The sequence below is a fragment of the Boleophthalmus pectinirostris genome, unplaced genomic scaffold (assembly GCF_026225935.1).
Source record: "Boleophthalmus pectinirostris isolate CB_2022bp ecotype Guang Dong unplaced genomic scaffold, ASM2622593v1 HiC_scaffold_12, whole genome shotgun sequence".
In the NCBI taxonomy this organism is placed as follows: domain Eukaryota; kingdom Metazoa; phylum Chordata; class Actinopteri; order Gobiiformes; family Gobiidae; genus Boleophthalmus; species Boleophthalmus pectinirostris.
Window position 1 is genome coordinate 1,406,249 of NW_026571018.1, and position 72,089 is coordinate 1,478,337.

General features: G+C 43.5%; 3 protein-coding genes across 6 annotated transcripts; 1 reads left to right on the forward strand and 2 right to left on the reverse strand.

The window, feature by feature from the left end:
* Positions 1-2,954: 2,954 nt before the first annotated feature.
* tmem248 (transmembrane protein 248) lies at positions 2,955-15,782 on the reverse strand. 3 transcript variants are annotated; one of them, XM_055148774.1, is made up of 8 exons: positions 15,475-15,780; positions 14,237-14,395; positions 12,938-13,235; positions 10,222-10,372; positions 7,836-8,019; positions 6,649-6,795; positions 3,034-3,743; positions 2,955-2,976 (listed from the first exon to the last, which is right to left on the reverse strand). In XM_055148774.1, exons 1-7 carry the CDS (start codon positions 15,475-15,477, stop codon positions 3,723-3,725), a joined length of 963 nt encoding a protein of 320 aa, XP_055004749.1. In that variant the 5' UTR covers positions 15,478-15,780; the 3' UTR covers positions 2,955-2,976; positions 3,034-3,722. The 3 variants fall into 3 exon arrangements, with proteins under 3 accessions (XP_055004749.1, XP_055004748.1, XP_055004747.1); XM_055148773.1 differs by having other exon boundaries at positions 6,614-6,795; positions 15,475-15,779; XM_055148772.1 differs by lacking the exons at positions 2,955-2,976; positions 3,034-3,743 and adding an exon at positions 3,755-5,169 and having other exon boundaries at positions 15,475-15,782.
* A 1,919-nt stretch (positions 15,783-17,701) lies between these two features.
* On the forward strand, positions 17,702-38,650 carry lig3 (ligase III, DNA, ATP-dependent). The gene is made up of 21 exons (XM_020941072.2): positions 17,702-17,879; positions 19,056-19,615; positions 19,859-19,990; positions 21,432-21,647; positions 22,098-22,249; positions 22,488-22,654; positions 22,852-22,929; positions 24,178-24,346; positions 25,159-25,314; positions 26,442-26,573; positions 26,893-26,972; positions 27,101-27,188; positions 27,673-27,750; positions 28,416-28,539; positions 29,768-29,910; positions 32,328-32,402; positions 33,452-33,598; positions 34,161-34,311; positions 35,182-35,258; positions 35,351-35,431; positions 36,765-38,650. The coding sequence occupies exons 2-21, from the start codon at positions 19,084-19,086 to the stop codon at positions 36,996-36,998; spliced, it is 3,012 nt and encodes a 1,003-aa protein (XP_020796731.1). The 5' UTR covers positions 17,702-17,879; positions 19,056-19,083; the 3' UTR covers positions 36,999-38,650.
* Positions 38,622-57,330, reverse strand: rad51d (RAD51 paralog D). 2 transcript variants are annotated; one of them, XM_055148367.1, is made up of 11 exons: positions 57,267-57,330; positions 55,711-55,829; positions 54,271-54,332; positions 53,319-53,437; positions 52,807-52,888; positions 51,121-51,255; positions 49,220-49,315; positions 47,610-47,700; positions 42,078-42,148; positions 40,374-40,538; positions 38,622-39,229 (listed from the first exon to the last, which is right to left on the reverse strand). In XM_055148367.1, the coding sequence occupies exons 2-11, from the start codon at positions 55,790-55,792 to the stop codon at positions 39,134-39,136; spliced, it is 999 nt and encodes a 332-aa protein (XP_055004342.1). In that variant the 5' UTR covers positions 55,793-55,829; positions 57,267-57,330; the 3' UTR covers positions 38,622-39,133. The 2 variants fall into 2 exon arrangements, with proteins under 2 accessions (XP_055004342.1, XP_020796803.1); XM_020941144.2 differs by having other exon boundaries at positions 57,087-57,307.
* Between the last annotated feature and the right edge of the window lie 14,759 nt (positions 57,331-72,089).

Sequence of the window (72,089 nt, forward strand, 5' to 3'; positions counted from 1 at the left end):
CAGGAGAAAAGACAAAGTGCCCAAAAGGTGCGCGCCTAACGTGCAACTCAAACACAACTCAAACACAACTCAACTCCTCCAACAGTTCCTACATTTGTACAAGTGAAAAATAGAGAGGTAATTTTCAGGTGTATTTAGAAAAAGTTCCAAGTAAGGGAGGGCATCTGGTGTCAGTACATCTCTTAGTAATATACATTTTCCTGGTCTAGTCCTGGTTTAGTCCTGGTTTAGTCCTGGTTTAGTCCTGGTTTAGTCCTGGTTTAGTCCTGGTTTAGACCTGGTTTAGACCTGGTTTAGACCTGGTCTAGATTTAAGCCCAAACCAAATGTTAGAGGATCAATTTCTGCTTGGTCCAAGTTCTGTCATTGTGTCCTTAGGTAAGACACTTCACTCACATTGCCTCGTATGAGACTGGTGAGTGTTGGCGGTGGTGGGAGCAGATTGGCAGACTTGTTTCTGTCTGTCTGCCTCAGGGCAGCTGGGTCTACAAAAGTATCTTGGCGCCACAGAATGTGGAGTGAATGGAGAATGTTAGAGTGAAACAAGCGTGTAAAGCACATTACACGTGTAAGGCATTAGGATGAATATTATTGAAAGTGTCTCTTCATTGAACATCAAATGAACATCAGAGTCTCAAAATTCTGTATATTTTGTATATTCAAATTGGTTACAACACTTTGTGTATGGACAAAATGGCTGCTTGGATTTTAAAATAAATCATACCACTACATGTGATTTAGCTCAGAAATCTTAGGCCTTCCCACTAAACAGAACTACACCTGAAAATTAAACTCTTTTTCACTGTGGAACCATTGATAAAAACAAAACCACAGAGTAGGGACATGTGCAAAGATCAACCAAATGATGAAGACTATAGTGAGGCAGAGTGACAGTGGTAAGGCAAGAGACCATCAGGAGATCGGCCAAACACTTCAAAGCATAACATCCACAAGAGGAGAAATAAAAGGAGGAATTCCACACGTGGCAGCGTCAGACGTTCTGTGGAGGGGCCAAACCAGCGCCAAAATCCAATGATTAATACTGACAGAGTACAAAGTGTGAGATCTGATCTTCAGCACACCATCAATGAGTGTGACAGTTCTAAGGCTGTGCAATGTCAAATGATTATCACAATGTCAAATGCAGAGTCCACGGTGAAATCAAGACTTAAAGATCCAATAATCTGCCGTTAGTTTAATGTCACTTTCTAGTTGGGATGGAAAAGTGCTCCTCCATGTTTTTAAAGTCCAGGCATCTTTACGCCTGACCAACTGCAGCCATTGTGAACTGAACTGAAGTGAACTGAGGGAGAGTCACCCACAGCGTTTAGCTCCAGCCAAATGAAGCTAATTGAGGCAAGCAGTTATAGTGGATAATTATAAGTCCAAACTCGTATCTGGAAATCCAAGCATGTGTATCATAGCAACTAAAGAGCCAAACAGCCTTTTCAGTGTTACTGCTTTGGCAGGGGCTCAAGTCAATCAAACCTAATGCTAGCAGGAGTGACCTCAGGAAAACAAGGCTCCTGATTGGTTTGGTATTAATGTTCATATCTTCATTTATGTGAAGTAAAACACCAGGATCAAGCAGAGGGGGGGCTATGGTTATAAGCCTGATTTCCCTTGCTTATCTGTGTGATCTGAAGAGCATCATATAGGACCTTTAAGAATTTCACCGATGTAGAGAAAATAAAATGTAAAAGTTGTGTTACTAATTTACTTCTAAACGTATCAAGTGCTTAAGTTTAAGTTCATAAGAATTCCACGCGCCTCATCTTGAAACATTAGAAAGGGAGGAGGGGTCTGCAAACACAAGCCCTCCAATTGGTCAACCTCAATCAGGAGTGACCAGCGGTTTAACCAATGAGAGGAGAGAACTCTTAGAAGAAGCACAAAGTCGCTTTATATTGCTGTAAAACCCCACTGTGTAACATTTCAGCTAAGAAATATAGTAAAACCAGGATTTTTTTTTCATTACTGGTGTTTTTATTGGTCAAAAATATCTTGAAATAACTTATATTCTGACTGTGAGGTGGCTCGCCTCTCCACAGACCTGAGGCCTATACTGCATACATTTTCAGATCTGTTCAAATACTTCCTCATCACAAACAGACCTGGAGTTGTGCTTTGATTCATTCGCACATGTTTAACACACAAACCTTGCACATTTAGAGTTCTTTTTCAGAGTTCTTTTCTCAAACTGAAAAAACTCAGTTCCTGATGATAAGTGGAAACACAGGAAGTGCTCCACTGTGTTTTTAAACTCCATACATCTTCACTAGAATCGTTTGGGTAATTTTCAGCCCTGGAGTTGCCAAACTTTGAAGCTACATCTATTATTTCAGCCTTGTTGAAACATCTTCACTCTTCAGTGCACCAGAACACACTGGAGACTTTCTGTGGTGATCTGAACTGCACAAAAGCAATACGATTATTAAGATTATTCTAGTGTACTGTTCACTTGACACCAGGGGTCTTCAAGCTGTTGTCCCTACCAAGTAGCTCAGCAAGAGGTTTCTGAATTTTATGTATTGTGGAAAATAAGTAAAATAAGATTAATTATGTGTATAATGTATCATTTTGGTGCCTAAATCGGTGCACCGATAAATGGATAATGTTTTTTCATAAGCCTCAATGTTTCCCATCTAAGGCTCACCGTGGCTTTTATATTTACTCAGTTTTTTTGTGACTGCCGAAATGGGCAGCTCTCTGGCATTTCTGTTTCGTAAAGGTAGCTCACTGGAGAAAAAAGACTGGAGACCCCTGCTCTACACGTCCCCCTCTACACGTCCCCCTCTACACGTCCCCCTCTCTACACCGTCCCCCTCACTACACGTCCCCCCTACACCGTCCCCTCTACACCCCCCTCTACACCGTCCCCCCTACACGTCCCCACACCGTCCCCCTCTACACCGTCCCCCCCTACACCGTCCCCCTACACCGTCCCCCCTACACCGTCCCCCTCTACACCGTCCCCCTCTACACCGTCCCCTCTACACCGTCCCCGTCCCCCTACACCGTCCCCCGTACATACCGTACACCGTCGGCTCTACAGCAGAGTAACATAACACTACATCTCCAGAGCTCAAAATGCAGTTCCACCCTGTGATGTCATAAAGCACAAGGTTTCAACTTAACATCTCCTTTAACCTTTAGTTCAGTAAAGATTAAAGACAAATTTGAACTCTTCCTGTTTGACCACTTCATGATTTTTGTTTGAACTCAGTCTAAATCTGCAGGGCTTTTGAGCTAAACGTGTGAATGAAACAAAACACAGCTCCAGGTGTGTTTGTGATGAGAACACTACATTAGAACATAGATGAGATTATAGTATAATTTATTTTGGGTTTTTTTTAAACGAGTTGAGTTTATTGACTGAAATGTTCCACAGTGGTTCTTGAATGAATGATCAAAAACAGTGATATGATCTTTGTTCTCCCACCTTCCTACCATTTAGCTTTTCTCTGGTCCTTCCCAAAAGCTGCAAGATGAATGACGGAAGCCATTTTGTTATTTCTCGAGGTTAAGGACGCAAGCAGGGATAAAGGGACTGCAGGGGCGGGGCTTCTGTGTGTTCTTCTCATATGTACACTCGGATACAGGCACTTGGATCATCTTTGGTTGGAGTGGGACCAACATTTGGGTGAGGAGTCCACAGTGCTCCTGGGGGCCGCGGGGCCATTTCTGTCCCTTCACAGGTAAGTTCTGATATAGTCCTGGCTCTTAGCCCTCTGACAGCGCCACCTGTGGGCAGCACACAGCACATGTTAACTGGGTTGGTCACAGTGGAACAGTTTAGAGAATGCTTTGAAAATCACCCCAGAAATGAATAGAAGGAAGTAAATGATAAGCAAGCGACAAAGCAAAGTGGAATATGTGATCATTTAAAAACCACCCCTCTTTAGAATCATCCAGTCACAGCTGCTAATTTGTATCACGCCATTCAGTCAGTTTAAACCTTCATTCATCAAAATTAAGTTTTTTTCAGTTCACTTTTGTATAATCAAGACATTTTAGTCCTTAATAACATTAGGTTGCTTTATGGAACTATTGCTGTAGTATCTATGCATGCTTCTTTCCCTTGCCCATGCTTCTTGCTTGGTTCTTGGCGAAGGGCGGACACTTTTTCTCTCTTCACCTGCCCCTTGTTCCCTGCTTTGCTTATGTGTTTCGTCTAGTCTAGTGTCTAGTGTCTTATATTTTTGAAACTATGGATTTGATAAGTTGGTCTCTAAATGCAATTTTTCAATGAGGAATGCAGGCAGCTCCAGTCCGCAGAGGACATAGAAGTTTAGTTTATCTATTCGGAAAGATAATTGCAGAACTTTTGCTAACTGGATTAGGCATGGCCCTGATTTTTTGGAAAATTCAAATTACTGAGGCAGCTGTTCAAAGCCCAACTTGGCTGCCCAGAATGACCAAGACGAGAGGCAGAGCTGTGAGAATCTGAACTTGTGACTATGGTCCGGGTTCGTGGTTATTGACCACTGGTTGGATGGACACGGTGACTCTAAACCGCAATATTGGATAACATCTTGGAGAAAATTCAAAGCTTTGCAAAAAGGAATGGACTTGAGACCAATATATGAACAAAAAGAGGAGTTGTGAGAATTGAAAAAGCAGCTGCTCACTCTAAACCCAAACAACGCCAGCCTTATCTAACTGGCCCTCCCCAGCCAGCACCAGTCTCAAGGCCGGTCAGTATCAACTACCCCAGAGATAACAGCAGTGAGACACTCTCCCCCCAAATACCAAACCCCTCGCAGCAGCACCCCCGGCCTGGTGGGCAGGTCTGTTGTATCCAGCCCCCAGTGGCTGTGGATCTGGATGGCTGCTGCCTACATTGGATTAACTCACAGCCCTCCTGTACCCTGCTCTGGTCCTGTGAAATGTTTGTATGTGTTTTGACTGTGCTGATGTCACGGAGGTGATTTTTTCTGCACTCTACCACACTCCCCTCGCCCTGATAGGAGCATGGTCTCAGTCTGTTCTCTTCTTTTCCCTCCTCTCCCTGTCTTCATGTTATGTTGCAGTGTTTCTTCCTCTGCTCCCTGTCTGCCGGTCCGGTCCATGTAGTCTTCCTCATGTATTGTATGGTACATTTGTCATGGATCATGGGGTAACAGGTCCAATTTCGATTCCTTTGTATGTACATGCACAGGTGAAGAAACTGACAAATAAAGGCCAAACAGGTTAGTGATCAGTAATATTGCAGATAAATAGATTAATGACTGTTACTTGACACGTTGTTGGTTGGGCAGATTAACATGCTATACATTCTGCCACTGGATTCATCTGTGTGTCTGTTTGTTTGTTAGTGTGTTTTAGTAAAATGAGTCATGTGCACATTAATCATGAGATACTAGAAAACAATGAAACAAAGTGCAATACTGAGAAATCTGTACAAGCGCGATCAGAGGTGGGAAACACCCTACAAGTATTGAGACTAGAACAAAGGACTTTACGAGGAGAAATCAAAGATCTCTCGCATGTATATGGGCCCTGATACTGTGCTCAGTGGATATTTAGTGCGTGGTGAGCAGACAGTGGTGCTGTTGGGTGCTCTGTACTTGTGCTGAGGTAAAAATGTTTTGCTGCTGACAGTGAAATGCAGCACAGAGCCAATGTTTTGTGATACAGGATTTGAGTTGGAAATGCTGTGCACCCTCTAGTCACTCTGTTCCTCAAGCAGTGTTGGGAAGATTACTTTTAAAACGTATTACCCTACAGATTACAGATTACATACCCCAAAATGTATTTTGTGACAGAATCCATTAAATTACTTAAAATGAATAACGTAATATGAATATTTTGGATTACTTGATTTGCTGTAGAGTAACAAAGACTAGGAAATCTTCACATAAGATGTTTTGTCTGATAAAAGAAAATGAAAAAGCCGAGTCTTTAAAAATATTATTGACAGAAGAGGAGGAGACACGGTCCTCACAGCATGGTTTAGTCCTGTTAAATCCTGTTTCAGACCTGGTTTTAGACCTGGTTTTAGACCTGGTTTTAGACCTGGTTTCAGACCTGGTTTTAGACCTGGTTTTAGACCTGGTTTTAGACCTAGTTTTAGACCTAGTTTTAGACCTAGTTTTAGACCTAGTTTTAGACCTGGTTTAGACCTGGTTTAGACCTGTGTTTAGGCCTGTTGAATCCTGTTTTAGACCTGGTTTAGTGTCTGGCAATGAGTGGAATTACTGAGAGAAAAAAAAAGGGATTTAGCCCCAAATGTGAAAACAGGAAAATACCACCGTGTAATCCATTTATGTCAACAAAGTAACTGTAATCCAATTACCACTCATTGAAACAGTAACTGTAACTGAATACAGTTACTCATAATTTGTACTCTGATTACGTAACTCTGGTACATGTAATCTGTTACTCCCCAACACTGTTCTCAAGTAGTGTATGTGCTGAAAATACTACAACCAAAGTACTCCCACCTCTGAACAGGGCAGAAGGACAGCTGCACTAAAGCCTCAAGGACTATACCAGCACCATAAGGAAGCTCCCGGAGAAAAGCCCTCTGATTGGTCCCCACAGCGAAAGAGAGATTGTGATTGGCAGGTGACAGGGCCAGTCGTGGCTCTTTGTGGGTGTGTGTGCGCTACCTGTCCGTGTCATTGTGCAGTGCTGCCTGCTGTACCTTCTCAGGGCAGAAGTCGGAGGGCGAGCTCTGCCGAAGCTTGCCTGGGCGCCCTTTGATGACTGCGTAGCAGAACATGGTGATGACCATTACAAACAGGAAGTAGCTGGTGTGCATCAGGTGCAGGTTGATGAGCGAACGGTCGTCCTGGTAACACACAAACAAGGACACTAATGTAGGATGTTTTACATAGAGTACTGAGGGAAATGAGAGCTGTCAATAAGAGCAGATGTGTGTGCTGTACTGTGAACCCTTTTATGTATCCAAAGCCTGTGTACAATCTGTTTTTTCTTGTAACAGTAAACTCCACTGACCTTGATTCTCACACAATCTGTCTCTCATTTTTGTGTCTGTTTTGTGTTTGTATCTCCTTTGAAAATACCAGATTCTGTGTATTTTGTTGTTATTGTACAGCCAAAAAAACCAAAGCGTCAGGGGCAGAGGAGTGACAGACATAGAGGCACAAGATGCAAACTCGGGATATAGCGAAAATAATGAGAAGATTTTATTACTCATCTCTCGTAAAGACATAAATTTAAAGTGCAGCATCTCTTCCACATTATCCATAGAAATTGTCTAGTTTGAAGAGTTATTTCAAGAGTAGTAGTAGTTTCAAAGAGTAGTTCCTCACTGTGTCTGTTTACATCCACACAGCGCACGGATCAAGGTGAAGCTGTAGATTAGTGACAGTGACTCTACTTCCTGTGGACTTTATCTCCAATCTTTTATGCTTTAAAAATCCTGTATCTGAAGTACTGCACCACATTTCACCAATAATAATAACATAGTTTTGACTTGTATCTAAACTAGAAGTGCAGAGCTCTGATCTTTTGAACATGTAAGAGTCTCAGAGCGAGTGGTTTTACTGTAGACAGGAAACAGGAAACACTCACATCTTTATATCCTGTGGTCTGCAGACATATCCTGCTGCAGGCTTTGCGATCGGAGATTTTAAGTTCCTTAAGAGTCTCCTCATGTCTGGTGTTCGCTTTTTGTTGCACGTTTAAAAATCTTTTAAGACTGAAAAATCCTTTAGTGTGTGGCGGTCTTTAATTGAGTACAGTTGTTACATACAAGAGGTGAAAGTACTAGAATCCCAAGTTTTATGTATTGCATCCTATGTAGTACTACTGGCCTGATACACACTTGCAGTACAATGAGCTTTAAGTGAGATTGGAGTGACTCACATCGGGCACGATGACGGTCAGCTTGGGGTTGAGGGCGTGGTACACTTTGCCGATGGCGCCCTTGTAGCACCAGAACGGGTTGTAGTCCTGGCTGTACTTTGTGTCCGAGTCCCGCACTGTAGTAAAGACTTTGTACCAGGAGGTGGCATTGGTGTACGTCTCCGGGACACAGTGAGGAGGTTGTCTGTGGAGAGAGGACACTTGGTAGTGAGGTATGTGAAGCAGAGGTAACCACGGTGACCAGCAGAGGTAACCACGGTGACCACTTCAGACATGAGCTTTGCATGAGCCCTGAGTGTTTGCATGTCACTGATGTGTCGTGTCGCTCTGACGCACACTGCACAATGAAAGTGAAACTTAACTGGAACTTCTGACTTTAAGAATGTGAATGCATGCCCTTTACTTGTTTCTGTTCTCTACCCTGTGCCCTCTACTCTGTACCCTGTGCCCTCTACTCTGTACCCTGTGCCCTCTACTCTGTACCCTGTGCCCTCTACTCTGTACCCTGTACCCTCTACTCTGTACTAGAGCCCGACCGATATATCGGTTGGCCGATATTATCTGCTGATATGGGCAACTTTGCTGATAGGGGCCGATATTTCACGAGGGCATGTTATACCTCGTTATAAAGCTTAGACTCTCTACATTCTGTTCATTTAATCCAATTTACAGACAGATAAATGTCCTAATATGTGGCTCCACATCAGTATTTATCTGCGGAGTCATTTGTGTGTGTGTGTCTGTACTGTCCCTGAACACACCACAGAGTCGCGTCACTCACGTGTGTTTGTTTACACCTGCAGACATAGATCCAAACACTGAGATTATTTTCTTTTTACGGACAATCGGTTTGAGTCTGGATTAAAAGGACATTTATTAGTGCAGACTTGTGATGTGAGGAGGAGCCTGTGTGACGCTGAGTGTTGGAAATATGTCGACTCTGAAGCTAGTTTTTGTCATTTGTTATGGGTTAGCTGCTGTAGCTCCCGCACATAAACAGACTGTTTTCTATTGGTCTGTTCTAAAGTGACTGTATTGACCGCATATTTGCTACTGGACCTGCACTGATATGTAAATGAGCTGTGAACAGACGTGTGAATTATGACATTTGCGCATATAATTAATTACCGCGGCGCGCACGTATTTACGGCTAAAGGCTAATAGCGCTAGTTTCTTTACTAGTTATGGGTCCGACGCGAACGAAATGACTCTTAGAGCCGGCTCTTTGAAGGGAACGACGGGAGCCTGATCCTTATTGGGAGCCGTGTTTTCTCTTTCTCTCACTTTTTTTCTCTTCACGCCGCGTGCAGACTCGTGGTTTGACAGCGGCAGCGGCTCAAAACGAAACTTTAAGAAATTTGCGTTTACGTAGGATTAAAAAAAATAAAAATAAAAAAACGAGCATATTTGACTGTAGTTTAGCATAAAATAAATAAGTCCCGGTTTAGTCCTTTTTCAGTCCTGGTTTAGACCTGGTTCAGTCCTGATTCAGTCCTGCTTTAGACGTGCTTTAGTCCTGCTTGCAACAAAACAATCTGAAGAGCCGCTTGGGAGCCAAAAGAACCAGCAGCTTTTAGTGAGCCAAGCCAAAAGAGCCGGTTCTCTAAAAAGAACTGGAATACCCATCACTAGAATGTGATGCAAAAATGCCATTAGTCCAACCTACTGTCTGTAAATATGATGTAAAGAGGCAGAAGAACAATAAATGTTGCCTAAATAAACCCAATTTAAAATCCACCAGAGCCAAACCTAAGTTTTTTAAACAAATCAACATTTACAGTGAATTTTTACATCACTAAATATATCGGTGATTATATCGGCAGCGCCAACTCCCATTATATCGGTTTCATATCGGCCACAGCAAAATCCATATCGGTCGGGCTCTACTCTGTACTCTCTACTCTGTACTCTCTACTCTGTACTCTCTACTCTGTACTCTCTACTCTGTACTCTCTACTCTGTACTCTCTACTCTCTACTCTGTACTCTCTACTCTGTACTCTCTACCCTGTACTCTCTACCCTGTACCTCTACTCTGTACTCTCTACCCTGTACTCTCTACCCTGTACTCTACTGTACTCTACTCTACTCTCTACTCTGTACTCTCTACCCTGTACTCTCTACTCTGTACTCTCTACTCTGTACTCTCTACTCTGTACTCTACTCTCTCTACCCTGTACTGTTGAAAAAAGTGGATCATCCTTAAATGATCTTTGGAGATTAAATAAAAGGCAAAAATATTGTTTACAGGAGTAATCTCAAGTGAGCCCACTCATTCAAGATCTGCCACACTTAAGAATTTAGAAAAGTCTGAGTCTCAGTTCCAACCCTGGCCCAGCTCGGTCGCAGTCGCAGTCCGATGTGCAGAGGCAGGAGGAGAGACTCACACAGTGACGGGGAAGATGTTGCTGTTGGCGGTGAGGGTCATACAGGTGCTAAAGACCACCTGCTCGCAGTGTCCATGCAGCACACAGTCATCTGAGCTCCAGGACACTGGCAAAGTAAACGTGATGTTCACCTCCTCGTGAGCCTCACGCCCTGCAAACACACACACAGCACACACATTACACATAGTAAATATTTGACTAATGCATACAGGAGTCAAATGTGCTCACAGCTGACTGTTTATAGTTTATGGCTGGTGTATTCAGACACACAAACATTCTGGTATTTCTTCAAAAAATATCACATCTTAAAAAAACAAAAACAAAGCTCCTCATCATGTCACCATCCCTAAACTGAAGTGAAGTAGCTGAGGCAAAGGATACAAGTGAAAAGGTGGTTTAGAAAAAGATCCAACTAGTTCCAAAAAGTGAATAAAAGAGAGTACATGAATGTTATTGGACAAACACAAGGCAGGGGCTGACACAGCACTCCTCCTCCTCCTCTTCCTCTTCCTCCTCCTCCTCCACAGAATAACACTACTCCCACAGGGGGCAGCACTGAGGCCAGAGGTCAGCTCTTTCTCTACACACACTCATTCAAAGACAACTCCTCGAGAGGTTAAACTGCAACACAAATCACACACAAGTTCACACTGGACCTGGCGATGCACTGTTATTAAACGGTGCACAGAACGCGTAATAGACAGGACTTTTTAGCGTGTGGCAACCCCAATTGAGGTTGAAAGTCTTTTATTCTGACTAAATCGCCACTAAAATCATCATTTCAAATCAGTATATTTGTTTCATCTCAGGGCCTCTGGACAATCCCTTTTGCATCAGTCTTTTCAGTATGGGTGACATTTTGAAACCACATTCTTGTTGTTCTGGTTGGCTGAGAGCGTGTGTGTGTGTGTGTGTGTGTGTGTGTGTGTGTGTGTGTGCGTGTGTGCGTGTGCGTGTGTGCGTGTGTGCGTGTGTGCGTGTGTGCGCGTGTGCGCGTGTGCGCATGTGTGTGTGCGCATGTGTGTGTGTGCATGTGTGTGTGTGCATGTGTGTGTGTGTGTGTGTGTGTACAGTATGTGTGTGTGCATGTGTACAGTATGTGTGTGAGGTTAGTGCTAGGCCTGTGGCTCTCCAAACCTGATTTACTGGAAGGACGGCTCTGAGTGACTGACAGCTCCTGAGGCATGTGCGCCTGCCAGGACTGTCTTTAAGCAGCAGAAGAACAGGGTTTGAATCATTCACACCTTGTAGCAACAGATAACAGAATAACAGCCAATTGTAATCATTTTGGCCAAGTGTAAAATTGAAGTTTGTGAGCTTTAAGCCATGTTAGAATATTGTTATCTCCTCCAAAGCATGCCTGGAGTTTTGTTTCCTTGTTTTATTCACACATGTCTGAGGAATCCTTTAATATTAGTTTGTCTACATCTCCAAACCTCAAATTGCTCTGTTCCACCTTGTGATGTCATGTACTGCCAGTTTTCAAGTTAACAGCTACCTTTTACTTTTTGTTTGTGTATGGAGTTTGACAACAGAGCAAAACACTTCCTGTATTCTCACACTAGGGGTGTAACAGTTTAATCAGTTCAATCTCTATTCATCACAATACATAAAATTAAATAATTACATGAATTCATTTTTAACTTTCATGACATAAACTGACTAGTAGAGCTGGGCAATATATAGGAAAAAAAGAATCATGATCAATGATTGTGTTTTGCAGACAGCTCTTCAGTTTGGCATTTTATTCACTTTCTGTCCTTCTTTGGATCTTTTCTTGTTTAGAACTACAGTGTAAATGATGTAGGCCACTTATAGACCTGGTTTAACCCTAGATTAGACCTAAAATAGTCCTGGTTTAGATCTGGTGGTACTTAAAAAGCCAAATCTTTTCTTTGAAATTTTTCACACGAAATACCACCAGAACCACTGACTTATTACAACATCAGCCTGTTATTACATTATGGTCTTATTACATTTAAACTTGATTACGTTATTTGGCCAATGTTACATTATCGTTTGCTACACACTATGTTTTTAAAGTCCTTCCTGATGATGATATACACTATAACACATTTACACATGTAATTCACTTTTTGTACCAAACAGCCAAAGAATACTCAGAGTGAATAGCTGCACTGTTTCTGTCAGTGGCTGTAAAGATTTTGTTACTTTAGCCTAGGGTGACCAGACATCCCCGTTTATCTGGGAAAGTCCCAGTTTTGAGCCCTGTGTGTTGTATCGATATATCTCCAAGAATATTTTTTGGTATATATTACTAATTGATTAAGGAAACTCATTCATGCGACACATTTGACATTTTCACTGTTTTGATGATTAAAATGTTTGTGGTTCATATGAACTTTGCACAGGTTTCACAGAAGTGGTTTAACAAACACTTTTAGTATCACAGCCATGATTTATTTTTTACTGAACCATATGGTTCAAACCGAAAGTGCATTGTATCGCGATATGTATTGTATTGTGGTCTATGTATCAAGATATGTATTGTATCAGCAACTTCTTAATAATGATACCCAGCCCTAAACAGGACTATGACAATTTTTGACTAATTTGATGTACCACTACTGTACCACAACTGTACCACTGTACCACCTGTGACCTGAGCCACTGTAACCCACTGAACTACTCTCAAGAAGCACCACGATGCCAGCTGCACTTTCCTAAGTGAAAGGTGGAGCAGTGGAGGACTGACCAGACAGGCCGACCTGCTGCCCCAGCACAGTGGCATACAGGTGGGTGATGTTGCGGGAGTAGCCTCCAAAGGGTCTCTGTGGGTCGAGGGTGAGGGTGATGGGCACAGAGATGTTGATGGGGCCCTGGTCGTCCAGCAGCAGGGGGCCTTGTGGGCTCTGGGGGCTGGGGCGGCTGTGCCCGCTGGTCACTACCAGGCTCTCGGGGGTGGTTGACTCATTCAGGCCGTGTTTGATGGTCTCGTTCTCAGACACACACAGGTCCACCTCATTGAAGCGCAGGAGAAACGTGTTCCAGTCCTACACAAAGCAAACACGTGTTGCAATAAACACACAAGTGTACACAGCCAAGCAAAGGTTTTGTCCATGTACTTGAGCAAAGTTGCCTTGTACAGAAATATTGTATAATCAGCTCTTGAGGTCAAAATAAGTCAGCTGTGCACTGTCTGCATCTAATTCTTAAACTTTTTATTGTCCATATTACCAGAAGTGTGTTGTTAGCTTTACTGTGTTGTGAAAAGGACTAAATACATGGTGAATATTTAGGTAAGTGAGGAATAACTTTGGAGCACCGCAAACTGTTTCAAATTAACTCTTTCACAACAGTTTGCACAACAAAACAAAATGAACTTGTTCTGTTTTTCAGCTCCAGTGTCTTTAAATGAGTCAGGGTTCAGTTTGTTATGTCTGATCAAAACTACATGAAATGAACAGAGGACGAGTGGGAACAAAAGCCAAGTCTCTAGTGTTTGTTTTGAATCAAAGAGTTGCAGACTGCACACAAACTCATGAGCAAGAATGAGCAAAGGATATCTGGGCCCAACACAGGGCTGCAGTATTTAGGTAAAAAAAATAAAATAAAATAAAAAAATAAAAATAAACTCTTCTGACAAGTATTACAATTGAGAGTAGATTATGTGTGTATTATGTGTTTACAGTGTACACTCTGAAACAGAGTCCTGCTCTTGAAACAACTCCAGGAACATGAACATGTGAGAGAAGACTCAGATATGAACAGTCCAACTGATAAAAGAATCACATGTATTTCAGAACATGTTTGTAAAGATCTAAACTACAGGTACAGCAAGAAATAAAATGGTCTTTCCTCAAACACAGTCAAAAAAGTAGAAAAGGGAATTTGTAAATAGAAAGTTATTTTATAGCTTTGAGGATACTAATTGGTCAGAGCCAAGTGTGTATTCTGTGTAAAAGCTGCTATGCCTCTAGTTTACACCTCTACAAACATGGATTGGCTGAGCAGGTCAGATGTAAATGTGCTTGCACGGTGGAGTGGGTCTGACCTCGGTGAGCTCTGGAGACTTGATCTCTTTGATCTTGAAGAAGTATCCGATGGTGAGGAAGGCGATGGCCAGAGCACTCACAGTGACCATGAACAGCACCAGAGGAGGTCGGCTGCTGATGTAAGAGCGCAGGTTCTCCACAGGGTTCCACAGGTACACCTACACAACATGGACACTAGGGCTGTCAAAAGTATCGAAAATCAGATACAAATCTATAGTAAAACTAGTATTGAAACTATACAGACTAGTACACAGCTTAAAGTTAGCCGGAAGGATTCTTCAAATAGGGCCCAAGAGAGAGCGCTAAATGACTCAGACATGCACGAATGTTTATAAAACCTCGTCAGGCATGTTTCCGATGAGAGGAAACACTGGCCTATTTTGTATAATAGCCCTTCTTTAAGCAGTAAGCCTGAATCATTATTCAACTATTTGATATGACGAATTGTGATTTGGAAGTTATACAATGGGCCTTTTATTCTTTGTTAATAATTAACAAATGATGCTTTCCCCTTTCAACTGCCACCAGACATTCACCTGTAAAATGAACACAACTTCCTCCTCCAAACTTTGACCTCTGCTCCAAACCACATGCAAATAATAAGTGAATAATGGACATGGCTGTTACTACTACTACTGCACACAGTTGTGAAGAGTTTGATCTGAGGACTCACGGCTGTGCTCCATGTTGGCTCGTGGGCACTTGTTTTGCATACATGCAGATGTGATGTTTCATAACCTGCACGGCCACATGAGCTGCGCGTGGACAACATGGCGTTATCCGGACACTGAGTGGAACAGCTTGAATCATTGACAGTGCCTCAGACTCTGGGTCATGTCACACTGTAGTGTTTACACAGTTCCACAAAGCGCAGGACCAGTGCCCTCCCCAGACCTACCAGACCTGCTGCGCGCTTTTACGCACACGCATTTTACAAGTTAAAGCTTCTCGTGTTATTTAAGAGGAACTTGACTTTTGGTTAAAACAAAATGTGGGAATGCGGGGATCATAGAAACACACCTTAATATCTGTGACCTACAGTCTTACAAGAACATGTTATAAAATGCTGCCGCTATTTCTTCAAATAGTCCAGACTGAGTTTGGCACCCCGCTGTGCAGCTGTACCTGTGCATTAGCATTGGCCGCTCCACAAACACCAGTGAAGAACGGGAGCTTAATGTCACACTTCTATGATACAAGAATCACAGATACTATCTAATGTGAGAGCTGTCCTCACCATCGTGCCCCGTCCACTGGCGCTAGGGTCAGTTGTGTGAAGCGGCGGCCCACAGGGACAGCGCGGCGGCTAGCCCCGCTGCTGCTGGAGGACAGGAGCGAGCCTGCGCTGCGCTGCTAGCGGGAGCTGAGTGTCTGTGAGCGGCCCGCACTGGAGCACAAGGCGCTGGTCGGATGTGAGTGCTGAAGATAAGAGGCTCCGGGGACAGCCCGTCCCATGCTGCGGACTGCTGCTCCGTGTTAGCCTGTCCACTGCTCCATGTACCGAGGGCTCTGTCAGTTTGGCTCTGCTTCCTCCTGACGCACTGCGTAGTCCGTGCGCCCGTGCGCCTCTCGCGATTCACGCAACACATGCTCCACAAATGACACGTACGGCCCGTGCGCACACAGCGCAGTGCGCAGTTGACGTACATGACGAGACAGCCTCTGCTTTCATGTTTACAAACGCACGGCTCAGCTGCTCGGGCTGCGGCCACGCACTTTGGAGTGGGCTTCCTTTGAAACAGGCCTATTGTCTGTTCACAAAGCCTAAAGTAACCCCAGTTCCACCTGGCACCGAGACACCTGTGTCCATCACATGATGCTTCACATTTATTTCTCCTGTGTTATGGAACCAGCTCCTGCCCATGTCAAAGAGGCCCCCACCGGATATTTCACAATGAACTCATGCCCAGGACAATCAAGAGCACAAATAAAAAAATGTTTGAGCTAAGCTCCTCTCACTTTACCTGTCAACATCGACTTTTCACTTCATCCGCTATTCACAAGTTGTTCCTTGTCCCACTCCCCTCTGGGAAGTGCACCTGTTTCAGATGCCCCTCCCACTGCCCCACTGATGACTGGACCCTGACCCTCCTATGCCCTCATCCATCCTGTTCCATGGGCCCAGATCCTCCCCTTCCCTCACCTGGTTGAATGACCCCCACCCCCCACCCCTGGCACCGTGTTCACCCTTTTTCTAAATTTGTTCTAAAGTCCTGTCCAGCCAGAACCACACGCTTTGACAAAAGAAGACTTAGACTTAGACAAACTTTCTTGATCCACAAGGGAAATGATTTGAACACTGGAGCTCACTCATCACAATATAATATAATAACAAAGAGGAAAAATATAAATATAAAAGTTGTAGGGAGCATTATCTGTTACATAAGGGTAAGCTGTTGTACATCTATATGCAGTATGGTATGAATATAGTCCAGTATCTCACTGTCCTGAGAAGAACTGGTGAGGCAAGTTCAGTCCTGGTTGGTCTATTTTAGGACTTGTTCAGGTCTGGTTCTGGACTGGTTTCAGTAGGCTACTGGTTAAGTCCTGGTTAAGTCCTGGTTCAGCTCAGGCTTAGGTTTGGTTCAGTCCTAATTAGGATGACCAGACGTCCCTATTTACTCGGGACAGTCCCAGTTTTGAGCCCTGCTTCCCCTGTCTCAGCAGATTTATACAAAACCACTGATTTGTTCCAGTTTTATACAAGAAATGTCCCAGGTGTCTCTATTTTGGACCAATCTGATCCCTGCCAACAGTAAAGAGAGATATATTTGTTTAGGTAAAGTACAGAAAAGCTTCTTCTTAAATATGACCAAAACACATAGAAAATGTGACTATAATGACTCACATTAGTGCCGTGTGCAGAACAGTTTTCCTTAACTTCACACTCATTTCACAGTTTTATTATTGCCAACCACCACAAACCAGGGATGTCCCAGTTTTTCATTTTGAAAATCTGGTCTCTGTAGTCCTGATTTAGTCCTGGTACAGTCCTGGTTTAGATCTGGTACAGTCCTGGTTTAGATCTGGTTCAGTCCTGGTTTAGCCCTGGTTATTCCTGGTTTAGATCTGGATCAGTCCTGGTTCAGTCCTGGTTTAGATCTGGATCAGTCCTGGTTCAGTCCTGATTTAGCCCTGGTTCAGTCCTGGTTTAGAATCTGGTTCAGCCCTGATTTAGTCCTGGTTCAGTCCAGGTATAGATCTGGTTCAGTTCTGGTTCAGTCCTGGTTTAGAATCTGGTGCAGTCCTAGTTTAGCCCTGGTTTAGTCTTGGTTTAGAATCTGGTTCAGCCCTGATTTAGTCCTGGTTTAGATCTGGTTCAGTCCTGTTTCAGTCCTGGTTTAGTCCTGGTTTAGATCTGGTTCAGTCCTGGTTCAGTCCTGGTTCCTGGCTCGGGTGTAATGAGCCAGCCTCACCAGTGGGCGGCGGTGGTGTGTGAGTCGTGTCCCTGCAGCATGGGAAGAGGCAGACATTGTTTACAGACACAATGGACACGCTGTAGCTTTGGCTTTAACTGCAGCGGAGTTTGGGCACAGAAAAGTCACATTAAACAGCACACGTATTGAAAAGAAATATAGTTTAGTGCGCTTTATCATCTGCATTTGCACAGGACTGTTGACCGCGGAGGATTTTGCAGGAAAAGTGAGTAGAGGTTGTCATGTTTGTGCTACAGATCTAGGCAGTTAGCCGTTAGCCTGTTAGCTTTTAGAAGGCTGAGGGAGACTGTGCAATCTTTATGCAGGGTGAGCAGATTTTCAGAATTTAAAAAAATTAAAAACTGGGACACCCTCGGTTTGTGGTAGTTGATAATAATAAAACTGTGAATCGAGTGTAATTTATGAAAATTGTTCTGCACTCGGTCCATTCATGACTTACACGTGTCACTATAGTCACATTTTCTTTGTGTTTTGGGCATTTTTAAGCAGCTTTTCTATATTTTCTTAAACAAATTACAATTTATGCCTCTCTTTAGTGTTGGCAGGGACACTCAAAAAGGGTATTATTTTGGTGTATTCTTTTGTTAGAGTGCTACAGTAGTCCAGATAATTTACTTATTCCAAAGTCCTTCTTGTACAAGGAGTCTGTGCTGACATTTCCATGCAGAGACTGAATATATATGCCTGTATAATGATTTTTATACACAAACTATAGTGGGAGGCGACCGTGGTTTAGACTTAGTGCCTCTTCGTTGGTGCAGCCAGGCCTCTTGGCACGTTGCACAATTTGATCCGATTGTGACAAGGATCCCCTGGATTCATCTCACTCCTCTTACAGGAGCGTCCTGCTGGTGTGATCAGGGTGATGAGTCGTGAGTCAGTATAGCCCTATCAATAAGTCCTTGCCCTATTTAGTTAATTGATTAGACATATAGATAGAAATAGAATATCTTGTACAAGAACTGAACCTGTGTCTGTGTCCCTCAGCTGTAATCTAGTCCCTGTTTTCTGCCTCATTGTATAGTGAATTATAATAGTACAATAATAAAATATAGCAGTACATCAATAACATCATAGCAGTAGTTATACACTACCTAAACCTAGTTATTTATCCTAACAAGAGGAAGGAAACTTGTTTATGCGACACATTTGATATTTTCACTGTTTTGATGATTAAATTAGGTGTGTTTCATATGAACTTTGCAGCGAGACCTAACCTCCAGAAAGTTCTGTACTCCAATTTTAAGGTTACAGGGGGGACCGACTCCCTCCCCCGACTGATTGACTAAAGAACTAACAACTACAACACTACAACTTTTAAGAGCTAATTAAATAATGCATTTTTATGTTGAATTCATATCTTTCTTTGGTCTTTTTGTAGGATTCCATTTTTGTGCTGTCCCTCCTGGATGCTGACCTGCAGACGTCCTTCACAGACTGTCCATGCTCTATTCACACTCCTGAAAACACGTTTAGCTCCGCTGTCCTCACAAACCCGTGTCCAGACTGTCCATGTGTTAGCTTCACCTCTGTATTCCACCCTTTTTCCATCAGCTCCACATCCCACCCGCCTCTCCCACCTGTCTCCCCTCTCTCCCCCGTCCCCTCACTGGCCCTCCTCCCTGCCCCCTCACCAGGCCCTCTTCAGCCTGGCCATGTCGGAGCAGAGGTTCATCGTGGAGTACGCCAAGCGCGGGACGGCGGGCTGCAAGAAATGTAAGGACAAGATCGCCAAGGGGGTGGTGCGCATCGGCAAGATCGTGCCCAACCCGTTCAGCGAGTCGGCGGGCGAGATGAAGGAGTGGTACCACGTCAAGTGCATCTTCGAGAAGCTAGAGAGGGCCAGGGCCACCACCAAAAAGATCGAGGACATCACCGACCTGGAGGGCTGGGAGGAGCTGCAGGACGAAGACAAAGAGCTCATCAACAAACACGTGGCAGGTGAAGGCTGCATTTATAGAGGAGGGAGTAAACGCTGGCATTAAAGGTACGATTAGCATACATCTTAGCATACAGGAAGGAGATGGAACAATAAAGGGATAATATTGCAGTTGTTGTTTTGGAAATAGTCTAGATTATATCTATTAAAAATGACCTGTGGGCTCAACAACATCAAGGGTATAAAGTAATATTTCTGCACTTTTTGGCCAATGGACATCCTGTGATGTGTGTTTTGTTTTTCAGACTTGATGACAAAAATCAATGCCAGTCCAAAGAAGAAGGTCCAGGCCAAGCTGAACACCAGTGGTCAGCTCACATCGCCCCCTGCTGCTGACCCAACCACCAATGCCCCGCGCAAGTTCTCTGGATTCACTGGTATGGCTCACTCACTCCTTATTTAGCCTTCAAATGTCCACAGAAAGACAGAACAGAGAAAGACACTGCCAAACCTTATAGAACCATTTATGTAGCAATGTTTTTTTTTTTTTTTGGAATTTGTGAACAATGTCTACCCAACACATTTTTACCAATGCTCACTTGTCCAGTGCCTAAACTCAGTCTGAGACTCTCTTTTTATTTGTTTATTAGAGTTAGAATTAACGATCGATTTTCAATTATTCATGAATATTTTTATATAATAAGTATAATCATTATTATTACTATTACTCATCTGCATAAATAAACTCACCTTAAACCATAACCTCTATAGAGCCACATCAGTCTGTTTGACATTGTAATGTATTTAATGCTGCTTTGCGCAAGTCTTACAGAAACGAAGCTTAAAACCACATGGCTAATTTGCATAAACTAAGCAGAGAAAAAAAAAAAAAAACAGCTCTTGTGTGCGGATGCGGTTCAGCTCCTGTCTGCCTATAGGACACAACTCAGTGGAATATAGGTGTTCTTTCTGTGACAGAGGGATGTTGATGCTGATGCTGATGGTGAGTCTGTTGTGTGTGTGTGTGTTGCGTTGGAGATGGTTCATGTTTTCAGAGATCATATGTGTGCAGGTTTAGCGCAGCTTTTTATGTTGCAGTAACCGGAATACTGCGTATACATGCACCATGATGAAACCAGGACACTGATGTGCATGTAAACACACTCACTGAGTGCTGTAGTGATCTCCAAGGAGGTGCCAGAGCCGAAATGTGAGACTGAGGCCGCAACTCCAGTGTTTGCTCTGTCAGACTCAGCTTTGTATCTATGCACAGAAACCCACATTCGGTTTGTTGATTAGAAATGAACGTAATCGATGAAACTCTTAATGATCAATTATCGATTAGTCGACTAATCATGCCCATCCCTAAACTGGACCCTCCCCCTTCTGTCCAAGGCTCAGCCGGTGAGATAGAACAGTGTTTGAAACACAGCAAACAGCCAAACTGTACATGGTGCTGTACATGGTGCTGTACATGGAGCTGTACATGGAGCTGTACATGGAGCTGTACATGGAGCTGTACATGGAGCTGTACATGGAGCTGTACATGGAGCTGTACATGGAGCTGTACATGGAGCTGTACATGGTGCTGTACATGGTGCTGTACATGGTGCTGTACATGGTGCTGTGCTGCTGCTACTACTGCTGCGTCTGCAGAGCACTGGGAGCACATTGTTTTTCATGTGAAGATGGGACTGGGGTCCAGTGTCTGAGCAACAAACGTAACTACTGAAGATTCACTGCTAATCTTTGTTATATATTTATTATGCCTGTTTTAGTATTTAGTAAGTCTTTTATTTATTTTGTACACATACTGACATCTTTAGCATATTATCGAGACGAGTGTTACTTAATGTGTGGTTTTGTCCCCTTGTGTAGCAGCTAAAGCGGGCCCCTCGTCCGTCAGCCTGGGGTCCTCTAGCTCCGCCCCCTCGACTCAGGGCAGTGCTCTGTCTGCCCAGCTGTGTGACGCCACCCACAAGGACTGCCTCCTCAGAGAGTTCCGCAAACTGTGTGCCCTGGTGTCCGAGAACGCCAGCTACAACACCAAAACACAGATCATCGAGAGGTTCTTGAAGAAGGGCTCTGGAGGAGGTATGGGACAGGCCTTACACAATTTAGCCTATTAAATCTATTCATCTGTTATTCATATTATATCTTCTAGTAAATGTCTAAAAATGTAAAGCTAGCAAAGGTTTATTTCTGCTGCTGTGTGACTGTGACTTTTTTAGTGTTGATTGATTGCTCAAATGAGTATCTAGTTTCAGTAGTAGTTTTAGTATAGAATAGTATCAGATTTTTCTTACTTTTGACAACCCCCATCTACTAGTAAGAAAATGCCAAAGAGCTGTTTGCTATTCAAATTCCATTATTGAAAATGAATTGTGCCGTTCTTGGGACACTTGACGTTCTATGCCTCCAGTGTCTTCTGCATTATATTGGGATAAATATGACTGCAGGCTTTCACCACATTCTACAGTGACGTAGAATACTACAGATGGAGGCTCTGGTCCTTAAACTCCTCGTGTGTGTGTGTGTGAGCAGATAAGTTCCATGGGGACCTGTTCCTCACGGTGAAGCTGCTGCTGCCTGGAGTGGTGAAGAGCGTGTACAACCTTAACGACAAGCAGATCGTCAAACTCTTCAGCCGCATCTTCAGGTGTAACCAGGAGGAGATGGTGCGCGATCTGGAACAGGTATCTCATAACGTTACTCTACAGTCAGACTACTGTAGAACATTGTGTCTTTGGAAGAGTATGGTAAAGCTTGCCAAGAGCCAAACCCCACTGAACCCCCAACCCTACAGTCACTGTACTTCTCCATAGTGACTCTATGGTAAGACTAGGCTGCCTAATAGACTGCTCCCTGCCACACATGGTTGTTTTGTCCTGTTGAGTCCTCTTGAGTCTTTGTCCTCTGTCCCTGTTGCTTCAGGGGGACGTGTCTGAGACTGTGAGGATGTTCTTTGAGGACAGTAAGTCCTTCCCTCCTGCTGCCAAAAGCCTGCTGACACTCCAGGAAGTAGATGCCTCTCTGACTCGACTGGCCCAACTCACCAAGGAGGACGAGCAGCAGAGTGAGCTGGAGGACATCGCCAAAAAGTAAGACGGTTTTCACTGGTGTCTTAATTGCTCAAGTCACTGTTTATGTCACAGTACACCTTTGTTTTACAGAAATCACTTTAACCCATTAACCCCTCCCAACAATCTTCAGTAAATGGGCAAACGTTGCATTAACTTCATGTCTCAACTTTTCAACTAACTCCACAATTCTCCTGTATAACTCTTTTTTTCCACAGATGCACCAGCAATGACCTGAAATGTATTATTCGTCTGATCAAACATGACCTGAAGATGAACGCTGGAGCCAAACACGTGTAAGTCTCAACATACACATTACATACATCCAAGTCCTCCAAGGGCTGCTCCACTGTGTGTCTTTCTGTCTGTATCCACTGTCTTTTAACTGTGTATTCACTCAAATATAAATGTATACTTTAACAAACTCCAACTAGTGCAAAGTGAACTCTTAAAATCTAATATCAGTTACTGCAAAATCATCAGTTGTTGCAAACCACTAAACTAAACAGTAAGCACCACGTTTTTCACTACTAAACTGTGCATATGTGGGGATTTATGTTTTCCCAAGTGGTTGTACAGTGCACGTACATGCACATGCACACATACACATTTCACTTTTTCCATGTGTTTTTCGTGAGGAACTCTTCCATATAGTGGCGCACACACCCAGGGCGTACACTGACCAGTGGGCCCATGTAGTTTTACAGCTCCGCTAAACACTGTCACTGTGTTGTCCGTTCGGTCTTCCTCACATCCTCGTCTCAGTGTCTTATTGTCCCTAACAGATCATCCTGGCTCCTGAACAGTGTTGGTTTGGCCTATAGGCTCTAAAGTTTAGTTTTTTTAAGTGTCCCCGCTTTACGCTCGGGTCGAGAATCTAACCATTATCACACGAGGGGAAACCCCAGTCCTCAGATCAGAGTGAGGAGAGAGAGATACCCCCAGACCCTGCCCTCTTCTTTTACTTTTCCCTTACTCTCTCCTTTAGTCCTCCAGACCCTGCCCATCCTCACCCCTTAAGGCAAATGCCCACTGAACACTGCGCATTGTAAAGGAGCGTTTTAGATTACTTCTAAATTGAGAGACACAGTGTGAGGCTGTGAGAGAGGAGGAAACGCTGGTTTAAGGAGCTTATAATGAGTTTAGCAAAAGACAAGAGTTTCCCTGCTCAGAGGGAGGAGGAAAAGGAGGTATTCTTCTGGGTTGAACACCAGTGCTGTCCCTGCCTCTGCTGCAACTCTGAATCTCTGCTCACTGTTTACAGCTCCTTTTGTCAGTCACAGAGCAGAGACATGTCTGTACTCACCACACAAGTACAGATTGCATGAGTTTTCAGATGCAGCGTCCTGATTCTATCAATTCCAACCGTGCAACACTCTCCTCTTTAGTTCTTTAGGTACTGCCCAGTTCAGCAGCTCTATTTAAATGTGAACAAAGTTTAGGTGTTTAGTTCAACTTCAATCATCCATTCAATTTGACTTTGCAATACCAGCACAAATCCTGATCTTCAAGACTCTTGTCCTTAATATGTTGACTGTGTGCAGTCTGGACGCTGTGGACCCAAACGCGTATGATGCATTCAAGGCTTCAAGGAACCTGGGAGACGTGATCGAGCGTGTGCTAAGGAACCAGCAGGAGGCATCCAATGGCTCGGGCCCCAGGAAGCTGCTGACCATAGAGGCATCGCTTATGACCCCAGTGCAGCCCATGCTGGTGAGGAGGACACATGCATCATCATCATCATCATCATCATCATGATTACTCACAAGCTACAGTCAGCTACAGTACATAGAGCAAATGTGTTTAGCCCTGCAGGAGGCACATGAGAATTCTATTAGAAATGTTGGAAGGCCCCAACTGTCTAAGTATGTATTATGTTTGTTGGCGTTTACTGCTTTTACAAGAAAGATCCAAAGTGGCTCAAGGGGAAACAGTAGCTCACTGATGAAAGCAGGGTCAAACTGAAAGGCTGGAGGATTGATTCTCGTCTGTTGTGTCCTTAGGCAAGACACTTTACCCACCTTGCCTACTGTGATACTGTGGTAAAATTGTAGTTTACACCAGAGTATGGAGTGAATGAATAATGACTACAGAGTAGTGCTTTAAGAAGCTGTAAATCACATTACAAGTGGCATTATTATTATTATTATTATTATTATTAATGCAAAGTAATACTGGCCACTGTGCTCCATTTTCAGCTTTTCAAAATTAAATGTGTAAATATAGCAAATATAATTAATTTACATTATACTACAATCTACATGATATTACACGACTAGCTTTTGTGTTTATGCGTTGTTAAGTGACCTAAATAAATAACATGTATCATCATCATTATTATTCTTTTAGATATTGTCATCTTAAAATGACTGGTGAGGGGTTGGATCTCAAGAGGTCATTTGCCAGAAAACTAGTACTGATAAAGACCACTTATTTATTCACATTGCTTTTGTGAAACTCCTAACTCCTGTCACCTTGTCCCAGAATGCTTTGCTCTTTGCTATCACATTCTTTGTGTATTATAGGCAGAGGCATGTAAGTCTGTGGAGTACGCCATGAAGAAGTGTCCTAACGGCATGTACTCAGAGATCAAGTACGATGGGGAGAGGGTCCAAGTGCACAAGAGCGGAGACAGCTTCAGTTATTTCAGCCGCAGCCTCAAGCCCGTCCTGCCTCACAAGGTCTCACACAGCACATACACTTTAAAGAACACATACTCTGCACCTTTTACTTTGAAAGCTTTTAAGCATGATAACACTCTTCTCTCATCCAAAACATACCTGGAGTTGTGTTTTGCTTCTTTCACATTGGTTTCAGTAATCCTCTGTGAATAGTACTTTGCCTCTCCTGAACCTCAGAAAATAAGTAGTTTGAAAATTCCCAGGTTTCTTGCCTCACAGGTAGAAATCATGTGCAGTTTTAGATCCAAAAATAACCCTCAGACTTACTTTAAGCATAAAGCTAACATTAACATGTCGGAGCATGTTCATCATTACTTAATTTGCCATGGATTCTACCTGGACGACTGAGGGATTGTACACACGTTACTTAATTTCATATTTTTCTAGCTGCACTAGACACCCAGTTTCAGGGAGCACTGAAGTTGAGAAGTAATGTATGGTTCCATAATTTTCTGAAACATATGATAAAATACCAAAGCAAAGGTATTCGAGTACATTTAAACTATGCATAGTATTTGTCTTAAAATATGACAGACATGTCCTGATAACAATAATAAAAATGTTGCAATCCATCAGTCCAAAACTGCAAAAAGTGAATGGGCTGTAAAATTAAACTCAAAAATGCAGAAATATCACCTCTATTGTTTGATAGCACACTGCATTAAAGGTTTACTGTGTAACTTTTTGGTTGGGGGTCCTTCACCTGCTTGTTTCTATGGAGATGTCATTGCTCCCCCTGGAATGTTACACAATATGACATTAAACAGCTCTGCCTTACATTTATTCAATTACCAGTGGTTTTGTAGCTCAGAAATACCTAGGGACAAAGGCATTCTGGGTCACTCTCCACAGATCTGACCTCTAACTCAGTCTGGTTTGGTCTTCATGAAGATAGAAAGGTTTAATGCCATACTGTGAAACATTCCAGACAAAGCAAAAACATCTCCATGGAGAAAAGCATTCGATGGACCCTCCACCAGAAAAGTTACACAATGCAGTGCAAGTGTCACATTGCTCACCAAATAGATATTTTCTGTTTTATTATGTGTAATTGTGTTTGTTTTTTGTACACATAACTTGGCGCTTCCTCCTCAAACCCAGCCCTGACTCTAACATCCTCTCCTCAGGTGGCCCATTTCAAAGACTACATCCCCAAAGCTTTCCCCGGAGGTCACAGTATGATCCTGGATGCAGAGGTGCTGCTGATCGACACAAAGACCAGCAAACCCTTGCCCTTTGGGACTTTAGGAGTCCACAAGGTAAGACCAGCAAACCCCTGCCCTTTGGGACCTTAGAAATCCACAAGGTCAAATGAGCAAAGCCCTGCCCTTTGGAATTCCAGTTACAATATGTAGTATGTCCTTTGTCTAAGTCCAGACTTAAATCCTCTAGTGGGAAATGTGTCTGAACAACTGCAAGATGCACAATGCACAAAAAGGAGCTAACCAACAAATAGAAATTGTTTAGTTTTATTTCAGAGCATGGGCTAATGAAACCCTCAAAATTGAATGGCAGTGTTTCTGCAGCACATTTAAAATAGTGCTGTACACTAACATGAGTTGATGTTTGTGTTGACAGAAAGCTGCCTTCCAAGATGCTAACGTGTGCCTCTTTGTGTTTGACTGTATCTACTTCAATGGAGTGAGCCTCATGGAGAGGTGAGGACTGTCTGCTCTGCTCCTTCCAGCACTTTTTATTCTTCTTTAGCATGAGCTATGAATAAAACCCACATCATGTTCTATAGTGGCATGTTAAGTGTGATATGTGCCCATGTGTTGTCCCGCAGGCCTCTGTGTGAGCGCAGGAAGTTTCTCCATGACAACATGGTGGAGGTGCCCAACAGAATCCTCTTCTCTGAGATGAAGCACGTGACAGTGAGTGCTCACGCTGCTGCAGTCTGATGGGCAAATGCATCTACAACGTGCATGGTTAACACTTACAGGCAATACTCAGTGTATATAGAGCTTTAAAGAAGACGTGTGTTTTTTATAGAATTTTATAATTAACTATTGTAAATCTAAATCATGATTTTACATTTTGTCATTGCAGTGTTTATATTTTTGATAGATGTCTTCATCTGTGCTCAACCCAGATTTATTTTGTATAAATGTAAGCAGTGGGTAGTTAGTAGGTGCAAACGGAAATATTCTAATCTCTTCTTGTGCGGAACAATACAGGATTACTCAAGCGTGCATGTATCTCTAAAAAACAACTAATGATGTAGAAGAACCATTCCATTGCATGGATTGAATCTAATATGAGATGGTACGGTACTTAAGGGCGAGCATCTTCTGCTGTTGTTGTGACAGATGTTGGTGGATTGTTGTGTGCACTTGTAAAGTCTCTTGTTCTCTGCAGAGGGCAGCAGACTTGGCTGATATGATCACAAGAGTCATCAGAGAAGGACTGGAGGGCCTGGTGCTCAAAGATGTCAAGGTTTGTATGTCTTTCTCCTCCCCTTTGTCTGGGTGATATAAATTAAACGTGTTGTTAACTCTAAAGGGGAAAGAAGGCACCTCATTGATCAGTTATTATTGTTCACACAAATAGTCAAATAAAAACACCAGGTTCATGTAGAGCGGGTTCAGATGAACCTTTTAAGGTCAGAATGAGAAGCCTGACAAGCAGCATTTACAGACTGAGACAGACCTCAATTCAATAGAACACTACTGGAACCGCACTCTGGTGGAACCAATTCATGTCCACGCTCGCTTCCTATTTGGAACACGGCAGCTTTTATCTTGGGCTGACAATCAAATGCACAAATGACATTCAGAGAGAGAAAAGGCACAGGACACAATGCACTGAGCTTGTAGATAGTTTTATTTCAGAAAAGTGCTATACATTTCCACAATGTTATAAAAAAACATTTATTTCTAAGTATAATTCTGTAACAGTTGTGTACACTTCCCCTTTTTGTAAACTGAGTACATGTACCATTTTCATATTCATTAGTAACAGTATAAAAATGAACTGTATGGTAATAGGGAGCTGAACTCAAGATTTCATGTCACATATTTCACAAAATGTTGCCCTTTAGATCCTCAGTCCTCTGTCTGTAATGGTAAAGTGAAAGAGTGTGTGTGTTTGTGTGTGTGTAGGGCACGTATGAGCCTGGGAAGCGTCACTGGCTGAAGGTGAAGAAGGACTACCTGAACGAAGGCGCCATGGCCGACACTGCAGACCTGGTGGTGCTGGGGGCCTTCTATGGAAAGGGATCTAACGGTCTGTACTGTGCCTCTTGTCCAGTCTTTAGCTTCTATTTGTGCTCTTCACGTTCTGTCAGCTGCTCAAATGTGATGTCATTTACTCTGCATTTGTCCCACGTTTGAAATGACTTGGGACTTGGCATTGATACTTTTTATCTACTGATGGGCATTGAGGGGTGAAGCAAATTTGGATTACTAGCTTTCAAATTGATTAGTGAAGGCAATTTGAGCACTGAAAGAATTCCTGTATCCTGTATATGTTTCTTAAAGAGGGGGTATTACACTTCTATGGCGTGTTAACTGCTAACACATAACATATATAGATCACCACTTTTATTATTTTCAAAATGCTATATTTGCAAAAACAACACATTTTACAAAACAATCTTTGTGCTTCTTGCTAATGAAAACACCAGGTTTGTCAAATTGCTGTGTACAGTTTCATGTTTTGTATATTTATGGAGAATTGTCACGTGGAAGAATGGGTGACGTAGGTTTATGGGCTGATCATTGTACAGGCTCGTACTGCTAACTGCAAGGAGGGTTTGAATTCTTTCTTATTCTTAATTATTTATTTGTAAAGAGACAGCACATATTAATGAACATTTAAATGTAAATATGTAAAGATTATAGCAGCATGGCTCATTTCCATCTTCAGTCTGTTGATGTGCTGCAGATTGATGTGAAATACAACCATACAGGACAGAGAAAAGTACAACAATTACACAAAAGTACATAACACCAGCACACTCACTATACATACAATTCATTTCAGACACCTTATTTGAAGTTACAGAATACTCGCCAGGAGAGATCGTGAGATTACTCAAACATGCATGAATGATAAATAAAACCTCTTCAGGCATGTTTTTGATGAGGAAACAACACCATAACATGATAGAAATCTCCAAAAAGTGGATAATTCCCATTATTGAAAGAAATATCCAAAAGGAACTTCACAGATGAACCTGATTTCATTAAGTTAGAATCTAAACTTTTTATTCATGTGGATTTAACATAAACTTCTTGGATTCTTTTTAAAGACAAAACAGTAGGAGGTGTATTTACCTTATTGACATGTTTCAGCTGCAAGCCATCTTCAGAACTGTCACTGGGGTTGGCCGTTTTAACTATTTTTTTATCTAATAGGTCAACAAATTTACACATAGAATGTCTTATATGTCTTCATGAAAACCTTACACAAGAAAAGCATGGTTGATTGTCATGCTGTTGTGCGTCACCAGGGGGCATCATGTCCAGTTTCCTGATGGGCTGTTTGGACCCAGACTCTGGGAAGTGGTGCACTGTGACCAAATGCTCTGGGGGTTATGACGACGCCATGTTGGCCCGACTACAGAAGGAGCTGGACGTGGTCAAGATTAGCAAGGTCTGCTCTCCCTTAAACCCCCAACCACCCCCCCAACCTGAAACATGCTCTCCCCCAACCTGAAACATGCTCCCCCAACCTGAACACGCTGTCCCCCCAACCTGAAACACGCTCTCCCCCCCAACCTGAAACATGCCCCCCCAACCTGAAACATGCTCCCCCAACCTGAAACACGCTCTCCCCCCAACCTGAAACATGCCTCCCCCCAACCTGAAACATCTCCCCCCCCAACCTGAAACATGCTCCCCCCCAACCTGAAACACGCTCTCCCCCCCAACCTGAAACACGCTCTCCCCCCCAACCTGAAACACGCCCCCCCCAACCTGAAACACGCTCTCCCCCCCAACCTGAAACATGCTCCCCCCAACCTGAAACATGCTCCCCCCAACCTGAAACACGCTCTCCCCCCAACCTGAAACACGCTCTTCCCCCCAACCTGAAACACGCTCTCCCCCCCAACCTGAAACACGCTCTCCCCCAACCTCACCCAACCTGAAACAAACATGCTCTCCCCCAACCTGAAACACGCTGTCCCCCCCAACTGAAACACGCTCCCCCCCAACCTGAAACACGCTCCCCCAACCTGAAACATCTCCCCCCAACCTGAAACACGCTCCCCCCAACCTGAAACATGCTCTCCCCCCAACCTGAAACACGCTCTCCCCCCAACTGAAACACGCTCTCCCCCCCAACCTGAAACGCTCTCCCCCCAACCTGAAACACGCTCTCCCCCCCAACCTGAAACATGCTCCACCCAACCTGAAACACGCTCTCCCCCAACCTGAAACATGCTCCACCCAACCTGAAACACGCTCTCCCCCCAACCTGAAACATGCCCCCCAACCTGAAACACGCTCTCCCCCCAACCTGAAACATGCTCCACCCAACCTGAAACACGCTCTCCCCCCAACCTGAAACACGCTCTCCCCAACCTGAAACATGCTCCCCCCCAACCTGAAACATGCCCCCCCAACCTGAAACATGCTCTCCCCCAACAACCTGAAACACGCTCTCCCCCCAACCTGAAACACGCTGTCCCCCCAACCTGAAACACGCTCTCCCCCCCAACCTGAAACATGCCCCCCCAAACCTCCCCAACCTGAAACACGCTCTCCCCCCCAACCTGAAACACGCTCTCCCCCAACCTGAAACATGCTCCCCCCAACCTGAAACATGCTCCCCCCAACCTGAAACATGCTCTCTCCCCCAACCTGAAACATGCCCCCCCCAACCTGAAACACGCTCTCCCCCCAAACCTGAAACATGCTCTCCCCCCCAACCTGAAACACGCTCTCCCCCCCAACCTGAAACATGCTCCCCCCAACCTGAAACATGCTCTCCCCCAACCTGAAACACGCTGTCCCCCCCAACCTGAAACACGCTCTCCCCCCCCAACCTGAAACATGCCCCCCCCAACCTGAAACATGCCCCCCCAACCTGAAAACACGCTCTTCCCCCCAACCTGAAACATGCCCCCCCAACCTGAAACACGCTGTCCCCCCCAACCTGAAACACGCTGTCCCCCCAACCTGAAACACGCTCTCCCCCCAACCTGAAACATGCCCCCCCCAACCTGAAACACGCTCCCCCCAACCTGAAACACGCTCTTCCCCCCAAAAACATGCCCCCCCAACCTGAAACATGCCCCCTGAAACACCTCCCACCTCCCCCCCAACCTGAAACACGCTCTCCCCCAACCTGAAACACGCTCTCCCCCCAACCTGAAACATCTCCCCCCAACCTGAAACATGCTCCCCCAAACCTGAAACATGCTCTCTCCCCCAACCTGAACATGCCCCCCCAACCTGAAACACGCTCTCCCCCCAACCTGAAACACGCTCTCCCCCCCAACCTGAAACACGCTCTCCCCCCAACCTGAAACATGCTCCCCCAACCTGAAACACGCTCTCCCCCCAACCTGAAACATGCTCCCCCAACCTGAAACACGCTCCCCCCCCCAAACCTGAAACATGCTCCCCCAACCTGAAACATGCTCTCCCCCCCCAACCTGAAACATGCCCCCCCCAACCTGAAAACATGCTCCCCCCCCCAACCTGAAACATGCTCTCCCCCCCCAACCTGAAACATGCCCCCCCCAACCTGAAAACATGCAACCTGAAACATGCTCTCCCAACCTGAAACATGCTCTCCCCAAACCTGAACATGCCTCCCCCCCAACCTGAAACATGCTCTTCTTTCAAACCCCCATCCTGAAACCTGCTCTCCCATGTCTGTATCAGAAGCTCTCCCATCTCATGTGCCTGACAGTTAAGTTCACACAGTCCATGACAGGTGTTGTTTGTGTGTGTCTGTGTCTGTGTGTGTCTGTGTGTGTCTGTCTGTGTTTGTGTGTATGTGTGTATGTGTGTATGTGTGTATGTGTGTATGTGTGTATGTGTGTATGTGTGTATGTGCAGGACCCCAGTAAGATCCCCGGCTGGTTGAAAATTGTGAAGAATTACTATCCTGACTTCATCATCCGAGAGCCTAAGGTGAGTAGAGCTGCTTCCACACACACACAGACACACACAGACACACACACACACACAGACACACACACAGACACACACACAGACACACAGACACACAGACACACACACACACACACACACACACACACACAGACACACACACACACACACACACACACGACACACACACACACACACACACACAGACACACAGACACACAACACACACACACACACACACACACACACACAGACACACACACACACACACACACACACACACACAGACACACACACACACACAGACACACACACACACACACACACACACAGACACACACACACACACACACACACAGACACACACACACACACACACACACAGACACACACACACACACACAGACACACACACACACACAGACACACACACACACACAGACACACACACACACACAGACACACACACACACACACACACACACACGACACACACACACACACACACAGACACACACACACACACACACACAGACACACACACACACACACACAGACACACACACACACACACAGACACACACACACACGACACACACACACACACACACACACACAGACACACACACACACACAGACACACACACAGACACACACAGACACACACACACACAGACACACACACACACACAGACACACACACACACACACACACAGACACACACACACACACACAGACACACACACACAGACACACACACAGACACACACACAGACACACACACACACACACAGACACACACACACACAGACACACACACACAGACACACACACAGACACACACACACAGACACACACACACAGACACACACACACAGACACACACACACACACACAGACACACACAGACACACAGACACACACACACAGACACACACACACACACACACACAGACACACACACACAGACACACACACAGACACACACACACACACACACACACACACAGACACACACACACACAGACAGTGTGGAGAGCTCATGTTGTCACATCGTGTGTGTGTTTAGACTGCTCCAGTGTGGGAGATCACTGGAGCCGAGTTCTCCAAGTCTGAGATGCACACTGCTGATGGCATCTCCATCCGCTTCCCCCGTATGACCCGTGTCCGAGACGACAAGGACTGGAAGAGCGCCACCAACCTGCACCAGCTCCGGGTGAGTCTGATCTCTGTGACTGCTCTGTGACTGCTCTGTGACTGCTCTGTGGCTGCTCTGTGGCTGCTCTGTGGCTGCTCTGTGACTGCTCTGTGGCTGCTCTGTGACTGCTCTGTGGCTGCTTGCTTGGCTGCTCCGTGGCTGCTCCGTGGCTGCTCCGTGGCTGCTCCGTGGCTGCTCCGTGACTGCTCCGTGACTGCTCCGTGGCTGCTCCGTGACTGCTCCGTGACTGCTCCGTGGCTGCTCCGTGGCTGCTGTGACTGCTCCGTGGCTGCTCCGTGGCTGCTCTGTGACTGCTCTGTGACTGCTCTGTGGCTGCTCCGTGGCTGCTCTGTGGCTGCTCTGTGACTGCTCTGTGACTGCTCTGTGACTGCTCTGTGACTGCTCTGTGGCTGCTCTGTGGCTGCTCTGTGACTGCAGCGTGCTGGTGTTGAGCATGTAGCCAGTGTAGAGACTTGGACAGGACTTCCATGTGTCAGTGCTGTGTACAGGTGTTTAGTGTGGTGAGGTGACTCTTCCTGACGAGGCTGTAGTAGATGTGTCTGTACTTTGTCTTTGACAGGAGCTGTTCCGCATCTCTAAAGAGACCAGTGACTTCCAAGTAAGTGCGGGGTCCTCAGGGGCCAAAGAGGAGAGGAGCTCTTCAGGAGGAGACTCTCCTCCACCCACAGCCCCACCCCCTGCCCCGCCCTCTGCTGCCCCAAAGAGGAAGAGTGAGTACAGCCGCTGTTATTTGTCCATGTCCAGTGTCCATGGACGTATAATGAACTCTGGAAGATGAACCCAAGATGGTGCCTTTGCTCATTGATGTGAAGAGCCAAAAAAGTATTTTCTTCCGCATAACTTCGTGAGTACTGGCCTAGCTCTGCCTGATGCGTGACATCAGAAATGTGCAGTTCTGACCAATCAGAGCATTAGCTGCTAGATCAGAGTGGGGCTAGGCTCACTCTTAGAAAGCTAACTTTTAGGTGCTTTGAAGCTTGATGAACATTCTAAAAAGAATCCTACAGAATCCAACCTTTGTGAAAGCTGTGGATGCCCTGTCAGCTGAACCTGGCAGTCTGAATTCACAAAAAATGCATTGCACTCTGGGAGGATTGTTTCTGGGCCGGAGCTCCCGGAGCTGCAGTACCTGGAGCAGCCACTAGTCGATCTCTCTAGTGGACAGAGGGAGTGTCTGTCTTTTCCATTTCTTATTAAAGATCCATGGTCCAGTCTAGTAGCACAGAGGCAGAGGAAACCATTCTACACTAAACCACTTCCATCTCAGTGCAGGCATAAGTGAGTAAGGTCAGAAAGAAGCCCTTTAAGACAGTTTCCAGGTTCTTCTTCAGTGATTGGTTGTATATGAACAGTTAAAAACAGCAAAGGGACCAAACTCATCCTGTCTATAGAAAAGAGGCTGTAGATAGTCAGTTAGACAAGGTTTAGTTTGTTTGTGAGTGTTGTGGTGGTCATAGGGGCTGCAGTGCAGTTTGGCAGCCTCACTTTTACCTTAATATTACCACTTACTCTTATATCAGAAATAAAATGTCTTATGATCATTAGAGCCAAAATGAAGTCTTGTCTCTGTTCTTATGCAGGTGCCAGTACTCCCAAAGCAAAGGCAGTGAAGTCGGAGCCTCGTACCCCAGGCTCAGAGGCTGGGAGTGCTAAAAAGGTACAGTCTACCACAGTACTACAGTATCACAGTACTATAGTATCACAATACTGCAGTCAGATGTAGATCTCATGTGTTTCTGTGTGGGGCAGGTGAAGAAGTGTGAGGTGCACACAAATGGACAGAGCCATCACAGAGGCAGTGCTCAGCTGCTGGAGCCCTCCAAGGACAAGGTCGGTGACACACGCACACGCACACACACTGCACAGTGAGTACAGCATGTGCACCCTGCAGGTACACACTTATGTGTACAGGCATGTGTACATGACTGTACACATAATTGACAGCTGGAACAAGTGTGAGGTCATAAACTCTTTGGCTCCCTGGAGAAAACATTCACCTTCTGTATGACTCTGTGTCATTGTTACTGGTGCTATGCAACTTTTCTGGTCAGGGTCTGCCACCTGCTTAAACATGTCCATCTGTCAGATCTGTGGAGGGTGACCACATCGACTCCTCATCACCTGGGTACATAAAAAAAGTTTAACTTAGGATCGAAAAAGATCCACTGATGTGTTTTTTTTTTCATGGCTGATGCCGACACTGAGAGTTTAGAGTTGAGAGAAACTGATGGCTGATCAGCTCTGCCACTATTTGCTCACTGAAATTTTTTTGAAGACTTTGAGCCTCCTGATCTGATGAGCCTGTTTTTTAAACTTACCTCACCTGCTGGAGCACAGCGCTCACTGATGGAGGTAGTGTCTGTGGTTAATAGAAATATTAATAAAAATATATATTAATTTTAATAATTAATTTAAAAGTTTGTGGAGAAAAAGACAAATACAAAACTAAAGAGAGAGAAGTGAGTTCTAAAAGTGAAGACCTCTAGGAAAACAGATTAAACATTGATTTAACAAAATTATTATTAGTTTATTAGTTTAATTATAGCTATTGTGCAGTTCAAGTTTTGGCCCAAGGTTGTTAACAATACGGTTGCTAGGTAACAGATACAAATGTCACATCTTCTGCCCGTGTCCAACCAGCAATAAAATGATGAATCTGAAACCAACAGAGGCAAGATGTGTAGTAAGTGATGAGCAGTGGAACCTGCCATATGCACTTTAAAGCTCCTAGATTACACTAAATGGATTGGATGGATGTTAGAATATTGTTACCTCTTCAAAAACAGACCTGTGTTTTGTTTCATTCGCACATGTTTGAGTAATCCTGCATTATTTGTCTGTCTGCATCTCCAAAACTCAGAATGCTCTGTTCCACCTTGTGATGTCATGTAGTGGTAGTTTAACAACTCTGTTTACAAAAGGCAAACTGTAAAACCCAGTGGAGCACTTCTTGTATTCCCACATAACATCACAAAAAGGAAAAGTGTTTCCTGTTTGAGAACTCAGCCTAAATGTTCAGGGTTTGTGTGTTAAACATGTGTGAAAGAAACAAAACACAACTCCAGGTGTGTGTGTGATGTGGAAACGTTAGAACATAAATGATAAAATAGTGTACGGTAACGTGGGCCCTTGTTGTGGCTTTTAAGTGCTGTTCTTCTCTCAGACTCTCCTAGACATCTTCAGTGGGGTGAAGCTCTACCTGCCCTCCTCGATTCAGGACTTCCACACTCTCAGGAGGTACTTTGTGGCCTATGATGGGGACCTGGTCCCCGACTACGACTCGTCCTCGGCCACCCACAGCATGGGAGAGGTGGACGAGGACTGCCCGGTGCAGAAGGTGTCACCGCACTGGCTCTGGGAGTGCATCCGTAAGAGGCGCCTGGTGCCCGCCTGCTGAGACCCACAGCACCTACCTCACAACAAACACTGCTCTGGACTGGCCTGGCCTCATCACATGACCTCACACACCTCTGGAACAATACATAATAATGACCCATTTGTGTCTCAGTCTCTCATTCTCACACACAAAATAAAGACACAGAGCTCAACAGTGGAAAACGGTAACTAATGAGCACATTTAATTTACATACATTTTATTTTTTAAATGTCCTACATTACATAAAATTAACTCTTGTGCATTAAGCAATGTCAGAATGTCAAAAACATGCCAGGAGTTGTGTTTGTTTCATTCACACATTTGAGTAACACTTTATAGTCTGTCTACATCTCCAAAGCTCCAAATGCTCTTTTCCACCTTGTGATGTCATGAAGTGGTAGTTTCCAAGTTAACAGTTCCTTTTAGCTTTAGTTCGATGGAGACTGGCAATTCCAGGGCTGAATTTATCCAAATGATTCTAGTAAAGGTGTGTGGAGTGTTTTCCATTTGAGAGAAGAACTCGGCTGAAATCTGCAGGGTTTTTGTGTTAAACGTGTGAAGAAAAAAACAGAACTTGACATAATACGGGCAAATGTTTTTGTACTAAAAATAATGGCGTCATTAGTTACACAGCTGCTTAGCCTCCGAGTGGTGACTGAACAGTGACAATTAACAGCTTTGACTGTTGAGCTCTACACTCATGTACCTCTGGCTCTGTCCTCAGCCAGTCACAAAGCTTCTTCTCATTAGGATTGTTTTGAAATATAACTACTCGACGACACACAATGTGAGATTAGGCCACGAGAACGAGACAAGGCAAGATTGTGACACAGCTGATGATAATTCAGGTCACAAGTTTGGCATCACAGTGTTTGAGTTCTGTTTTTAAACAGTTTTGCTGGAACAACAGCATCTGACGAGGTGGAGCTTTGTTAAATTCACCCACACCAATCTAAATGTGAAGTGGGAAAAATCATCCATTTTTCTCATATGCAGTTTTATCTGAGGGATCTTGTTTCACCAGATCTTGTCCTGTCCCATAACTACACCTACATTTGCCTTAATCACACATGGATAGTGACTTGGGTCAGGCTCAATAACACGGCTATAGACAGGTTAACATTCATCTATTTATTGAACACGGGGCGTTTGTGAACACTCAGCCTACTTTCCTTAAAGCTGCATTGTGTAACTTTTCTGGTGGAGCATCCGTCAAATGCTTTTCTCCATCGAGATGTTATTGCTTTGTCTGGAATGTTTCACAGTATGGCATTAAGCCTTTCTATCTTCATGGAGACCAAACCAAGTTACAGGTCAGATCTGTGGAGAGGCAACCCAGGTCACAGTCACAATGTCTGTTTTTCTATGTATTTTTGAGCTTTAAAACTAACTGTAAATTCAAACATTGTATGGTAGAACTGTTTAATGCCATACAGTGGAACACTTTAAGGCAGAGCAATGACATCTCCATAGAAACAAGCAGGTGACGGATTCCCAACCAAAATGTATGTTTCAGTTTTTTACAGTTGTGTCAGAAGAGTGACATGGTTTGAGTTAAAGTTTTTCCAGATTATGAATGGTATTGAAAGTAGAATGTTTTTGTTTAGCTTTTTAACAAATTGAAAAAAAAATAAAAAAAATCATGTCATGAATTATTAAAATGTTAAAACACATTTACAACTGAGGAGAAATTTTTTTTTTCCCCTTAAAAAAATAATGTTTTGTTTCGTTGCAGGTAAGGCTGCACAATATACAAGGAAGAAAGTGGTGTGTGCATGCGTGTGTGTGTGTGTGAGATGATGGTGGACGGAGGGGCTGATGGCGCAGATTGGCAGCCACACTTCTGTCAGTCTGCCCCAGGACAGCTGTGGCTACAAATAGTAAACAACAAACTCCTGTCTTTTCATAGAAAGCTCTTACTGTTCATGTAGCTCAGACCTCTACAGACATGTTCTGAAATTCATGGCTGCATGAACGAATCAATTCAGTTTGAGTCTTTTCTCAAATGTGATATAATTGCAGTCGTACTAAAAGATGCAGCTCTACTTACATGTTCAGATTTAGACTAACACAGTATGTACCACACGTTATAACAAAACAGAATAAGTGATGATGCTGTAAAAGTCCATATAGTGAAGGTGGCAGACCCGGGGCAGTTACCCGGTGGTCTCAGGGTGTTTTCTTTTGGCTGAAGGGGCTTCTTGAGAGCGACTCCACCAGCTCAGGTCAAACTCCACTCTCATGTGACAAGGCTGAAAGCACAGACCAGGACAGAGGAGTCAGGATGGTCACAGAGCTTTGTTTGTCAGAGATGTGAAGTGCAGAAGAATGCTCCTGCTGTTTGACATGTTTCTTAGAAGCCTGTAAAGTCAAATGTGACATGAGGTCATTCATTTACAGGTATTTCTTTCACATCTTTGATTCACTACTATTTAGTTGTTATCACAGAATGACAGACTTGTTGTAATTAATGTGAAATATTTGAACTGCACAGACACAAACAGCCTCTCCTCCCATGGGTCAGCCTCTGTTAGGCTCTTGTGTGAGTGACAGGTGAATTTAACCAATCACAGCGAAGGGTGAACTCTCAGAAGAAGTTTTATTTAGCTCTTGCAATATGAAATACTCATACTTTTTCCTGTTACATAGTTGTAATCTATGACACCCGTGGGTCATTATGTTCCGGTTTAGATTTTGATGTAAAACAATAATAGTTATTTTGGCGCTTCACTGTAAAGTGTGACCCACCTACACCTAACTGCAGTTCACAGTAGCAAAGAGCTGGAGTTTTTATTTCTTTTTTTCATTTGTTCCAAAATGTATATGCAACATTGCCAGATCCTAAGTAAAGTAAAATTAGAGAACAAAATCCACAGAGAGCAGGGGGCGTATATGGTGAGTAGGGGTAAATTGAATTTCTCATCTTGAATCCAGGAGAATAAAGATGACCCACACATGCATGAATCACTCTAAACACAACTTCAGAGGGTCAGTGAGAAGAAACTACTATAACATGGTTAGAAGCTCTGAAAAGTCCATTCACACATGACATAATTATTATATTATATACTAGCACGTGTCCACTAAAAGAATAGAATATGACGTTTCCTCTGAGGACAGTGCACATGAAGCTCCACAGTCCCACTCACTTCAAAGTCCGCGCAGGTTCTGGACGTACATTTTCCATTAATTTTATTAATGTAAACTCTTTGATGAAGGATCGGCCAAATGCTTTAATAACTCAATGGTTTAGAAAGTTACAGAAAGAGATTTTAAAATACAATGAGAGGTCTTGTGGTCATTAGTCACCACAGAGCAGATGAACCCTGAGCTGTCAAACTTTCAAGATCCGATTTTTGGGAAAGTCCAAGTGTATGAGAAACACACACAGAGTACCTGTCTGGAGGACTTGATGAGCGTGGCAGACCTCCAGGAGCTGAGACTGTGCGCGCTCTGGCTCGGCCCCTCCAGCAGAAGCCGTGTGCGGGGAACATGGCTCCAGGACACCCCCAGAGCAGGACGCACGGCCCCGCCCACACTGCGGGTCACATGGTTGGTCACCTGTACAAAGCACGGACAACATCACAACTGTGAACTAGAACTACTCACAACTGTACAAACTGTCAAGTACTGGTACTGCAAAAAGGTCTACACTAGGACTGCACCGATACTGATACTGGTACTGAATATCTGTTGATACAGGAAAATGTACAGTATCGAGTATCGGCTCATCCTGATGTTTGAACTTAAATTATTACAAATCTGTTCGGAAGTTACAGGAAACATAACAGTTACATAACACAACTGGATCATTTCTGTAGTTAAGTTAATGGTATTTTGAGACAAAAAAAATGCAATTTTCAGTCCCAACACTGGTATTGGTAAATATAGCTTTGGTTAATGTTTCAGTTATTAGTAGTTATTGAAAGACATATAGTAGTATCAGTATCAGTATCGGAACTGAAACTGGATACAGTCTCAGCGTTCCCACATGACTTTTTCATGACCTAAAGTGAATTTTCCATGACTTTACGGCACCTACATGTGTAGAATAGATCAGACTTTTAGGGGTAAATCTGAAATGTTAACTCTTTCCACTCACTTTATGGTCTGGGATTATAGTTTTTCAACATTCAAAATCATGTCAGTGCATTTATTGTCGTCTCTTTTAAACAAAAGGCACAAACATTTAGAAATAATCAGCACAGCCTCATGAGAACTTAACAAAACGCGGGAGATGCATACTAAAATTCCATGACTTTTCCAGGCCTGGAAAATGACATTTTCAATTTCCATGACGTTTCTAGGATTTCCATGACCTTGGGAACCCTGAATATTATTGGAAACAGAAACATTCCAGAATAGCACAGGTACTTTGACACATGCTCTGTGGGACCGTCCTGGACTACATGCAGGACTGAGTGTCATGTGACCAGCCCAAGTCTCCCAGGATGTGACTTTCTGGAAACCTTCCTGCCTTTAGAGCACTGGACTGCTGATCTGTGTGAGACTTCAGACTGGACTGGATTATCTGTGACGACTTGACTACTACTACTTTTGGACTTCTCTTCTCATTCAGTCTGTAGAGTCCTGGAGCTGTTGAGGCGTTTTAACAGGAGTTTGTTTGTGCCTCCACTGTAGCATCCAAACACACACATGTTCATCCTCCAGCTTGGCACTTTTGACTGTGGAACTGGTGACTAAAAGGAGACAAATTAAGTATTCTCTTTTCTGGTATTTAGTAATAAAAATCATATGTAAATCACAATTTTATATTTTCTTCACCGTAAAGATCATTTTGATTTAAAGAAGAAATACTGTGCTTGTGTGTACGTTATAGTTATAATCTCTGGATCATTAGGTTCATAAATGATTGACAGCACGTGCATGCTGCAGGAGGGCCTATGCACAGCAGATCACACTACCGAATCCAATGTGTATCACTGATTAAGACGACTCCAACATGCATGGATCACTCTAAATACAACTTCAGAGGAGAAATGGGAAGGAAACAAAAATAACATAATTAAAAGCAAACTTTTACACAAGAGCTGACAAAAAGTCTGAGTTGGAGCCATGTGACAGAAGTGTGTTACTCACCAGAGCTGCCACACTGAAGTCTTTGACCAGGGCCTTGAGAAGAACTGCCAGCTGCATCATCAGGGACATACCTGCACACACACACACACACACACACACACACAGACACACACACACAATGTACAAATGTACGTACTAAAGATGAAAAAAAATGACAGTCGATAGGAACAGTAGATAATTCTATAAAAACACATACCCACAGTTTAGTAGTGAAAAGTGAATGTAGTGTTAAATTCCAGTTTAAAGTATTTTCCACACCATAGATCACTCTGGATTATAAGAAGCACTGTCATTAAATGGTCTATTTTCTAACTTTTTTCACAACTAAACGGCACCGGACTATAAGGTGCATTAAAGGAAACCCAACAGTGTGATGGGTGAGTGGTTTTGTTTGTTTGTGGTGTTCACGGTGACTCTGGGCTTTGTTCAGTTGTGGCGTGTAGGGAGGGTGCTGTCTGGGACCAACGGATTGTCGGCGTGTTCACAGTGACTCAGTTGTTCAGTCGTGTCTACTGTAGAAGTGACATATTGCACTCGCTTTTTCGGTTCGTTCCTTCGTTCCGTTCCTCGTCGTGGAGTGATGAGTGTGTCTGTGGGTGTTTTTTGCTGTGCGGTCGCTGTCTGCTCTGTGTGTGTTTGTGTGTGCTGTGGGTGGTGCGGGTGGTGCGGTTTGGTAGTTTACTGAAGTTGTGCTGGGACACCTGAGTGGATTCGTGTATAGGGGCTCTGGATTGTGGCGCGCAGTTGTTTTTTGATGGGGTTGGAGGCTTAAGAGCGTGACAGAAAATACGGTAAAAGCTTTTCATGTTTTTCCTCATTCTTACTTGGTTTGGTGAATAGTACTTGTCTGTGGTAGATATAAATCTGTCAAGTATCAGATTGAAAATAAAAGTAGAGTAAAAGTAGAAAAGTACAAAAAAATAAAAAAATAGAGTTCTAAGGGGAAACTCTCGGTCTATGTCACCAATACACACAATTTCATCCAGAATGCAGAGACAATGGACACACACCATAAACACAATTCATTTTTTGACACTTTTATCATAGATTTACCAAAATAATGATGGCATACTATATTGTGTAAAATCACAGCTCTTCATTAGGCGAGTTCAGGCTCGTTTCAAGTGTTCTTTTGAGGTTAACAGTTGTGATTACTGTGAGAGGATTTTTACCATTATTCACAATTATGACCCATGACCCATGATCCAACAACAGCCAAATCCTTCACTCACTTTCACTCAGATGACCTGCTCTGGCAGATTCCTCTAATCTGTGACCAACTTCATGAAAAAAGAACTTTATGAATGATCAAGTCAAGTGACATAAAATGACAGATTAAGAAAGCACTTCATATTTAGCTTTCCCAAAACTAAAATGTGAAACTCACTCAAATAAAGCAGGTTTTATATATTTACATGTACTTCTGCTCTAGCACTGATACAGATCAAATTTAGCCCATCTGATTTTTTTCCTGGTTGAATACTTGTATCTAATTTCAAAAGTACTTTTAGTATCAGTGTGTACCTGCCCGGGTATTGACTATTTTTGACATCCCCTCTTCAGAATATAAGGTGCACTATGTACCTTTTCTGGTGCTTGTCTCCATGGTGATGCTCTTGCTTTGTCTGGAATGTTCCCCAGTATGGCATTAAACCCCCAAGCCCTCATCTCGTTTTATAGATGTGGGCTGGAGAGTGTGCTGGCCCCACCCGTCACGGTGTGGAACAGCCACTGCTCAGCCCAGGACAGGAAGCGTCTACAGCGTGTGCTCAGAGTGGAGGAGAAGATCACTGGATGTGACTTTACTCCCATCAGTGACATTTACGAGGAGCGCAGCAGGAGACGGGCCTCCAGGATCATGGGGGAGCCCTCGCACTCCTCCCACCACCTGTTTGTCCCTCTGCCCTCTGGGAGGAGACCAAGGAGCATCAAAGCCAGAACATCTCGGCTGAAGTCCAGCTGTTTTCCTGAGGCTGTCAGACTTTTGAACTGTGCACACTGACTTCCTGCTTAGGCTGCCTCTTTATCTTGCAACATGTTCTATTTGTACTTGTGTATTGGAACTGCTAAATGCTCTTGATGTACTTTTGAATATTGCTTATTCATTATGGTTCTTATCTCTTTTAATCACTGGGCATCGGGGACCACGTTTCATTCTATGAGGCGGGCCCTCCATCAGAAAAATTTACCTTTTTTAGTTGATTATAGTTTGCAGACATCATGCTGGAGGTGTTCCGCATGTGCAGTATATCTATATCAGTTACCACGGTGACACAATGCACACACAACCACCAGAAAAAAGTTTTAAGATCGTCTGAAAACTAATGCCGGAAAGACCTGGCAGGCCCAAGCGTGTAGTGAGGGTCTGTTGGGAACGTCTGGCGGAGCCCTCTGTCAGAGGGACCTTCAACTCGCACCTCCGGGAGGACTTCTCCCGGATTCCGGGGGAGGCTGGAGATATGGAGTCCGAGTGGGCTTCATTCTCGGCCTCTATTGTCAATGCAGCTGCTCGGAGCTGTGGGCGTAAGGTCTGTGGTGCCTGTCGCGGCGGCAACCCCAGAACCCGGTGGTGGACACCGGAAGTAAGGGATGCTGTCAAGCTGAAGAAGGAGTCCTATCGGGCCTTGCTGGCTCGGGGGACTCCTGAGGCAGCTGACGGGTACCGGCGGGCCAAGCGTGCTGCAGCCCGTGTGGTCGCGGAGGCAAAAACTCGGAGCTGGGAGGAGTTCGGGGAGGCCATGGAGAAGGACTATCGGACGGCCTCAAAGACATTCTGGCAAACCGTCCGGCGCCTCAGGAGGGGAAAGCAGTTCTTCACCAACACTGTTTACAGTGCGGGGGGAGAGCTGTTGACCTCGACTGGGGACGTTGTCCGGCGGTGGAAGGAATACTTTGAGGATCTCCTCAATCCCACCGTCACGTCCTCCGAGGAGGAGGCAGAGGCTGGGGACTCGGAGGCGGACTCATCCATCACCCTGGCCGAAGTCACTGAGGTGGTTGGCAAGCTCCTTGGTGGCAAGGCTCCGGGGTTGGATGAGATCCGTCCTGAGTACCTGAAGTCTCTGGATGTTGTGGGGCTGTCTTGGCTGACACGCCTCTTCAACATCGCGTGGCGGTCGGGGACAGTACCTCTGGACTGGCAAACCGGGGTGGTGGTCCCTCTGTATAAGAAGGGGGACCGGAGGGTGTGTTCCAACTATAGGGGGATCACACTCCTCAGCCTTCCCGGTAAGGTCTATGCCAGGGTACTGGAGAGGAGAATCCGGCCGATAGTCGAACCTCGGATTCAGGAGGAGCAGTGTGGTTTTCGTCCTGGCCGTGAAACACTGGACCAGCTCTACACTCTCCATAGGGTGCTCGAGGGTTCATGGGAGTTTGCCCAACCAGTCCACATGTGTTTTGTGGATCTGGAGAAGGCATTCGACCGTGTCCCTCGTGGTGTCCTGTGTGGGGTGCTCTGGGAGTATGGGGTCCGGGGCCCTTTGCTAAGGGCTGTCCGGTCCCTGTATGACCGGAGCAGGAGCTGTGTTCGCATTGCCGGCAGTAAGTCAGACCTGTTCCCGGTGCATGTTGGACTCCGCCAGGGCTGCCCTTTGTCACCGGTTCTGTTCATTGTATTTATGGACAGAATTTCTAGGCGCAGTCAGGGGCCGGAGGGGGTCCGGTTCGGGGACCACAGGATTTCATCTCTGCTGTTTGCGGACGATGTTGTTCTGTTGGCTTCATCGAGCCAGGACCTGCAGTGTGCACTGGGGCGGTTTGCAGCCGAGTGTGAAGCGGCTGGGATGAAGATCAGCTCTTCCAAGTCCGAGGCCATGGTTCTCGACCGGAAAAAGGTGGCTTGCCCTCTCCGGGTGGGTGGGGAGTCTTTGCCTCAAGTGGAGGAGTTCAAGTATCTCGGGGTCTTGTTCACGAGTGAGGGAAGGACGGAACGTGAGATTGACAGGCGGATCGGTGCAGCTTCGGCAGTGATGCGGTCGCTGTATCGGACCGTTGTGGTGAAGAGGGAGCTGAGCCGAAAGGCGAAGCTCTCGATTTACCGGTCAGTCTTCGTTCCTACTCTCACCTATGGTCATGAGCTCTGGGTAGTGACCGAAAGGACGAGATCGCGGATACAAGCGCTCGAAATGAGTTTCCTCCGCAGGGTGGCTGGGCGCTCCCTTAGAGATAGGGTGAGGAGCTCAGTCACACGGGAGGAGCTCGGAGTAGAGCCGCTGCTCCTCCATGTCAAGAGGAGCCAGTTGAGGTGGCTCGGGCATCTGTTCCGGATGCCTCCTGGGCGCCTCCCTCGGGAGGTGTTCCGGGCATGTCCCACCGGGAGGAGGCCCCGGGGAAGGCCCAGGACACGCTGGAGGGACTATGTCTCTCGGCTGGCCTGGGAACGCCTCGGGGTCCCCCCGGAGGAGCTGGAGGACGTGTCTGGGGTGAAGGAAGTCTGGGAGTTCCTGCTTAGGCTGCTCCCCCCGCGACCCGGCCCCGGATAAGCGGACGAAAATGGATGGATGGATGGATGAAAACTAATGCAAACTAGTTTGTGACTGTAATGTTATCTGAGAGGGACTTCTTTAACAGCACAAATCAGCTCATCTGTTGTTTGTTTGTTTTTATTTACACCCACATTAGCTACTGAAAAACAACAACTATTCTTCCTGGGGTCCGTGTCAGGCTATAAAGTCTTTTTTTTTTTTTTTTCTCCCCCCCATACAGGAAACAGGATGTACATGCTCCACAAAATAACAAAAATATACAAATTATCATGATAATCAAAACTATCTAAATAAAAATAATAATAGCTCTACTTCTGTTCTGATCAGAAACAGCACAAGTCAATTCAATTCCATTGTTAAGCTCTCCACAAGTTTGTAATACAAAGCACACAAAATCACAACTATTCCACCAGAGCTACTCCCAAGTGAAAATGAACAGTCTAACCATTTTATGGAAACTAACCATCCTCATCCCTGAGATGAGAAACTGTGGGAGTGAGTTCCATGTCCCCATTGCATTGTAAATCAAAAACACTGTCTCCCGTGACTGTTTAAATGGAACTGGAGTGATTTAAATAACAAAAAATATTAGGCTGTATTTCTAGGTCTTTTCAAATAGTTTTCAAACATATTTTAGTGTTTATGCATCCACATCGTGCTCAAGTCTGTACCTGCTGCTGACCTGCTGTGTCATCTGCGTGTTCAGCTAATTCCTTTTCCTCTCCGGTTCAATCACAGTTTTAACAAACTTTCTAGTCTTGCCATTGAAAGTCAGGACATTTTGCAGTGTTTTTGTTGCAGTTTTTCAAAGTCTATTCTTTTTGGTCAAACTGTGTTAAAACAAAGATTAGATTAGAAGTCTAACTTGAGTAACGGAGCTTCAGACAGAGCAGAGCCTACAGTTAGCATCACACGCAAAATTATTATTACAAGTAGAATTATTAGTAACTGCAGAATCTAGAAAACCCTTTTGTGCCAAAGCAAAACTAAACCTGTGTACTGTGTATAGTACTGGCTCTTCCCCATGGAGCTCCTCACACTTTACCTTCTGTGTGCCTGGAGCCCAGCAGAGGAGAGACGACCGCAGACACCGAGTCGATGATGATGGCCCGCACACAAGCCCCGCCCACCGACACCTGCATCAATCAGCACAGGACACATCATCAAGAGGCAGCGCATAGACGCGTTAAATCATCAGAATGTTCAGACGTGGCAGTGTGCACAGCAGCGCTCAGTCACGATGTCTACGGCTTTTGCCAAGTCAAAATTATGAAAAATTAGGACCATTGCCATAGCAATTAACAATTCCAACCAAAATATTAAATCATTTGAAGCTGACTCCCCTGCATATTGACATCTGACATTTATAAATAGAATTTAAAGAGGGGCTTCATTTTGGTATAAACTGTAACACAGCACATATTTAGACCACCATGTTTTACTTTTACTGTTTCTAAAATGATCTACTCACCAGAAGCAACATATTAACATGTTTAATAAGTTTCTCTGAGTCCCTTTGTTCCCTGCGCTAAGTCACTCCCCCTTCAGAGTGCCACTACATTATAATGGGCATGCATTCTACTATTCAAAGTACTGCGCATCACATCAGGTTTGTGAAGTTGTAGCGCATCATGTTTTTGTATATTTATGGAAAATTGCCGTGTATGAGCATGGATGATGTAGATTTGTGGCATGAGCTTTAGATAAGATTGTTCTGCTAAACATCAGGAGTGTGGTGGAAATGTTAGTATTGGGTGTTGCTCTTTCCTTTGTCCAAGAAGTGATAAAAGTCACACTATTCTTTGTCTAATCCTTTCTCTCACAGAAAGGCTCTAGGTACCTTTAGGTTTTCCATTTACATGTCTGATGATTATGTCACATGTTAAGTGTTTGATCATTTTCACTTGTACTCAGATGCTAATGTAAATGTGTTACATTTCATATCTACGAAAAACAATGGCCAGCCAGACTAACCTAAATGCCAACGGTTCTTGGGGAAGGGCTTGGACGTCAGAAAGTTTTTAAGTGTTGTTAACCCACTGCTCCGGGCTCACTGCTGGCAGAAACTGTCCATCAGTAGTGAGACCGTTTGTTACCGGTGCAAATGTAAAAAACCAACCTAGACAGTCTTCTTGTATGTTTTGGTGTTATTTTACAGATAATTTGTATGACACTATGGTGTTGTTGGCAGGATGTCTCGATGGTGTTCGGCGCTGAATCAGGTTGTAGGAATCTGTGCACAGTCAGGGAGCCTCCCTCCCTTAAACGTGGGTTGAGAAGGAAGGCAAAAATGTGTGACAGAGCAGACTCAACGCTGGCATCCCTGTATGTGTGAAACACTGTCTTTGTTGGTGAGATCACTAAATTACTCAAACATGCATGGATGACATCTAAAACCTCTTCAGGCATGTTTTTGCACACACACGCACACACACACACACATGTAGTTTAGTGTAACCAGTAGTGCACCACAATACCAAGCTGTAGTGTGGCCTGCAGAGGAGCAGGAGGCTCATGTCTCTCTGATCATGACCCTCTGACTCCTCACATCAGATTTTGTGGTTTCCCTGTCACTTAAATGATCTGAAAGGTCCATACATATTTTGGAAATCTGTCTGTATATTTTAGTAAAAGCCCATGTCATGAGCAACTCACCGGCTGCAGGCCGCTGCGGCGCAGGCTGCACACACAGTCCAGTAATGAGAACACGTCAAACACACGGAACACATGGATCCTCTGCAGAGTGGCCATCTGCAAGCAGAACACATATGAAAGGATTCAATATACACACATATATAAGTGATGGGCACAAAACTTGAAAATATTTTAGTCTTTTCTAACATTTAGGTTGTTATATAAGCCAAAAAGCTGCAGGAGCAGCTCTGTTGCGTCTGGTGTAAACTGATGCTTTTAAAAATAAAAGTGTATGCAGCTATGCCTGCGTTACACATCACTACAGTTCAGTGTAAATTCAAGGTCATGTCACCTTACACAGCAAGATGGATTCTAGTGATACTTGTGAGTAGTGAGTGAAGCCATACTTCAGGATTTTCAGTACAATTGGCAGTGGTGGATTATGGGTAATGAATGGCACCAAGTCACTTTTGGGGTCAGATTAGATCAGTGACCCTCACCTGGCATGTGTGAGTTTAAAGACAATAGATGGCATAGATTTCACCTTAAATCTGGATATCTGGTTTACTTTTCACCTTCTTATAACGTCAAAACAGATCCTTGGAGATGTTTTAGACTTTATTATAAAGCCCTGTACATCGAAAGTTTACTGATACTGACACTTTAAAAGGTGTGAAACTGATAAAAATAGTACTAACACGATGTGCTCTGATTAATGTGCACATGTAGTAGCCAATTAGCAGGTTAAATCACTCATGTCACACACACAAAAATCATTGATTTAACTTCAAGCTGTCATTAATGTTAAACATATGAACAGTGTTAAACAAAAAGCATCTGGGATTGTTTGTCTTTAGTCTACCCTTTCTCTAGGCTATTTAGTACTAATCGACAATACACTGACTTAATGTTTTTGAATCTTTGTGAGATTGGTTTAATCATTCAGTTAGTGCAAACTGCAGACGTGCACTTCTCCCGTCAATCTGGAGCTTTGTAAATGTGTTTGTGTGTGTGCTTTGATAATGTATTTATCCTGGTGCAACAATAACCCACAATCTCTGAAGTTTGTTCATAATTTCTATGGGAATACTCAGCCGCTGCAGGAGCTCTATAGGGTTTGTGAAAAACATGCCGAAGGTAAGAGCTTAGAGCATTTGAGGATGTGGAAGATGTCTGTGCTTTTCTCTCAACTGGACATAACTAAAGTTGGATTTTTTGGCTTGTTCCTGTTTTGACGCTTTGATCAATCAGATTTAAATATTTGTCATGACACGCCGGGTTTTCCCAGCGCTTTCAGAAAGAGCCGCTCCAGGTTTATAATGTGTAGAACTCAATTCAGAGTGACACACACATCAATCTAGTGTGAACCAGGTTAAGTCTTATGAGTGTGTTCAAATCAAATGTGAATGTTGTAAAAGTGGGTGCTCCTCCAGTCTCACCTCCTCTTCCAGACTCACCTGCTCCTCCAGACTCACCTGCTCCTCCAGACTCACCTGCTCCTCCAGACTCACCTGCTCCTCCAGACTCACCTGCTCCTCCAGACTCACCGGCTCCTGTTCCTCCAGACTCACCTGCTCCTCCAGACTCACCTGCTCCTCCAGACTCACCGGCTCCTGTTCCTCCAGACTCACCTGCTCCTGTTCCTCCAGACTCACCTGTTCCTCCAGACTCACCTGTTCCTCCAGACTCACCTGCTCCTCCAGACTCACCTGCTCCTGTTCCTCCAGACTCACCTGCTCCTCCAGACTCACCTGCTCCTCCAGACTCACCTGCTCCTCCAGACTCACCTGCTCCTCCTCCTCCAGACTCACCTCCTCCTCCAGACTCACCTGCTCCTCCTCCTCCAGACTCACCTGCTCCTCCTCCAGACTCACCTGCTCCTGTTCCTCCAGACTCACCTGCTCCTGTTCCTCCAGACTCACCTGCTCCTCCAGGCTGCTGCTCTCAGTCTGGATCATCTGCTGCAGTCTGCTGCCCGTGATGCCCCCAGTGGTGTCAATGAAGATGACGGCGTGTTTGAGATGAAGGGCGATGTGCACAGCCACCCCGAAGCACACCTACGGCACAGAGAACACCCCACTGAGACGACAAACACCTCACACTTTTCACAACCACAAAAGTCACACATAGACCTTTTCATACAGTTTGATGTCTTTATTACTTTATATTTGGGCTCCCAAAAAAGAAAAACAATATCAGTATTAAAACTGATATAGAAAGATTCTCATTTGTATGGAAACAGAAACAAATCAGATCATAAAGATGGAATGATATCAATACTATATCAAAACTAGAAAGCACATAGAAATATTAAAGGACATATTATGGTTTATGAGCCTTTTCTTTCATCATGAACAAAGTTGTATTTTGATTGCCTGTGTGATTTTTGCCCATTTTTCAGCAATGAAAAATGTAAATGTAAATGAAAATCTACAGCTTGCTACAATGAAATAAATTATGAGAAGGAGGCCAGGCCTTTCAGTTTTGAACAGAAAGTGTATGGGCCAGTTTCAACATTGAAACGGTTTAGAATAATTTTTTTAATTTACAATGAACAGCATGAAAAATAATCTACCTATTTTATAGTTTAATACTAAATGCTCCAAAAGCACAATGTGTATAATTTGGAGTTTTAATATCACTGCGAGTCAAATATAGTATGGAGCTCTTTGCTTGGGATCAAAATTTAAATGTTTGTGCCATGTCAACACTACACACATCAACAGCCCATTACACTTAAAGAGGGGGTATTATGCAAAATGTACTTTTTTGGAGCTTTCTACCATGTTATAATGTTGTTCCCTCATCAAAAACATGTCTGAAGAGGTTTTAAATATGATCCATGTAATAATTAACTTTACTGCATTGTCCTTAAAAAGAACCCAAGAAGTTAAAGTATATAAGAAGACAAAATGAACATCATTGGCTTAGTGATCCATGTATGTTTGAGTATTTTAGTGATCTCTCCAGACCTCTATCTGCTAAGTTGTAAGAATCTGTCCAACGCTCTACTCACAAGCCTGCTTCACCCCTACAAGCCCACTTCACACAACTATTCTCCATATATACACAAAAACATGATAAAAAACTGTACACAACAACTGGACAAAACTGATGTGATGTGCAGTGGTTTCATTAGTGGGATGCACACTGATTGTGTGATAGCGCTCTAAAAAGAGGGTCATTTAGCACAGGGAGCAAAGGGAGGTCAAAAACAATAGTAAAACTCATACAACTTTTTAATAAAACATCAAAATGTAACATTGTGATCTAAATATGTTACGTGTTAGCAGTTAATATAGTTATAGTCAAATACCTTTTTAAACCACAACTTTGTGTTTGTATTCATGATGTATCACTTGAAATAAATGATACCGATGTGTGTGCAAGAACATATATCATTCAGTCTGATTTGAACACACTGGTACATCAAACACCAGCAGAGGGCATACTAGTGCAAGGTGGATAGCAGCAAATTTGTTGGCTGAAATGAGCAAAACACATTTTTTGAAGGAAGAATGGACTTCACAGAGGAGCTCCTCTGGGTCCCACCATGATGCAAAGAGGATGAACACGTGTGCTCACGACAATAACAGAATGTGAGTGACCTGGGATTTCCCCGTGCCCGGCCCTCCTGACAGCTCCGTCAGCTCCCCAGTGTACAGCCCCGAGTCCAACAGCTCATCTAACCTAGGACACAAGGGGAGAAGGAGACATCAGTGAGGACACAAGGAGACGTCAGTGAGGAGAGAAGAGAAAGAGACATTGTGTGTAAAAGCTGCATGTTCGAGCTGAGTGTGTGTATGTGTGTGTATGTGTGTGTATGCGTGTGTGTGTGTGTGTGTGTATGTGTGTGTGTGTGTGTGTGTGTGTATGTGTGTGTGTGTGTGTGTGTGTGTATGTGTGTGTGTGTGTGTGTATGTGTGTGTGTGTGTATGTGTGTGTGTGTGTGTGTGTGTGTGTGTGTGTGTGTGTATGTGTGTATGTGTGTGTGTGTGTGTGTGTGTGTGTGTGTATGTGTGTGTATGTGTGTGTGTGTGTATGTGTGTGTGTGTGTGTGTGTGTATGTGTGTGTGTGTGTGTGTGTGTGTGTGTGTGTGTGTGTGTGCAGGTGCAGTACCGGGGGTGTCCTGTAGACAGGATGGCGGTGGAGTTGAGCAGGTCTTCATACAGATCTGCTCCAGACACAGGGAAGGCCGTGTGCTGAGCCAGGAGCACTCTGCGGATGGCCAACAGTGCCTGCACACACACACACACACACACAGAGTACATTACACACACATATAAAACACATTACAAACACACACACACACAAATAGACATTACACTGTGTCCATAAGTTGACACAAAATATATCTTCAGAACACTCATTTTAAAGAACAGTTACAGTTACGCTTTCATCTAGTGGTATTCAAAGTTCCATTACTTAAAAATGAGGTCACCTCTCCACAGATCTGACCTATCATCAGTTAGGCTTGTCTTAACCAGAGGAGATTCAAATCAGGTACTGGTCATGTCTAGCAGACTGTAGATGGATTTGGTAGAAAGTGGCCTGCTAACCACTTGGTACTAAATAGGAAGTGGTTCCAGTAGAGTTTACATCCAACTGACTTCTATTGAAAAATGGTGGCCCCTCTTTCTGTACCTGCTGCTGTCAGACTCATCATTCTGACCTTAAATGTTGGTTTGAACCCACTCTACATGATCCTGTAGAAGATTATTTCACCATTTTGTTTGTAAAAGTGATGAGTGTTAATAACCGACCACCAGGCGCCTTTTTTCCTCACAGCCAGCCAAAGCTAGAGTTAGCAACAGGTTTGATTGACAGCTATCATTCCTAAGCATCTGCCCTTTGGCTGGGAAGGAGTAAGAAACTTCAACAATCTGGCTCCTGATTGGCTCTTTAGTTGTGCACTCAGATTTCCAGATGGTGCCTTGTTGTAGATTATTGCAGATTATCTGCTATTACTCTAACCTCTACGGATGACATCACCATCCCTCAGTCTGGATTTGTAAAATACCAGAAATGTAAGTAAGAAGAACATACAAACTGTGAGCTAAATGCTCTTTACCTTGTATGAGACGGAGCATTTCTGAGCCAAAACTTCCAGATCAGTTGACACCAGCTCCTCCACTAAAAACAACATTCATTATTATTATTATTATTATTATTATTATTATTATTATTATTATTATTATTATTATTCCTTTTCAGTTGACTGACATGCCTTTACGACTGAATAATGGCACCACTTTCTGTAGCATTTGGTCAAAAAATCATTTCACTTGTCTTTCACTTGTATTTCTCCTGACCATTGGAGATACTGGGCCTGTCTACGTAAATAGAAATATGAACCATAAACCTGAAAAATTTGCAGTTTGACAGCTAAAAGACAATTAGAAATAGAATAGAACCATAGAATTCTCAAACAATATTTACCAATACAAACATGAAGCTTTTCAAATCCAGAGCGAAGTAAATGTTGTGGTCTTATCTATGAATGTAGATATTGGCAAATATCAGTTGAGAATTGTATGGTTTTATTCTATTTGCAATTGCCTAATCAGAAATCAGATTTATGTTGTGTTAAGTAATGGTAGTTCACAATTCAATTTTTCATTTTTGTAAAAATTTTATTTATCTACGATATAATCTCAGTTTTTCATGATTGTGTCAACAGAATACGGATGCACAGATCTAGTTATTTCAGTTCCGATAGCCATTTGGATTTCATGGTTTTAGGTATCTGCTGATAGGAGATACCAACAGATGCCAGGGCAGAGACTGAAAACAGCTTTAAACTAAACTGATGTGTGGAGATGTTATTTATCTCAAATAATTACAGAACAACTTTATATTGAAAAAACTTCAAACATTATGGCACTTTCTGGACCAACTATGACCAGGAAACAAACAGTCTTATAACGTAAATTCATATGCCCAACATGATATCAACTGAACTGATATTTCAAAGCTGATATTTCATAGCTGATGCAGCTATTTTTTCAGTTTCTGGGCTGATATCTGATACCAGTATTGGATCGGTGAATCCCTGAATCATATATCTAACATTTAGTCATTGGTCTGTTCAAAAAGACAAAGCTGATGAACTGAGGACGAAGGCTGCAATCATTCATCTACAACTGTGACTAGTGGACCATAAACAAGGATCCTAGTTGCAAATTTGAGAATCATAATCATTATTTGGATTATACAGAGTGTAAAACACATACCCAAAGATCTTTTTAAATCTTCAGATTCACTATATCAACCAACCTTCATTGGTCAAAACTGTATTGAAAAAAACATCAATGTCCAATAGAAATGACGTTCAACTAATTGACTCACTGAAAAAATGAAACTACTAATATAATGGTTAGTTGCAGCCTTACTGAGGACAAACTATTTGACACAAAGGAACACAGATTTGGACAGTGCAGAAAAAATATCAGTGCCAAATACTGGAGCGATACGATAAGTGATAACCCATCCCTGCTCTCAGAAGACTGACCTGTAGAGATGTCAGCTGCGCGCAGGTCTCGCACTAACTGCAGCTCCAGGCCAGGACACATGTGGGCTCTCAGGATCACCATGCTCTCCAGGGGTCAGGGGTCAGAGGGCTAGGACATCCTGAGGCAGCGGGACGGTGCAGTCGGGGACACAACCAAAGAAAACAAAAGAAAACATTAAAGAGGCCAGTGGTCCTGAAATGATGAGGAATACAATACTACACCCTCACTGGGGTTTATGCATTTCTGTTTACAGTTATTAGACCATTAGTAGAGGAAAAATATACAAAAAAATTGCATTCCCAAGCACAAATCCTCTCCACAAACTAACAGATTGTGACAAATCAACATGAAATTTACAGTTTTATATGTAAATAGAAAAATTCCCCAATTTGTCAGCTTCAACTGAAGCCCGAGATGAGCTGTGTGTCTCCAGCAGATCACCTGCTGTAACAGAAATAATATTCCACACCCCCAAACCCACATAGAACTCTCCATCATTTGGCAATAGAATGCATATAGGGCATTCCATGGGAAACTGGCAGACTTCAGGATAAAAATTGTACTTAACTTTCATGGATTTGATTCAAACTTGGCACAATACATGTTTATATATGGCATATGATCTAAGTGAAATTTCAAAATCAGACTTAGCAGAAAATATTCATGCCTTAAATCTCACAATAGTACATTTTGCATAATATAGGACCTTTAAATAAAGTACAGATAAATAAAATGTGTACCTAAGTACAGTTATTAGATACATACACTAAGAATGTTGTGATGTTACCTAAAAACAGCAGTTTCTTTCCTCTTCTCAGATCATTCTGAGCTGTTCATATCAAATACACTCAAAAGAAGGGGTTGCTCTGCTAAAATGTATGACCCACAGACCCAAGAGTCCAGTGGGAGAAGAGCGTGCCTACTCCAAATATGGATTTCTGATAGGGTGACCAGACGTCCCTATTTACCTGGGACAGTCCCAGTTTAAATCTCTGTGTCCCCTGTCCCAGCAGATTTATTCAAAACAAAACATTTATACAAGAAAAATCCCAGGTGTGCTTATTTTTGACCAATTTAATCTAAACCAGGGCTAAACTAAAATTAAACCAGGACTACGTCAGGTTTAAACAGGACTATCACAGTTTTTGACAACACTAAAGAGGAGCATAAATTGTCATTTGTTTCGCCAAGATACAGAAAACCGTGTTTGCAAATGACAATAAAGCAAATAAATAAATACATAAATAAAAATGCATCAACAGAAGCCTCTCAGATTATGACTGACATGAGAATGCACAATATTACACTCTCTTTTCGCTATTTTATTTATACCAACCGGAGTGTGCCCAGTTTAGAATTTTGAAGATCTGCTCACCCTAAACTATTAGAGTCCAAACAGAACGGAAATAGCCCAGCGCTGGCTCCATTTCAGCGCCAGTTTGTCTCTAGTGATGCGGATGTGTTCACTAAAGATGTGAGATTTACACAAGAGACAGCACACAAACACAGAGAAGCCCAAAAGGTACACGGCACAGCACAATGTCTGTTACTTTACCACAGTCTGATCGCGCTGCCGTGTTTTGAAAACGTGAACCTGCGACGCTGACATTCACTTCCTGTTGTCACGCGCGTGGAATGCTGGGAAATGTAGTTTGGAGAGTCCTGAGTTCCGGAGACTCGATTTTACTTCATTGGATCGATTCGTAAAAATATATGTGGTGTATTGTGTGTGCCCAGTGTGGAGTAAGAAAGCTTCCAGAAATGTTTGTGTGCATAGGATAGAAATTTGTGCACGTCTGTCTGTAGTTGAGCATAAAATAAATATTCGTAACTCTCAAATGAGCCCAGTTGTACAGAAAATGTATTATGTGTATTTTATCCATCAGAATACGAATTAAAGTTATAACAGCAAGAATTACAATCACCAAATGAAAATTTACGATTACGCTTTCTTCAGTATGAATACAAATTTACAGACGCGACTCCACTGACAAAAATCAAACACCACTCACACACTATTGAGCAGAAGAAACATCGATCGAGATGCTGCACTTTTGCGCCACATACAGACTGAACCAGGTCTAAACCAGGACTAAACCAGGTCTAAACCAGAACTAAACCAGGACTAAACCAGGACTAAACCAGGTCTAAACCAGGACTAAACCAGGACTAAACCAGGAGTAAACCAGGTCTAAACCAGGTCTAAACCAGGACTAAACCAGGTCTAAACCAGGACTAAACCAGGTCTAAACCAGGACTAAACCAGGTAAACCAGGACTAAACCAGGTCTAAACCAGGACTAAACCAGGACTAAACCAGGACTAAACCAGGTCTAAACCAGGACTAAACCAGGACTAAACCAGGAGTAAACCAGGTCTAAACCAGGACTAAACCAGGTCTAAACCAGGACTAAACCAGGACTAAACCAGGTCTAAACCAGGACTAAACCAGGTCTACTAAACCAGGAAACCGGGACTAAACCGGGACTAAACCAGGTCTAAACCAGGACTAAACCATGTCTAAACCAGGTCTACACCAGGACTAAACCAGGACTAAACTAGGTCTAAACCAGGACTACACCAGGACTAAACCAGGTCTAAACCAGGACTAAACCAGGTCTAAACCAGGACTAAACCAGGACTAAACCAGGTCTACACCAGGACTAAACCAGGTCTAAACCAGGACTAAACCAGGACTAAACCAGGTCTACACCAGGACTAAACCAGGTCTAAACCAGGACTAAACTAGGTCTAAACCAGGACTACACCAGGACTACACCAGGTCTAAACCAGGTCTAAACCAGGACTAAACTAGGTATAAACCAGGACTACACCAGGACTAAACCAGGACTACACCAGGTCTAAACCAGGTCTAAACCAGGACTAAACCAGATTTAAAACAGGTCTAAACCAGGACTGATCTAGGACTAATCTTGGACTTGAGAAAGAGGGAGAACCCCGAGTCCTCAAAGCGCGATCGGGCGACGGCTGCACTTAGCCCCGTGGGGGCGGAGCTCTGTGCTGGTCCTTTCTCCTGCACTCACCCGACGGTCTACACGGGTGCACCCTCGAGCCCGTCCCGACACTCAGTCCTGGTTCAGTCTGTATGTCGATCGATGTTTCTTCTGCCTGTGAAGTGATGTTGTATTTTTGACAGTCAAGTCGTGTCTGTGAATTCATATTCATAATGTGAGATTGACAGGGGGGTCGGTGCAGCGTTGGCAGTGATGTGGTCTCTGTACTGGACCGTTGTGGTGAAGTGGGAGCTGAGTTGAAAGGCGAAGCTCTTGATTTACTGTCAGTCTCTCTTCCTCCCCTCACCTCTGGCCATGAGCTCTGACGAGATCGCGAGTTTCCTCCACATAGTGTCTGGGCGCTCCTTTAGAGACACGGTGAGGAGCTCAGCCACATGGAAGGAGCTCGGAGTAGAGCCGTTGCTCCTCCATGTCGAGAGGAGCAGCTGAGGTGGCGCGGGCATCTGTTCCGGATGCCTCCTGCAGATGAAGAAAATGGACGGATGGTTTGTGGAATAAAAAATGGTCACATTATATTCCTACTAATTGTATTTCTCTGTGACATCTGCTTTATGTTCACACACGCACGCAAAAAAAAGTTATTCAGCACAATGGTATCATTTCAAAATCTGTTGAGCCACTTGGGATTGGGTGGAGAGCTCCTGGTAGCTCCTGCCACAATGTATGTACCTCTGCTTTATTTAATTATTGTATTTGTTTATCTATTATTATTGTGGCCAGTCAGAATAAAGCCTCTATACTGATAGAAGATTTATGTAAAAAAACAAACAGACACACACATACACATTAGGTCCCCATCATTCTGAAAGCCAAAGGTTTAAGATCCAATCAGTTTCTTAGAGCCTCCACTAGAGGGCAGTCGCAGAACAGTCTGCTGCTCTGTGCTGGGTCTGTGCCGTTTCATGGAATCGCACTTAATCATATGAAGCCTTCTCTGAACTGGGCAGTACTCAGTTACATTTTCTCAGTTAAAGTTACAAGAGATGTAACAATAACCAAAATACTGTGATGCTGTATTGTTAAAAGTCACAATAATACCCTGGGCCATCACAATATATCGAATCACAAGTTTCTCTACTTAAGTCATTGTTATGATGCAGAAACAGTAAAAAAAAAAAAAAAAGCAGAGAACTACATAGACCATGATCCTTTGCTCTACCTCAGTCTGATCTACACAGTGTAACAACTGTTATGAAGCACTTTTAAATCTGAATTATTTGGATTATGAAAATATTGTAGCGAGAAATTTGGATGTCATTACAACCCTAGTTTCTGGAGTAACTTTTTAAAGAAATTGTACTTTTCAGAGTTATTTTGTAGCAGCATATATTTGCTCTTACATGACGCTCCTGTTTTTATTGAAGTAACAGTACTTTTACTTGAGTAAAAGTTGTGCTTCCTTTTCCCACTATGTCTGTCTAAAGTGACAAAAGCTTCATGTGACAATCTGAAATGATTTGAACATTTGTGTTTCTTGCTGCTCCTTCAGATCTGAACTTAAGTCACACTCTTCCCAAATGCCCGTGCACTTGAGTCATTTCTGAGTAATATTATTTTGAATGTTACTCTTATTTCAATCGTTTTTCGTCACTCTCCTGCCTCTGGAAACAACTGACAGAGGACTTCACAAGACATCACCACTGTACCTCCACATCTCCACTGCTTTCTCTTCATTCTGCTGAAATATATTTAAATTTGAATAGTGTAACTTGAGGAAAATGTATTTGCTTTGCTTCAATTATTCCAAAGGATGACATGGACACACGCCGGAGTTACAGGTCAGATCTGTGGAGAGGGGGCCCTGCTCATTGACATATGCAGGTTTTAGAGCAATAAAAACTCCCAGAATAAAATATAATGTCATACTGTGGAACATTCCAGACAATATCATCATGGAGACGAGTGACGTGCCACCCACAAGAAAAGTTACATAGTGTGTCTTTAACCACATATAGACCAGGGCATGTTCAAAAGAAAGTGTGGCTGGGACTTAGAGACAGACACCTGAAATATACAGGATTAGGTTCAACAATTTGTGAAAGAAAGTCAAAACTGGTACTAGTACTAGTACCAGTACTAGTACTAGTACTACTGTGTATGTATGTATGTATGTATGTATGTATGTATGTGTATACACATGTATATATACTGTATACATGTATTTTTGGATGTATTCTCTGGTTAATATTCCTGTGGGTCAGGGGGGTACAGGTCCTGGGGCAGGGTGGATTTGGGGCGGGGTGGGTTTGGGGGGTCGGGGAGGTTTGGGTTTAGGGCGAGGTGGGTTTGGGTCAGAGTGGATTTTTGGTCAGGGTGGGTTTTGGTCAGGGTGGTTTGGGGCGGGGTGGTTTGGTCAGGTGGGTTTGGGGCAGGGTGGGTTTTGGTCAGGGTGGGTTTTAGTCAGGATGGGTTTGGGTTGCTGGGTTTGGGTTGGTGGGTTTGGGGGCTGCGTGGGTTTGGGGCTGCGTGGATTTGGGGCGGGGTGGGTTTGGGGCGGGGTAGGTTTTAGTCAGGGTGGGTTTGGGTTGCTGGGTTTGGGTCGGTTGGGTTTGGGCTGCGTGGGTTTGGGGCTGCGTGGGTTTGGGGCTGCGTGGGTTTGGGGCTGCGTGGGTTTGGGGCTGCTGCGTGGGTTTGGGGCTGCGTGGGGTAGTGGGTGATAAGGGTAAAATGTAATTGAAATCGTGTACACATGTGCACATCCCTTCCACTCATGAATACTTAAAAGTTTAATAAAATATTGATCTCAAACATATTGGTACTCGTGTAATCCTGACAGAATACTTACGAAGTGTAAAGTGTATAAAAGTACTAAGAAGAAAAAAACTGTGTATAATAATGCACAAAGTCTGGTCTTTTCAAAGGACAGACACAAAAATTTGACAAACTAAAGCTCTGTAAGAAACACAATTCTCACATTCTTCATTCTCATTTTGCTTATTATGATCATAAACGATAAACTTCTATGTTTCTTTATCATTATTATTACTTTGTACAACCATAATACAGAACAATACAACAACAATATATACAAAGAAATTGGGTTAAAATGATATTTCATATGCAGAGTATGTCATTTATTTTGCTTTATGGAAATATTTGTAAAGTTTCATCATCAATGTACAGAAGGAAATTGAGTGATTATTGCTTCTCTCTTGCCACAAACCTGAAATAAAAAAGAATCAGTCAACACTGTCGACATGAAGCTTTTATCACTTGTAGATTTACTCACTGTGGGAAGAGGAACCCTAACCTTTACACAAGAGTACTGTATTTTTCAGACTATAAGTCACGCTTTTTTCATGGTTTGGATTTTTCCTGCAACTTATACTCCGATGCAACTTATATATTAAAATCTGACAGCCATGAGAGGCTCTAGTCTTGTGTGTCAGTATCTAGTACTACTACAGTATTACTCCTGTACCACTGTCACTTCACACTCTACTGCGCATGTCTCCTGCACAAAAAGCCACTGTCTCGCTGCAAATAGTGAAATATTCAGCCAAAAACAGTAATCGAGCAGCAGAAAGAAAGTTTGGAATGAGGGAGAAACTTGTTAGGGACTGGTAGAAAGCAGGGATGGAAAACACAGCTGCACAGTGCACCATGTAACTTTCCTGAAGTCACTGGATGAATCAACAAAACCTGGACTTCAGTGACACCGAACACATCCTGTCAGGATTCAGAAAGACCCGAATAATTCTAACTGGAACTGATGCTGAGTCTGACAACAGCAACACAGCAGAGGAGGCAGCGCTCTGTTTACATCATGGGTTATCTACGGAGGTCAAGCAGAAGTGACACCGAGGATGAAGAATTGAATGGATTTAGTGATTTGGAGTGAGATGGAGAGTTTGGTAAACTTGTTCTGTTGTTTATGCTATAATTATCTGAAGAACTGTTCATGTTAACATATTAACATCTTTTCAGCCTGTTGTTCTCTAGTCTGTTGTTATTACTGTAACTTACCTTTCAAGATGAAATGTCAGTTCCTGGTCTCTGATTTTATAAAATACTTTTCCCAAAAAAGTGTGACTTATAGTCCGGAAAATACAATACTGTTACTCTGTACAATGTTACTCAAATAAGAACACCATATGGGGTCAGAAAATGTTGAGTAAATGTAGTAAATGAAGTATTACCCACCTCTGTCTTTGTTGTGAAAAACATTATTGCTTGTCTAAAATTTTAAAGTTTTACAAAAAAATGACATAAAATTGACTCCTGTGAGCTTTGAATCATGTTTAATGTTGTTTCCTCCTCAAAAACAGACCTGGAGTTGTGTTTTGTTTCATTCACACACGTTTAAGTAATCCTTTATGAGTCTGTTTACATCTCCAAAGCTCTAAATGCTCTGTTCCACCTTGTGATGTCATGAAGCGGAAATTTTCAAGTGAACATTTCCTTTTACCTTTATTTCAGTACAGGTTGGCAATTCCACATCTGAAATGATCCAAATGATTCTAGTGAAGGTGTGCGGAGTTTAAAAACACACTTTAACACTTTTTGTATTACCACATGACATCACAAGGTGGAACAGTGTGTTTTCAGTTTGAGAGAAGAACTCAAACAGAAAAAATGACAAGTCCAGGTGTGTTTGTGGTGAGGAAACATTAGAACATAGATCAGAAAACAGTGTAATATATAGTACAGGTTTACAGACTGAACCTTTGAACAACTGTATTTTGGTAAGTGTGAAACGCAGTAGACAAAGCGTATCTCCATGGCGACGGGTGAAGCAGCACATGTCCAGAGGCGGGACAGGTAGAGCTCGGGTCTGCGCTGGTGAAAAAGGCGTAGGCGTGATAACAGAAGGATGGAATCAAAGTTAGACCGGCTCCAAATGTAAAATGGTCTCTGTAAAGCTGCAGGCAGATCAGAACAAAGTGCACGGGGGGGGGCCTTTCATCTGCCTCATTAAACCGCAGCAGCACCGGCGGTCCCCTGGGAGCCCACTGCTATCTGCGCTCCCTCATGTGGCGGGCGGGAGGGGATCAGAGCCGCTTCACTGACCCGACTGTGGGACCTGCGTCTGGGCATGAGAGATACTAATGCCAGGGGCCAGGACTGGGACAGGACTGGGACTGGGACAGGACTGGGACAGGACTGGGACTGGGACAGGACTGGGACAGGACTGGGACAGGACTGGGACAGGACTGGGACAGGACTGGGACAGGACTGGGACTGGGACAGGACTGGATTGGGACAGGAACAGGGACAGGAATTGGGACAGGACTTGAGGAGGATTTAGGCTGGGACAGGACTGGATTTGGACTTGGACTTATGATGGGGCAGGACTGGACCAGGACTGGACCAGGACTTGTATTTTGATGGGGAAGGGACTGGAGCAGGACTGGAGCAGGACTAGGACAGGAGGAGGACAGAAGGTGGAAGAGGAAGAGGAGGAGGAGGAGGAAGAGGAGGGTTTTAGTTTTTATGTGTGACTGAGAAGGAGGTCAAGCCTGAATGTGCAGATGGAGGTTTGGGTTATCACACTTCACATATTGCAGGCTTGTGAAGCAGAACATTAAGAGTAGAACACGTGTTCTCCAGCATACACATGTACTTTACACATGTACACATGTGTAAAGTACATACTGTATAACATACACATGTACTTTACACATGTACACATGTGTAAAGTACATACTGTATAACATACACATGTACTTTACACATGTACACATGTGTACTAGTACATACTGTATAACATACACATGTACTTTACACATGTACACATGTGTACTAGTACATACTGTATAACATACACATGTACTTTACACATGTACACATGTGTACTAGTACATACTGTATAACATACACATGTACTTTACACATGTACACATGTGTAAAGTACATACTGTATAACATACACATGTACTTTACACATGTACACGTGTACTAGTACATACTGTATAACATACACATGTACTTTACACATGTACACATGTGTACTAGTACATACTGTATAACATACACATGTACTTTACACATGTACACATGTGTACTAGTACATACTGTATAACATACACATGTACTTTACACATGTACTAGTACATACTGTATAACATACACATGTACTTTACACATGTACACATGTGTACTAGTACATACTGTATAACATACACATGTACTTTACACATGTACACATGTGTACTAGTACATACTGTATAACATACACATGTACTTTAACACATGTACACATGTGTACTAGTACATACTGTATAACATACACATGTACTTTACACATGTACACATGTGTACTAGTACATACTGTATAACATACACATGTACTTTACACATGTACACATGTGTACTAGTACATACTGTATAACATACACATGTACTTTACACATGTACACATGTGTACATGCTATAACACATACACATGTACACGTGTTCTACGTGCTATATAACATACACATGTACTCTACACATGTATACGTGTGTACTAGTACGTGCAATATCACATACACATGTACACATGTGTGTGTATATGTGCGTGCATGTGTGTGTGCCATAGTGCCTCTTCACATCACACAGTGAGTCTGTGCACTGAGGAGACTCTTTTTAAATCAGTTAAAACATCAGAGACGCTGCAGATGTGCTCACAAAACCAACCACATGAGTCTGGTGGAGTTTAAAACATCAGTATCATCACAGGAAACAGTTTCATCTAAAGTCCCACTGTGGAACATGTCCTTGAGACAAACAGGTGCAGCCCACCAGCAGGACAACTTACAAGTCAGGTCTGTGGAAGTCACACTAGTCACACGTTTCAAGATATTTTTAGACTATCAAACACTCTTTTGTGGCTTGTGAGACTTTAAATAAAAAAAACAAGTCCCTGTAATATATAATAAATATGTCTTATTCAAATGCAAATATGATCTGTTTTTCAATTTAGATTTTGTTCATTTTGCACTAAACTTGTCTCAGCATTGGCCTAAAGTTGCCTGGGAACAGAACACACACTTCTCCACTACTTCACAAAATGTAAGTCTGGTCACAGATGAATCTCCCAGAGTTCAGATGGGCATGATTGACAGGTGGATTAGCCAATCAGGGACAAATATGGCTGGTGATGAGGGGAAAGTAAGGGCAAATCAATGAGAGAAGCACAGCTCTGTTAATCCGAGAGAGAAATTTAAAATATTGCCATCCCCAAAACTCAGTCTCATGATAATGACTCAGGCAGTTTGTTTTTCTGTTTTCCCCAAAACCTTGAGCAATGACTCAAGCCAATATGATACGAGGAACTTTACCCTGCACAGAAGAGACCAGGCCTCGCTCTTCACACTCTTCTATTAAGTGTGTGTTTGAGCGTCATACAGACACACTCCAGTCTGAGCTCGGCTGGTTTCTCTTCGCCCTGACCACCGCGCACGAACGCTTACACCACTATCAAAGACTTTCCCAGGGTGTTAAATGAGCTCCCCAGACACTCTCGGAGCAGTGCACATGTGAGAGCGCTCCGCCCGCTGGTGAGGAGGAGAGCAGCGGGCAGGCCCACAGTCTCCAGCACAGCGCTAAGAAAAAACAGAATTCATCTTTATTTGAGTGCTCTCTGGGAGTCTCCACTCATTATGCTGTGCGCTTCTGAAACACGGACAAGCTGTTGGCATGGCAACCCCAAAATCTGACCGAGAGCCACTTCCACATGCACTTTCATTTGAGCGTTCAAAGAGCATTCTCAAGCAGCTCGCTCCATCCACAGAGCAACAGAGCTACCAGCTCACACTGGCACGGCAGGGCTGGCATGAGGGTGGGTGTGGAGTTTAACAGGGACTACAGGAGCAGGGCAAAGGGTGGCAGAGTAGTTAGCATCTTTGTCTCTCAAAAGCACCAGTTGTACAGACTGGAGGGGCGTGTCTGTGTGGGGGGTTTGCATGTTGACAAGTTACATGTTACATAAAATCCACTTTAAGGAGCTTTTATGAAATCCTGCATCAGAAAATCTCTGTTTTCACCTGCTCTGTAATTACATGTGATTAATTGAAAAATCAAGACTTGAATGTGTACGGTCAAAGCCTATATGTAGAGTTTAGAAATGTCACATAGCAACAAAAACACAAACATTCAATTCTGCTGCCCTCCTAGTTACAGTTTTCTATCACAAATCGACCTTTTGGAGCTTTCTATCGTGTTATAACTTTATTTCAACATATTCAAAACATGTCTGAAGAGGTTTAAGACGTCATCCATGCATGTTTGAGTAATCTAGTGATCTCTCCGGGCCCCATTTCAAACCCTCTTTACAGTTAATTCCAATTTATGGTCGTGCATCAAATCGACTGCATCACAACCCCTTCCACAGAGCATCTGCGTCGACCGACATGCACCTCTGAAATGTTCTAACTACGCTGCCGCTTTATTTTGTATACACAATTACTGTTTTTAAATCCTCGCCTTGTAGCATTGTGGTGGTGAATTACTTAGCGGCGTACAGACCACGACGTAGTTCCATAAATCAAAAACGACGGCAACAAGGCGACTGTGGCAGTGTGTGCTGAGTCGATGCAGAACTATACTAAGGCCTTAAACTGCAAGATTCTGTGCAAGGCTTTGCCCAAAAACCTACATCCCTCACACTCTCACATGACTATTCTCCATAAATACACAAAAACATGATATAAAACTGTAGAAAAACCCGTAGTTACAGAATAAACTCCTGTCCTCAGTCTGAACAATGACGTGATCAAATTGTAGAATGTGGTCGTCCCATCACAGGCTGAACACAAAATGTCGCCTCTTTAAGTGCACGTGTTCCTTGCGATTGTAACAAAGGTGTTCTGGTTTTGTCCTTGACCCGTCTCCCAGCGGGTCAGCTCCTCGCTCCACTGCCCACTGCACAGAGCACACGGACTGTCCCATTCACACAGTCTGCTCCTGCACCAGAGATGAGCAGACCCCCGCAGAGAGCCTCCAGACAGACCCTCCACTCCATCTGCTCCATCTGCAGCCCCACAGCCTCTCCACAACAGAACCACACCAGAACCACACCAGAACCAGGGAAGTACCAGGCCAGAACCAGAGCAGAACCGGGTCAGGAGCAGAGCAGGAGCAGAGCAGGAGCAGAGCAGGAGCAGAGCAGGAACAGAGCAGGAGCAGAGCAGGAGCAGAGCAGGAGCAGAGCAGGAGCAGAGCAGGAGCAGAGCAGCAGTCCTCTCACACAGCCGGAGTAGAGGACTGTAAGAACACTTTTCCTGGTGGGATTTCACGACTATTGTCCCACACTAAAAGAAAGGCCAAGAGTCGGGTGAGGGCACAGGGCATCTGGGGATGTGTCATTCTAAATTCTAAATGTAAATACATTTGGTTCACTTACTGATATTTGGGCCAATCCTCTTTGCCAGAGTCTGATCTGGACTGTACTTGGACTGGAGACCAGGAGCCACAGTGAGGCTCCAGAGCCAAAACTCATTTTCACTGTGTCTTTAGGAAAGACACTTCAGCTGCACTGACTAGTGTGAGTGTTGTGTGTGAGCAGTGGGGGGGTGATGGTGCATATTATTAGCCTTATTGTGTCAGTCTGGGTCTGTCCCCAGGGCAACTGTGGCTATAGTAATATCTCACCACCAGCATGCAGTAATGTGACAGTACACACTCTGAGCACCCCACTTTTAAAAAGTAGAGGTTAACTATATGCTAATGTAAAGGTGAAAGAGGGATACATGTTTCAAAAACTCCAACTCTACTGTACTGTACTTTTGACCACGAGTATGAGACTGATGTCTGTACACACATGTACTGTGTACTGTAATCTACTCACATGTTCAAATAAATAAATACATAAAATAAATAATTCTAATATTCACCATGATGAGTTTAAAGCTAACAACTAGCATGCTAACAGAGCCCTTCTTGATTATTGAACAATGAAATGATCTGTTGTATTTCTGTTGTATTTTCGTGTTTTAAGGCCATGAATGACCAAAAGCAACTGACAAAAACATGCATAAAGAACATAAAAAACATTCATAGTTAGTGTCCACTTTGATTAACTGTAACACAGAACATATTTAGATCATGTGACCTTTTCCTGTTTTTAAAATGCTTGAAATTAAATGAAAATATTACGTTTTATAAATTTCACTTTTACTGTATTTTTGATGCTCTTTGGCCCCCTCCCTTTGCTCTTTGAGCTAAATCAACCCCCTTCAGAGTGCTCTTGTAAGACAATCAGTGTGTATTCCACTGATGAAATGTGTGTTTTTGTGTTTTGTGTTGTAGTGTGTTGTTTTGTTTCATGTTTTTGTATATTTTTGAGAAGTTGTCATATAGGAGCATGAATGCTGTAGGCGGAGCAATAGACAGACTACAGATAATCATGAGAAGAGTTCAGACAGGGTCCAGGAGACATCACAAGATTACTCAAACCTGCATGGATATACAAAAACCCTTTAATGATGGGGCAATTATAACATGGTATTTTTCAGTGTTGTATACTCCAAAACCATTCAGCAGTACTTCTTTTTAAATCTGGAGTCATTGCAAATGTCAGAAAACCACATCTGCACCAGGTCATGACACACACAGGTCTCCCACAGTCCGGTTACACATGGATGTCCCCTCATGATTCACGGGCTCTTTGAGTGAACTTAGATTGTGGTGATTAGGGGCCATTGCCACCTGGGGCCCCTGTGTGCCCGGGGGCCCAGTGTGAAAGTGTGCACTTGTAATCCATCAGGTCATTAACAGCTCACACTCCTCTCAACTGGTCCTGTCAGGTCAATGGGAACAACAGGGTCTGCCCCAGGGCACACACTCCCCTCCACACACACACACACACACACACACACAAACACACACACACACACACACAAACACACACACACACACACACACACAAACACACACACACACACACACACACACACACACACACACACACACACACACACACAGGACTCCCCAAAACACTCTGTTCTACCTTGTGATGTCTTGAAAACCACCACATGATGACATCACAAGGTGGAATAGGGCATTTTGAACTTTGGAGATGTAGACAAACTCATAATAACTGTGTGAATGAAACAAAACACAACTCTGAGGAGGGAGCAGTGTTAGAACCTGCGCTCACAGGAGGAGATTGTACATGTATCTCTATAGTGAAATGTTCAGCTGTAACCATGGCAACACAATGTACACATTCACCAGCAAGGACCACGCCCCAACAATGGAATATGATAAAGATATTTATTGACAGTGGATAGATGTGATGGCTGCGGGGAGACTTAGGGTCACCCAGCTGATTCGGACCCCCCTTCTTAAAGATGACGTCTTCAGACTGAAGGATGGGGAGAGACACGGCAGAGGGAGGGTCTTAGGAGAGCTGACACAGGCGGTGATGTCGGGACCGGCTGTATAAATCGGGTTTGTGGGTAACTGAAGGTGTGGTGGAGATAAGCCGTGGTTGGCTGCAGAAGAGGAAGAGGCGTGGTCCAGCTCCTGAACGTCAATCATATTAACTGTCAAACTGTCAAAAAACACTGAAGATCTCTATTACAAATTCAAGAAAAAATGCAGTTTCAAGTGATTTAAACAGCACACTTTAAATCACTTTTGATTTAAAATGTGATTTCAACTTTTGATTAAGTGATTTAAACAGCGCACTTGAAATCACTTTTACATCACGTTTCTGCACCACCAAACTCACTAAGAGCTTCATCCTACAGACTGTTAGGATTCTGAACTCTCTCTGCTCTCTAACCACCAGGCAACCAGGAGGAAGGAATCTGTGTCTCCTTAAAAAAGAACTTTGTAATTTTTTATTTATTTATTTATTATTATTATTTATTCAGACGATTGGGAGTGAGGAACACATTTTCAATTCTTCATATGAAAACTGACAATAAACTTTTTGAATTGAATATTCAGGAGCCTGTGATCAGTCGGAGTGTTCATGGTCGTGTTTAAGAGTTTGATTTTCATCTAAAAAATTAGAAAAACTGTTGGTTAATGCCAGTTGGTTTGTGACTGTAATGTTATTTGAGAGGGATTTGTTTAACAGCACAAATCATCACCTGTTAGAGTTCTATTTAAATCAGCTCTTTCTGGTCAGATTGTGTCAAAACAAAACTCGGTAACACTTTATAATAACTACACCTTATTTAGCCTTAATAAAACATGAACAAAGACTTAATTAATAATGATTCATGCTTAGTATCTACTTAATTACTACCTGAATTAGCACTTAACTTGCACTTAATTCAGCTGTGCTGTAAATAGTTACTCATAAGTATTTCTTACTTAAATACTCATGAACTAACCATTTGTGTGTGCATTTGTAAATGTATATTTAAGTACAAATTTGAGAATTTATTAATGATTATTAAGCCATGAGAGAATGATTTACTAGTAATGCATTATTGTTTCTCTGGAATTTGACCAACCTTAACAAATACTTAATAAAGCATAATTAGTCTTCACTTTAGAAAAGCTCTCAGAAAGACTTAACTAACAGATAACAGCTGCCTGAATGAACATTGCATTGCATTAGTAAATCATTCTGGCTTACTAATCATTAATAAATGCTCAAATGTGAACTTAAATATGCATTTGTAAATATGCAAATGTTTAGTTCATGAGTAATTAAGAAGTATTGAGTTACTATTTACAGCACAGGTGAATTAAGTGCAAGTTAAGTGCTAATTCAGGTAGTAATTAAGTAGTTACTAAGTGTGACTCATTATTAATTAAGTCTTTGTTCATGCTTTATTAAGGCTAAATAAGGTGTAGTTATTATAAAGTGTTACCCAAAACTCAGATTCAAATCTAACAGAGCTCCAGACAGAGTAATGCCTTTAGTTAGCATCACACTCCCGGAGAAACGGTGATGAGCTGCAAAGTGTGAGTATTGATCTTTCTGAGTCGTCAGTGTCAGTTTGCATACTTTACACAGCATGCAGAACATCGTGAGCTTGTTGGTTACCATGGCAAACAGCAGAAAAACACATGTAGGAAAATGACAAAATCAACTCTGTTAATTAGCATAAAACATTAAATGTATAAATTCCTGTCATTGCGGCGCGAGGCCCACAAGTCCAGATTGCTGCACAAAGCGAGGCAGGCGTGTGGGTGAGTTATGGGCGTGGGCGGGCCCGTCTCCAGGCAGTGCCACAAGGTGCCACAGCCATCTGCCAGCCCGCGTACAGCAAAGCCACAACACCACACAATCACACAACAACACAAAACCACACAATCACACAACAACACAAAACCACACAACAACACAAAACCACACAACAACACAAAACCACACACTCACACAACAGCACGCATCAGTGAGCAGTGGAGGCACGACTCTACATCCCCACACTGTTTGGGAAAGAAAGATCCAAACAG

Bases quoted from the DNA above. Each gene is read 5' to 3' on its own strand.
- tmem248 (XM_055148772.1), bottom strand. The intron at 6,796-7,835 runs GTGAGTCACTCC...GTGTGTTACCAG, and splicing joins TGACCGTCATCGTGCCCGAT to GACGACCGTTCGCTCATCAA. The intron at 5,170-6,648 runs GTACAGCAGGCA...TTTATTTGTCAG, and splicing joins CCGACTTCTGCCCTGAGAAG to TTTCTTCACCTGTGCATGTA.
- lig3 (XM_020941072.2), top strand. From the start codon at position 19,084: ATGCTGACCTGCAGACGTCCTTCACAGACTGTCCATGCTCTATTCACA. The intron at 22,655-22,851 runs GTAAGACGGTTT...TTTTTTCCACAG, and splicing joins CTGGAGGACATCGCCAAAAA to ATGCACCAGCAATGACCTGA. The intron at 26,973-27,100 runs GTGAGGACTGTC...GTTGTCCCGCAG, and splicing joins GGAGTGAGCCTCATGGAGAG to GCCTCTGTGTGAGCGCAGGA.
- rad51d (XM_055148367.1), bottom strand. From the start codon at position 55,792: ATGGTGATCCTGAGAGCCCACATGTGTCCTGGCCTGGAGCTGCAGTTA. The intron at 52,889-53,318 runs GTACTGCACCTG...CTTGTGTCCTAG, and splicing joins CTGTCTACAGGACACCCCCG to GTTAGATGAGCTGTTGGACT. The intron at 49,316-51,120 runs GTGAGTCTGGAG...TTCTGCTTGCAG, and splicing joins GCAGCAGCCTGGAGGAGCAG to ATGGCCACTCTGCAGAGGAT.